This window comes from Pelobates fuscus, chromosome 2 (genome assembly GCF_036172605.1).
Source record: "Pelobates fuscus isolate aPelFus1 chromosome 2, aPelFus1.pri, whole genome shotgun sequence".
Classification (NCBI taxonomy): domain Eukaryota; kingdom Metazoa; phylum Chordata; class Amphibia; order Anura; family Pelobatidae; genus Pelobates; species Pelobates fuscus.
In genome coordinates this window covers 221598442-221670530 of record NC_086318.1, presented here as the reverse complement: position 1 = coordinate 221670530, position 72089 = coordinate 221598442, and the positions used below count along the sequence as shown (strand labels likewise).

The window sequence follows — 72089 nt, the reverse complement described above, 5'->3', positions numbered from 1 at the left end:
ACATTCGTGATACAACCAATCACGAGCGTTGCGGGTGTGTGTGTGTGTAGTGTTCCGGCTGGTAATATCACCCGTCTCAATGCAGCCTGACCTCCCCGATATTGAACAGTCAGACTGCAATTCTGTGTTTGTGCGTCCGTGGTCGTAATTATTCTTGGTTTCCAGGATGGTGTGTAGTGGGTTTCCAACCATATTTAATATTGCTTACTTCACCCCATGTTTCTAAGGAATGGTTTTGTGAGATCTAGAAAATAAACGTTAAATATAGAAATCCTTGTTGAAACTATTGTGGCTGGTCATTCATAATTATAAACGTTCCTTTTTAAAAAAACAAAAAAAAACTAGTTGCTGAAAGAGAAGAAACAAACATTTTGTGTGCTATGGCAGGGATGTACAGTATTTACCACAAGGCAAACAAGGCATTTGCCTAGGGCGGCACTTTCAGGGGGTGCCCCCAAAAAATGCCACCCCAGGCTCCCTGACAAATGCTTTGTTTGCCTCGTGTTATGGGGCTGTCCACCTTACTTTGATTGAGTGTAGCTGTCATTGTGTGTCTCTGAGCAAGTGAAAGTGTGTGTGTCTTTCAGTGAGAATGGGTGTGCCATTTAAGATTATCTAAGATGTTCCCATATTTACAGGACACTTGTTGGAGATGTGGCTCATTTGTTGGAACATATATACACATTTGGTGGACGTGTCCGATAGAGAAATTATTGTGGTCATGGGCCTTTGATATTCTCTTTAAACTTTCTAACAACAAACTAGAAGAAAATCCGTCCTCAGCCCTTTAACATCCAAAGAACTTTCCCACGCGGTGTAAAATGACACAGAGCACTCTGATTGGTGGATTTCAAACCAACCAGAGTGCAGTGACAGGTAAATGTAGAGACTTACCTGTCAGTCTCTTCATTTACCTGTCAGAGCACTCTGATTGGATGGCTTAAACCCACCAATCAGAGTGCTCTGAGCCTAATTGCAGGGCGGGGCAAGGCTTTATAAGTCTGCGCGGAGCCCTCCATGGGTGAAGATGGATTATTTTTTTATTTTTTTAATTCTTTATTTATCAGATCATGCACAAACTGGGTACAAAAGTGAGCACCTTGCTCATGTTAACATATACATCGATTTTGCTTAGTCTCTGAGAAGGTCTAGTAAAGATGCCGAGTTAGCCATGCACATTTTACACATCGGTTACATATATACAGAGGGGCGGCCACACAAGGATGCCAAGATGGTCACATGTTCATTGTAAGCTGTCTATTTACATTCAATAGGGTGGTTACATAAAGCCTTCACAGTGGTTATATACAGGTATCATTACGTTTATGCACCAGAGCCACAGCCCCCATGCGCGGCCATCCAGGCGGCCACACAGAGACACCAAAGATGGCCCTGCACAGCCGCCAAGACGGCCACACACAGCCGGCCATCCGCTCCCACCCCGACATTCGCCAGGGGCACCCCACATGATATACACATTCAGTTCTTCAGGTTGCTATTGGTGGTGCTTTCGCCAGTGCCTGGCCATTGTATCTCAACGTTGCGTATTAGTGTCGTACCCTATTCGTAGTTTGTACTTTTAGTACTAATGCCGCGATCGAGAGTGCTGAGGTTGAGGCATGAGTTTTCCTTTATTTTAGTAGAGGTGAAATGCAGTATGAGGTAGTGAAAGATAAGGAGAGAGAAAGAAAGAGAGGTGGGGGGTGGGGAGAAGCTTAAGGGGGAGGAGCGGGATGGACTTGCACTTTGCCGTTGGAGCCTGGGCTTCTTGAATGTGTGTGCGAGTCGGTGTTATGTCGCTTAATGGTCGGTATAGTCTTGCCAGGGTTCCCATGTTTTGAGAAAGGAGGGGTACGTGTCCCTGAGTTGAGCTGTGAGTTTGTCCATAATGTGTGCTTCTTTTATGTTGCTAGTAACTCTGTCCATTGGGGGCAAGTCGGCGTGCAACCACGTCTGTGCCATGGCTCGTCTGGCAGCCAAGTTTATTTTATTGAAACGTTTTTGTTCCCTGTGTGTCAGAGCATCTAGTGGTTTTGCGATTAAGAAAGCACCGGGGTCCGGTTGTATGTGTTTGTGTAGTACTTCTGTTTGTAGCTTGGCTATCTCGCTCCAGAAGGCGCTCGCCTTTGGGCAGGTCCACCACATGTGGAAGTATGTCCCTTTGTCCCCGCATCCCCTCCAGCATATGTCTGTAGTTGTTTTACCCATTCTGCAGAGTTTGATTGGGGTGGTGTACCACCTCATCAGGGTTTTGTAGCATTGTTCCTGGTGTAGGACGCATATGGACGCCTTTGCAGCCGCCTCCCACACGTCCTGCCATTCCCCGCACTCAAGGGGTTGTTGTAAATCTGCCTCCCATTGTGCCACATATGTGGGTGTCTGTGTGTTTTTTGTTGGTGCACTTAACTGTGTGTAGAGGAGGGTGATGAGGCCGGTACGTGGTCCCCCGGTTGTGCACAATGTTTCGTAGAAGGTGAATTTGGCCTGAGCTGCTGTGCGTATCTGCGGTTGTCCCGCAAAGTCACGCAGTTGCAGATAGCGAAAGAAGTCTTTCGTGGTTAGTGGGGCCAATGCTTTGAGGTCGTCGAATGTTTTGATGTGATTCCCCTGATATAGTTGGTGATAACGCTGTATGTCCGTATTTTCAATGTTGCGGAAATCCCTCGCCACTAGTCCTGGCGGGAATGCTTTATTACGGAGGTAAGGGGTTAATGGTGACACTTGGTGTGTTAGGGCATGTTTATGTGCTGTTAAGTCCCAGATCCTGATTGAGTTCAGGATGGCCGGGCACTTCGTTCGAAGTTCTGGTCTGTCGGGTCGTGGTACCCAGATCCAGAACTGCGGGAGGTCGGAGCTCATTAGCAGGGTCTCCAAGTCGACCCATCTATGGGCGTCTGGTGGTGAATGCCATTCGATGATTTGTGCCAGCTGTGCTGAAAGGTAGTAGAGGTAGAGGTTCGGGAGCCCCAGTCCCCCCTTGCTCTTCGGAGTGTACAATGTCTGTCTGGCTATCCTGTGCCTCTTGTGCGCCCAGACAAAGTTGTCTATGGATGTTTGTAGTGTTTTGAGATCTCCCTTAGTTACCTTGACTGGTAGTGCTTGGAAGAGGAACAGGAGGCGAGGGAGGAGGTTCATCTTAACGCTATGGAGCCTCCCTATCCAAGAGATGGGTTTTTCGTGCCATTTATCAAGGTCTTTTATTAGGGTGGTCATGAGTCTCTGATGGTTTTCCGCGTAGAGGTCTTTGGGGTCGGCGGTTAATTGTACACCTAGGTACTTGATTGGTCGGGGGCTTATGTGTAGGTTTGTGGCTCGTTGCAGCCTAGTCACTTCCGTCTCTGTCAAACCCAGTGGCATGCCCACCGACTTGTCCAGATTGATCTTATAGCCGGAGACCAGTCGGTACTCCTCTAGTAGGGTAATGAGGTTAGGTACTGAGCGTGTTGGGTCGGTGAGGGTGAGCAATATATCATCTGCGTAAGCAGAGATTATGAAGTCTGTCTGCGCTATAGTCATGCCCGTTATGTGGGGGTGGGCTCTAATGCGTTGTAGTAGTGGTTCAAGGGCTATTATAAATAGGAGGGGCGAGAGGGGACAACCCTGGCGTGTTCCGTTCGTCAAGGTAAATGGGCGTGCTGTAGCGCCTTGGATAAGAGTTTGCGCTCTGGTGTTGGAGTACAGGGCCTTCACAGCCGTTATAAAAAGGTCTGGTAGTTGTAGCTTACGTAAGACTTCGAACATGTAGTGCCACTGGATTCTGTCGAACGCCTTCTCCGCATCCAGGGAAAGGATCAGAGAAGGCGTTCGAGTCCTCCCGGCCCACCACATGAGGTCGGTGGCCCTCCTCGTGTTTTCATAGAGCTGTCTGGTGGGGACGAAGCCCACCTGATCAGCGTGTATGCATGTGGTAAGGAGGGGGTTTAATCTATTTGCAAGCACCTTGGCATAGACTTTCACGTCATAGTTTATGAGAGAGATGGGACGATAGTTGGTGACTTGTGTGGCATCCCTCCCTGGCTTGGGGAGGAGTGTTATATTTGCGGTCGCCATGTCTGGGTCGGGGGCAGACCCCCCAGTCCACTGTGCGTACATCTTGGTTAAGTAGGGTGTTAATTCGTCCTTGAAGGCCCTGTAGTCGGTGCCGTCAAAGCCATCGGGGTCCGGGGCCTTGTTCCCCTTGAGCCCTGCGATTGCTCTTTCTACCTCTCCCGCGTCTATGGGCTCTCCCAGAGGTGCCACTAGGTCGGCCCCTAGCTGTGGGAGCTGGGTTTCATCCAGGAAGGAAGACACCGTTGCTGCGTATGTTGCATTATCTCCTGCTAGTGTGGGGGAGTGGTTATACACGGACTCGAAATATTTTGTGAATTCCTCATTTATCTCTTTAGGGGTTGTGAGGACCTGTCCATGTTTGTTTCTTATGGCTGTTATTAAGGTGTTGGCGGTTCTGGGTCTAAGGGCTCTCGCAAGGAGGGTGTCCATTTTGTTAGACTTTTCATAGAAAAGTCTTTTAGTCCTGAGGAGGTCTTTAGCAACGTCATCTGTCATGAGTTCTCTGAGGGATCTTCTTGTGTTTGTCAATGCGCTAGTCGTGGCCGGGGTGGCTGTTTGCCTATGTTGTGATTCTAGCTTGTGTAGTTGATTTTGCAGGTCTGCTAACCTCTCGTGTTTTTTTTGTTTTTGTCGTGTCGCTATCTTTATAAGGAGACCCCGGATTACTGTCTTATGGGCCGCCCAGAGGGTGGTTGGGGATATATCAGGGGTGTCGTTGGTTTGGAAGTAGAGGTCTATTTCTTTGAGGAGGTCCTCTTTGATGTGTGGATCTCGGAGGAGGGAGGCATTCAGTCTCCATTTCCAGGGGGTGTGGTTGCTTGGGGTTTTTAGAGTAAGAGCAATGTCTGCATGGTCAGACCATGATATGGGGTTAATCTCGGTGGTCTTAAGCCAATGCATACCGAGTTTGTTTGTAAGGAACAGGTCTATACGTGAATAAGTGGTATGTGCCGCGGAAAAGAACGTGTAGTCCCGTTCTCCAGGGTGCTGGAGTCTCCAGGGATCTAGCAGGCCTGTGCTCTGGATAAACTGGTGTAGGAGTTTATCTTGCGCTCCCCTGTTATGCGAACGGGGGAGGCGTGTGCCTCCACTACGGTCAGAAGCGGGACAGGGTGTGGCATTGAGGTCGCCTCCTAGGATGAGTATCCCCCTGGGGAGGTCCCTAATCAAGTTAGTTAGGTTCGTCCAGAACTGAGGGGTGGGGGTGTTCGGGGCGTATACATTTATTAGGTGATATGTATTAGCGTGTAGCGTGCCTGTGAGTACCACGTACCGTCCTTCAGTGTCAGTGTGCGTGCCCGTGATTTGGATAGGGCACCTTTTATGTATGAGGATCTCCACTCCGTTCTTTTTATAAGGAGCTCTGGAGGTGTATGCTTTCGTGAAAATGTGGTTTGTTAGTTGCGTTTTAGCTGAGCGTGGTATGTGGGATTCCTGTATGAATGCGATGTCTGCTTGTTGTCTGCGTAGTTCCCTGAGAAGTAGCCTGCGTTTGTTAGGGGCGTTAAGTCCGTTAACGTTCAGTGAGGTCAGTTTGAGGTCCATTTTTTGTCAGTGTGCGTCGTAAAAGTGTACTCACTCTGTGCCTTGTTGCTTACTGTAGGTCCGAGGCTCGTCCGTCTGCGTCCGTGTTATCTGTGTCCTTTCAGGTGTTGTAGCTCCTCCGCAGGGGAGAAGGCGGGGGGGGGGGGGGAGAAAGAGGAAAGCAAGAGTGTAGTAGGAAGAAAAAAGAAGATGAGGAGAAGAGGTAGTAGACGAAAGGTTGTCTGCTACCTGAGAGAAAGCAAAATACAATTTAGTATTAATCTGTGTGTTTACTGTTCACAATTCTAAAATACAACCCCCCAAGTGGTGGGTCAGTATGACAATGTATAAATACTACACTGTAACAAAATAAAAATATAACAATTCCGGGTCTTACCAATCGCCAGGAGCTATGGGGGGGTGCATCCACCGCGCCGAGGGATTCGCCTCAGGCGGGGTGGAGGCCCAGCCGCCTAGCACCCTAACGAGGCTCCCATTTATAACAAATACAACCTTGGATAGTAGGGTTCACATGCTGTAGTTGGTGGGCAGGGTAGGACCGGGGTAGGCATAGGGCCTTTCGTTATCCTACTAGGTTTTTAGTATAGGTGTTATATATGCTTGTAGTTGGGGTTTCTTTTTTTTATTATTATTTGTTTTTTTTTTTAAGTATATCTATATGCATTTTTCAATTATCTATATATATATATATTTTTTTTCTGTATGCTTGTGCTGGTTCTCCCCTATCATGCCTGTGAGACATCGCTGTCCAAGGGCTGCGGTTAGGCCGTTGTGGCCAGGCTGCCCCCTGCTGCAGGACGGGCATCCAGGCCGCTCCCGCACTAATTTGGTTAGCAGGCCTGCGGGCGTCCCCCTATGCTGGTAGCTTATTGCCCCGTGTTTGGGGGATAGGGGTTCACACATCATCCCCTGTCCGTACAGCAGGTGGGTTGGTGCTTGTATGAGAAGCCAGGGCCCCTGATGCACAGCTCGCCTCCCCCCCCTCCATCCCCCCCCCCCCCGCCCGTAGTAACAGAGTGCAGATTACCCCCTTACTATCCTATGTCCCAAACATAATGAGCTATCTTAAGTGCAGTAACAATATGCAATATGACAATGTAAAACTTATGGTTATCAGCTGAGGCTTGCGTGTTTCATGTCCTTTTTATCTGGAGTCCCCCATGCTGGGGTGGCGTGAGCCGCCAGTTCCCCACGCTTCTGGTAGTAGGGTTAGTCCCTCCATGTTGCTTGTGGGGATGTGGAGGTCCGCAGGAGCCGTGATGTCGACGCTCTTCAGGAATGCATGGACGTCCATAGAGGGTAGGAGGACGGCAGGCTTCGCGCCATAAAATGCTATTATCTTAAATGGATATCCCCATGCGAACCGGATTCCCTTTGCTCTGAGGAGGTCCGTGATCGGTTTCCATTCACGCCTGCGCTGTAATGTTGCCGGTGCTATGTCCTGGTATAGCTGCAGCTCTACTTCGTTCCATTTATATATTTGCGTTCTGTTGCGTTTCAGTATGGCTTCTTTGGTTTGGAAATAGTGCCACTTCATGATCACATGTTGTTGGGGCCCTTGGCCCTGAGGGCTCTGTGGACTCTGTCAACTAGCCAGAGATGATCTGGTATGTCAGGCAGACCTTGGCGGAGGCAGTGTATAAGGGTAGTCTCCGGTTCAGCATCTGGTACAGACTCAGGTAGGCCGCGGACGCGCAAGTTATTTCGGCGCGCTCTGTTAGAAATATCTTCTATCTCGAGTTCCATTTCCGTTATTCGCTGTTTCATGGCGTTGGAGGCTGTTGTGGAACCGTTGTGTGCTGTAACTATGCGGGCCATGCGTTGCTCTATGGCCGTGGTGCGGGCCCCAATGGCGGCGATTTCGGCCTTAACTTCTGCCGCCGTGCGTGCGATCTCTGCAGCTAGATACCCCTTTACCTCTGCCAGGGATTGGAGGATGGCAGCGTTGGAGGCTTCTGGGGGGGCATCCGACCATGCAGGTGGGCTCTCGTCTCCTCTCTGAGATGCAGCCTGGTCTCTGTGTGCGCCACGTGCGGCGGGCCTCGGCGTAGTGAGCATCTCTGCTACCGATACGGCTTCTCTGCGGCTGTGTTTGCCGTTTTTGCAGCTGGACATCCGCGGGTACGGGGGTACACCTCCTCGGGCTGAGTCAGGATCGGTATTTTATCGTGGTGGGTCGAGGTTGTAGCGGGTTACAGGGCGGTATTGGGAGTCTCGGGTGCGGAGCTCCTTCTCTAGGCGGCCATCTCGTTCAGCGCTCAAACCACGCCCCCAAGATGGATTTTTTTTTTTGCGCTTTTTTAATTTTTATAATTGCGTCGGTTATTATGGTTTTTTTATTTGGCCTTTATTGGGGCTGATAAAATAAGATTTTAGAAGAAAGAAAACATTGAATGGTAAGTTGTTTTTTTTACAGGTACTTAGTTAAAGGTCCCCCCCCCCCTCATTAGTTTTTAGGGTGAGGGGGTAGGTAGGGGTAGGGGGATAGTTTTTATTGGGGGGGGAGGGGGTGACTAGGGGTTTGGGGACCCCTAGTCACCTGGGGGGGAACATTTTCTTTAGGGATCCCACCCGCCGCTGAGGGGTGGGGACCAGGGGGGAGGACACTAGGTCCCCCACCCTTATTCCAATTTAGGGCCCCCAACCGCTGCTCAGGGGTGGGGGCCAGGGGGAGGACACTAGGTGTCCCCCCTTATTAGTATTTAGGGCCCCCACCCGCTGCTCAGGGGTGGGGGCCAGGGGGGAGGACACTAGCCCCCCCCCTTATTCTTGTTAAGGGCCCCCACCCACCGCTCAGGGGTGGGGGCCAGGGGGGGGAGGACATTAGGTCCCCCCCCCTTATTAGTATTTAGGGCCCCCAACCCACCGATTAGGGGTGGGGGCTAGGGGGGAGGACACTAGGTGTCCCCCCTTATTAGTATTTAGGGCCCCCACCTGCCGCTCAGGGGTGGGGGCCAGGAGGGAGGACACTAGGCCCCCCCCTTATTCTTGTTAAGGGCCCCCACCCACCGCTCAGGGGTGGGGGCAGGACGTTAGGTTCCCCCCCCTTATTAGTATTTAGGGCCCCCACCCGCCGCTTAGGGGTGGGGGTCAGGGGGGAGTACATTAGGTCCCCCCCTATTAGTATTTAGGGCCCAACCCACCGCTCAGGGGTGGGGGCCAGGGGGGAGGACATTAGGTCCCCCCCCTTAATAGTATTTAGGGCCCCCACACGCCGCTCAGGGGTGGGGGCCAGGAGGGAGAACAATAGGTCCCCCCTCCCCCTTTTTAGTATTTAGGGCCCCCACCCACCACTCAGGGGTGGGGGCCAGGGGGGAGGACATTAGGTCCCCCCCTATTAGTATTTAGGGCCCCCATCCGCCGCTCAGGGGTGGGGGCCAGGGGGGAGGGCAATAGGTCCTCTTTTAGGCACTATTTTTTTTTTTTAAAACAGTGAGCAGTCACAGTCTGCTCACTGTTTACTAGACATGCCGGTGGCATGTCCATAATAACCGACGCAATTATAAAAATTAAAAAAAGCGCCAAAAAAATAATCCATCTTCGCTCATGGAGGGCTCCGCGCAGACTGAGCTCTGCAGGCCGGAGGAAGGCTTATAAAGCCTTGCCCCGCCCTGCAATTAGGTTTAGAGCACTCTGATTGGTGGGTTTAAGCCATCCAATCAGAGTGCTCTGACAGGTAAATGAAGAGACTGACAGGTAAGTCTCTACATTTACCTGCCACAGCACTCTGATTGGTTGGAAATCCACCAATCAGAGTGCTCTGTGTCATTTTACACCGCGTGGGAATTTTCCCACACTGTGGCTCGGAAGGGGGGACCTTATTTTTTTATTTTTTTTACAGTGAGCAGCCACAGGACATGCCTCTACTCGCGGTATAGCAAGTAAGGGCATAATTTACTAATACTAAGTAATCTTTACTTAGTATTAGTAAATTTGGCTGAAAGACCAATTTAGGTCTTTCAGCCTTTTAGTAGATAGCTCCCTAATACCGTGGGAATTAGGGAGTTATCTACTTATTCATTCCTGTCATTACATTGACTGGCCAAGTAACTTACATTTTACATGAATGTATGTTACTTGATTGTTGTAAGTGTTGCAAATGCTTACAGCTGAATCCTGGCTATGTTTGTATACTTTTTACTGGGTAAGTATTTTAGTACTTAGGCAATACTGTGCTTCGGCACTTTGACACCTCGGAACTCCCCGAAATTCGTCCAAATTCATATTTGGACCGAAACGAATTGCACATGTCTACTCTCCTCCCTCTTCCGACGTCATCCGCCGAATGCGCATGCGCGGCAATAGCTTTCCTATGGAGAGCAGCGTCGCAATGCTTTCCTATGGAGAGCAGCGTCTTCTCACTGTGAAAATCACAGTTTTAAGCGCCTCTAGCGGCTGTCAATGAGACAGTCACTAGAGGCTGGATTAACCCTAATGTAAACATAGCAGTTTCTCTGTGTTTACAGCTGCAGGTTTAACCCTAGACAGACCTGGCACCCAGACCACTTCATTGAGTTTGAAGTGGTCTGGGTGCCTATAGTTTTCCTTTAATGTTAATTGGATGGATATACAGTGTTTATGCATTTATTGCTCACTGGCATGATATATTATAATATTATTTTTATTATTTTATTATTTATATAGCGCCAACAAATTCCGTAGCACTGTACAATGGGTGGAAATGCTACAAAGTTTATGCATTACTACTCATTTTCATGATATACAAGGTTTATTCTTTTAATGCACATTGGCTTGAAATACAAGGTTTATACATTTAATTAAAGGACCACTCTAGTGCCAGGAAAGCATACTCGTTTTCCTGGCACTAGAGTGCCCTGAGGGTGCCCCCACCCTCAGGGACCCCCTCCCGCCCGGCTCTGGAAAGGGTAAAAGGGGTTAAACTTACCTTTTTCCAGCGCTGGGCGGAGAGCTCTCCTCCTCCTCTCCGCCTCCGATCCTCCCCGTCGGCTGAATGCGCATGCGCGGCAAGAGCTGCGCGCGCATTCAGCCGGTCACATAGGAAAGCATTCATAATGCTTTCCTATGGACGCTTGCGTGCTCTCACTGTGATTTTCACAGTGAGAATCACGCAAGCGCCTCTAGCGGCTGTCAGTGAGACAGCCACTAGAGGATTAGGGGGAAGGCTTAACTAATTGATAAACATAGCAAACATAGCAATAAAACAATTAGTTAACCCTAGCTGGACCTGGCACCCAGACCACTTCATTAAGCTGAAGTGGTCTGGGTGCCTAGAGTGGTCCTTTAATTGATAGCATTCCCTTTGCCCTCCAGGGTGTATAAGTGTGCCTACGTTGATGTGCGGTGCGTGACTGCGTGCATTACATATTAAAAGTTGGAACTGGTTACTAAAATTTTTGAAACCCACTACTGGTAAATCCATACCAGCAGCGTCCGGTGAGGCAGCATTTTGGTGGGCAGGGTAAAAGGGTGGGCCACTAATATGAATAACGCAAGCAGAATCGCCCAAAGGGACAAACATGCCCAAAAAGGGGGAGTGTCTGCACAAATTATTAGATGGTCAGCCCGGCGTCAATGCACGTCAGGATGCCTGCCAATCATGCAGGATGACCAACCAAGGGCATACAGTGCAGACCGCACCCTGAGCTTGGCATAAACGCGTCTAATGATGCGCTAGGTCTACGCTTTCTAAAGACTGTCCCAGAGCACTCGCTGGTCCACTCTTCTCCTAACCTTCATACTAGTAGGCAGAAGCTCCTGTTATACAGACTGCTACAGAAAAAAAGTGTATGTAGTGAATGCAGAAGAAAGGGAACATGCCACAGTGTTAGAAAGATTGTAGCACCAAGACCATTCATGAAGAGTATGTGTATAGTAAAAATCAATGGGCCTATTCCATAGGCATTGGCCTGGAGCTGCAGTTCCATCAGCCCGTATGTTAGAGAGCGAGAGAGTGTGTGTGTGTTGTGTTCTAGGAGTGTGGGGCCTGTAGAGCTATAACGGACCCCAAAAGCAGGGCCCCTTATAGGCCCCCAGCAAAGCAGTCCACTGGGGCGCTTCCTATACAACCACTCACAGGAATAAAATTAAGAGTATATTTATTGGTACCTCCAACAAAAACCTATGTTTAAACCTTAAAAAAAAACATGCTGTACAGCAGAAATGAATCCACACAAAATGTTTAGACAATGTAACATGAGCCTTGAAGTTAAAAAAACAACCCAAGAAATTCAACATAAAAATTGTACTCAGTTGGTTAAAGGACCACTCTAGGCACCCAGACCACTTCGGCTTAATGAAGTGGTCTGGGTGCCAGGTCCAGCTAGGGTTAACTAATTGTTTTATAAACATAGCAGTTTCAGAGAATGCTTTCCTATGTGACCGGCTGAATGCGCGCGCAGCTCTTGCTGCGCGTGCGCATTCAGCCGACGGGGAGGAACGGAGGCGGAGAGGGGGAGGAGAGCTCCCCGCCCAGCGCTGGAAAAAGGTAAGTTTTACCCCTTTTCCCCTTTCCAGAGCCGGGCGGGAGGGGGTCCCTGAGGGTGGGGGCACCCTCAGGGCACTCTAGTGCCAGGAAAACGAGTATGCTTTCCTGGCACTAGAGTGGTCCTTTAAGTCACACAGACAGAGATGACTCAGCGTGAAATAACTATGAATTATTTATTAAGTAAATGTTCAACACATAACTTTATGGCTTTAAAAAAAAGTGTACTGATTGTGTCTTGATTATTTACAATTAGTATGTGTACAGAGTTTTCATCAGCGTGTGTATATTTTATTATTTATATGGTGCCAGCAAATTCCGTAGCGCTGCACAATGTACAGTGTGTATTCACCAGAGCAAGATCGCAGGTACAGATAATGGAGGTGATTAGTCCACCTAAATATTTTAATAAAGAGGGTGTCAAGTTTCTGAATATATATTCTGCAATAATATACTGAAAAGTTGGCAAGCCTATGGGGCGCCTATGCTCCTGGGGGCCAGACAGCAGCCGAGGAAGCCCATTGCTTAACCCCTTAAGGACACATGACATGTGTGACATGTCATGATTCCCTTTTATTGCAGAAGTTTGGTCCTTAAGGGGTTAAAGGGATTCTCCAGTGCCAGGAAAACTGCAGGACCCTCTGTTGCCCCTCTCCCTCCCACCCCAAGTTGCTGACGGGGTTAAAACCCCTCGGCGCTGGGTCAGGCTCCGCCTACGCTCCTCCCCCGCCAACATCAGCCAGTGAGGGAGACCTAATGCACATGCGTGGCAATGGCCATGCACGCGCATTAGACCTCCCCATAGGAAAGCAATATACAATGCTTTCCTATAGGGATTTCGCAGATGCTGGAGGTCCTCACATAGCGTGAGGACGTTCAGCGTCGTTTTAAAACACTTTTCGTGTTCTAAGAACACAGAAGTCTGGACAGCCACTAGAGGAGGACTTAACCCTGCAAGGTAATTATTAAATTACAGTTGCAGGGTTAGGAGTAGTGGGAGTTGGCACCCAGACCACTCCAATGGGCAGACGTGGTCTGGGTGCCCGGAGTGTCCCTTTAACACAGGCCAGCCCAATAGTTCTGTAACGTTACCCGGCCCGATGCTGCCCGTTATGATCTCACTATCTGGCTGTGTATAGCACTGTGTGCGCCTCCCGGTGTCCTGTCTGGCTGTGATTGCTACTTTTCAATAAAGATTATTTGGGAGGGGGAATCGCTCTGACAAGCTGTGACCTCCGCTCTCTCTCTTGCCCACTAGGACACGCCCCCTCAGTCAGGTGATCTCGGGGCTGCCTCGGTCTGTTGCGCAGTGTGATTGCTGTCCGCGTGCTGCTGGTACCTGTGCGCTCTCTGTACGCTGTAACCATGGATACCGCTCGCCAGTACCAGTTCGTGGTGTTCGGGGCCTCGGGCTTCACCGGACAGTTCGTGGTAGAGGAGCTGGCTCGGGTGCTGGACGGGGCGGAATTCAGAGACTCCAGGCTCCGCTGGGCGGTTGCGGGGAGAAACCAGAAGCGGCTGGAGGATGTCCTGTCCTGGGCTGCCGAGCGGCTGTGTGAGTAGTGATGGGTTAACCCGCATGGAGCTCCCGGCAATGCCATCTAACTCGGCTCCTGTATCGGCACTGACTGTAATGGAGGGCAGTATGTAGCATTAATATGCTGCAGGATGGAAACGCAACACATGAATCCACAGTACAGCTTGCAGGATGGGGTTTGAAACGGGCCAGTCATCATTTTATAATCTGCTGCTGATCAACAGGGAGAAATTATTCAAAATAATAACAAAATCCAGCAACAGGGAATGAGCAACAAAAAGTAATTTGTCGGTTTTCAGACCAGCACTCAGGGCACACACACAATAGCACTGAACCTGTTGGTGTTCCCTGAGGACTGGTAACATGAGGCAGATAGAGTAGAGAGCGGTGATGCCTTTTATTAGTGAGCCAGGTAGTGTTAGAGTGCATGCTCTGTAGCCAGGCAGATTTATTTAAAAGGACACTACAGGCACCAAGACCACTTCAGCTGATTGAAGTGGTCTGGCTGCAAACTGCAATGTTTATATTGCAGCACTAAATCTGCCTCCAGTGGCTGTCTACCAAACAGCCACTAGAGGCGCTTCCTGGATCCAAACAGACCCTTGGTTCCGGTAGTTGTACCTGCATAAATCTGCCCACTATCTAGACTTGGCTCATAACATAAGGGGGTTCAAATATTATCTTCTCTAATTTCATAATCTTCCACTGGCAATCCTCTGTATGTTCAACCTTTGGACCAAATTGCATTCCGTTGCCATTATCTGTAGTCTGCTCTCTGTAATATAACTTTGTCTCTGATATGTAAAATATGTATAAGTATAATTTGCATGGTTACACAAATGAGAAAATATGTGCATGGCAGTTGCTAGACTTGTGCAAAAGTTGTTTTAGATGGTTTGTTTGAATCAAATGACTCTAATCCACAACTGGTCGAATCGATTGTCAGGGATTTACCTGTTGAATGTTAAAGGAACACTGTAGTCACCAGAATAAATACACCTTAATATAGTTGTTCTGGTGTCTAAAGCCTGACTTTGAAGGCTTTTTTTTTTTTTAATTCTTTATTTTTGACAATGCAGTAGGAGGTAGACAAATTTCAAAAGGTATATGTGTGTGTGTGTATATATATATATATATATATATATATATATATATATTTATTACGAGGCATACATTCAAGTAAAGTAGAAGATTATTCATACTGCACTGTTTTTTTTTTTTTTTGAAAAGTCAATAAAAACATAGTATAGGACAAACGTGAGAGGGTCTCAGCCAGCATGACAGCGTTTGGGGGTCATAATCTTGTGCAGTGAGTGGGTAGGTTCGAGAGTGGGGCAGCTAGACTCCCTATGCGTCAGCTAGACGTGAGAAAGAGTAAATAATGTACCAGTTAGTTTAAGGCTGTCTATGTGAACATCTTAATGAGTAAGAAAGTGGTGTCGGAGCGGGGTTCGTTTAGTATTTTCCCCAGGGTACTTATGTGTTGACGCTGATGTGGGTCGTGTAGTTCCCTGTCAGGGGTAACCTCCCTCCTGGTGTCAGTAAGAAGTCACGTTCTGTGCTGCACTATGTCGTCTAGGGCAGGATGGGGGGGGGGGGGGAGGGAGGGGGTTGGAATGAACTCCATCGGTGGAGTTGGAATGAACCCGATAGTCCTTTAAGGAAGGGCAGCCAAACAGGTTATCAATCTCAGGTCAGTCTCTCTGGCCCTGGGCATCTTGTCGTGCGGGGTATGAATTCCTCGATGGCAGAGGGGTCCAAGTGAGTCAGTCCCGTACCGGCCACACTCTGCAGTCCTGTGATACCAAGCTTGCGCATGAGAGCTTCTAGTTCTGCATAGCTTCGCGCCTTATAGGCAGTGTTCATGTAGGTGAACATCAGTTGTTTAGGCGTACCCCAGCGGTATGAAACGTTCTTTGATTGAAGAAGCTGTAGTAGCGGTCTCAGTGACCTGCGCCATGCAATGGTGTTCCGGGTGAGGTCTGGGAATGTCGTTAAAGATGAGCCCTCAAAATGTAATGGGGTCTTTCACCTTGTAGCTTTGAGCAGGCGGGCCTTATCCGACATGGATTGAAATCGGATGATGAGGTCTGCGGATGCGGTCGTGGGCGCTGTGGATGGTTTCGGCAGACGGAATAAGCCATCTAATCTCACCGCTTTAGCCTGCTTGGGTGGCAGTAGTGTGCTAAGCAGCCTGCGGATATAATGTGGTAAGTCCGTCAGGTCGATCGAGTCTGGAACGCCGCGGAGTTTGACGTTGTATCGCCTTTTTTGGTCTTCCATGACGTCCACTCTATCCGTGGTAGTCAATTGTAGTTTTATAATTTCAGCGATTTGGCTCTCTACCACGGTGAGTCTGGAGTCCTGTGTGCTCGTTGTGGCCTCCAGGAGTGTGATCCGTGAGGTGGCTTTTTCAACCGCCGTTTTGAAGTACGCCATGTCCGCTGCAATGTTCGTTCGCAGTTCGGCGAGCATGTCCTTTAGCTGGGCGGCAGTTACTGGCTCGGCCGGGGCTTGCTGAGGGATCGTGGGTCTCTTGGGCGCATTGTGGGGTAGCTCCTCTCCCATATCGAACGGGTTGTCTCCCGATCAGTAAGAGGTCTCGTCTCCCTCCAGCGCCATCTTGTCCCATGCGGCCCTCTGGGCACCCCGCAGTAGTTCGCCGATGTCTCGGCTTGTCGGGGTCCGATCACCTTTGGGTTTTTTATTTTTCCGACCCATACTTCTTCCTGCACCTCTGATGATGGGTTTTGTCAATAAAAGTCGCCTTTTCACCGAATTTAGTAGGTTTTGAGGCTGACTTTGCTCGGAGCTCGGGGAAAACGTGTCTGCTCTGTTCCCCTTTGAAGGCTTTTAATCTAAACACTGCCTTTTTTCTCTGGAGGAGGAGCGGGTCGGGGCCAGGCACAACGAGACCCATACAGCTCTAGAAGAATAAATGTAACCTTTTTAACAGTGGCAGCAAGCAACCTAAACAGCACATTTAGAACTATAGTGTGAGCAGTAAATGTTTGTATTCCTGACACTATATCACATCTTTAAACCCTTAACGCCGTTACGGCATTCTATGCCGTCCCACTTTAAAGCCTTTGCTGCGGCATAGAACGCCGTAACGGCTTTGAGCCCTGGAGCGCCCGGGTTACTTACCTTCCCGGCGCCCCGCTTAGGGAGGACTGCCTCACCGCCCAGGCAGCCCCCCACGGCAAAATAAGCCTCCTGGGGCCATGTGATCGCTCTCAAAGAGCGATCACATGGCCTCCTATAGCTGGCTGTAGATCTGCCAGCAGGGGGACTGTCTAAAATATCAGACAGTCTCCCTGCTGGTGGGAAGTAGAAAAAAAAAAAAAAAAAACATCATTAAAACGTGTAAAAAATAAATAAATTAATAAAAAAAAAATATATATATATATATGTGTGTGTGTGTGTGTGTACGTCATACAAAGTGTATTTTAATACCAATATAAGCACATAGTATAAAAATACACTTAGAATGACGTTACATACGTATAATTACAATAATAAATTAAATAATACAATTAAATAAAATATTGAAACTAAATTTAATATAAATTAGATATTCATATGTAATTTAATTCTAACTGTACTTTGGCCAGTGTTTGTGACTAAGTGGCTACTAAAAAAGACTAAACATACCCCACTTTCAATACCTTTTGGTTGTCTACTTTTTCAAATGGTATGCCATTATGGGGGTAATTCTCATTCCTGGGCTACCACACCGTCTCAAAGGTAACATTACTAATCTGGCAAATTTCAATTTGAAAATTAAACATTCTATATTTGACCCTGTAACTTTCCAAAACACCATAAAACCTGTTAATGGGGGTGCTGTTGTACTCCTGAGACATCGCTGATTACAAATATGTGCATTTTTTTTTTTGCAGTAAAACCTAACAGTATTATGACATTCACAGCTAAAATGTCAGACGGAAATACAAATTTTAAAAAAAAATCTTATTTTATCACTTTTTTTTTAAATTTTATTCATAATAAATTATGTTCCATATATGAATAGTTAATGATAAATTAAAGCCCTGTTTCCCCTGAACAAAATTATATATAATATGAAAGAGGTGAATTACGGGTGAACAGACATATAGCGCAAATTCCAGTTTTTGTTTACGTTTTGTTTTGATCAGAACGTGTACTATTGACTCCGTCCTGAAGGGGTTAATTAACCCCTTAAGACCGCAGCCAAATGTACAAGTTGTGAACGAAACAAAACGTAAACAAAACCTGGCATTTGCACTATATGTCTGTCCAACCGTAATTCACCTCTTTCATATTAAATGCACCCCCCCTTATTATATATCATTTTATTCAGGGGAAACAGGGCTTTCATTTAATATCAAATATTTAGCTATGAAACATAATTTAATATGAAAAAAATGGGAGAAAAGAAGTTTTTTGTATTTTTTTTTAGTTCTACATGACATTTTAACTGTCAATGTCATAAAACTGTTTGCTTTTACTGCAATTAAATACACATATTTGTATTCAGTAAAGTCTCACATGTAAAACAGTACCCCCTATGTACAGGTTTTATGGTGTTTTGGGAAGTTACAGGGTCAAATATAGCGTATTACATTTGAAATTGAAATTCGCCAGCTTGGTTACGTTGCCTTTGAGACTGTATAGTAGCCCAGGAAATAATTTTATTTTTTTTTTAATTCTTTATTTTTGCAGTGCTTAAATTTTGACAAACATGCTTGTATCGCCACGATAGCTGGTACAAGCAGATGAAATAATACATATTATACAACATCTTGGCGATCATTAACAGCACTTTTTTTTTTTTTTGAAAGCTTAGTAAACGATATGGCGTAGGTAGAGTTAAGGAGCATGAGTATCGGCATGCATATCATTACAAGCATGGCAGGTGATAAACAAACTAAGCATGCCATATAGTTACATTTGAGCATTATAAGCAAAACTTGTGAGGATCAGGCTAAATAGATAAAACATTGCTAGTAATCCGGCTGCTTAAGCGTTAATCAGAATGGAATAACATGCTGGAATGGTCATGACACAGGAGGCGTTATTCAGTAATCAGACAAGCTGTAATGTTAACTGCAGGTGAGAGTCCCAATAGACGAGTGTGTGAGGCTGATGTTCTAATCATCTGACCTGTACCTCGTGGCAGCGGGCCAGTGCTTCGGTGGTATGGTAGATTCAGCCGATGCCCCGTTTGAATAGAGGTGTTGCGGTTGGGGAGAAAGTCCGACTGGGAGCCGCCTTATTCGCCTGTTTGTGAGTAAGTGCAGTCCCTTGGGTAGGCTTGCTCAGGGGTGCTGTGGACATGCAGTAGGGATCTGCCTTGTGTCTCCGTGACTTCTTGAGTGGATTTTCCCCCTGGTGAGTGCTGGCCCTGGGGAGGGCGATGGAGCTGCATAGGGGTATTCCCTGCTGGGGAGTAGGGCGACTCGCCGCCTGTCTGGGTCTTCGGTTTGGAGGGTTGTATCGGGTCATCCGCCTCCTCCTTCCCGCCCACCTAGCTTTGCCGGTGCTCTGTTTAGGAGCTGCGGGTTTCAGCACTGTCTCTCCATGAGGTGTAGCTGGCGGGGTTTCATGTCCGGTGCCCCCCTGGGAGTAAATTTTAGCCCAAAAGGCGGCAAACAAGCAATCCAGCCTTTCTTCAAGAGAGGGCAGCGGGGCGCCGTTCAGCGGATTTCCCACGGTGTCTTCCATTATTTTCCTTGCTGTGTCGTCTAATTGGGACCGGGATAACCCCTGCCGGTCCAAAGAGGGGGGGGGGGGGATTGCACAATTCCGTTGCTTAGAAGCCAGCTGGGGTGCCAGGAGAGCGGCCGCCTCTCCCTAGCTCCCTCGTGTGTAGGCCTCAAGGCCTCGATTTGGGCAGTCAGTTGCGGGGACGCTCGAGTGAGGTGTCTCCCGAATCACCGAAACCCCCTCTGCAAGATTAACGCCAGGCTGTGCTTATAGGGTCGTTAGGGTCGGGGGTATCCCCGGATTCACGGTAGCATGTGCAGGAGCTCTTGTGACACACGTCTGCTCCGTTCGGCAGTCAGGCTCCGCCCCGCCCAGGAAATAAATTTACACCCATAATGGCATACCATTTGCAATAGTAGACGACCCAAGGTGTTGCAAATGGGGTATGTCCAGTCTTTTTTAGTAGCCATTTGGTCACAAACACTGACCAAAGTTAGCGTTAGTATTTGTTTGTGTGTGAAAAATGCTAAAAACGCCAATTTTGGCCAGTGTTTGTGACTAAGTGTCTACTAAAAAAGACTGTACATGCCCCATTTGCAATACCTTGGGTTGTCTACTATTGCAAATAGTATGCCATCATAGGGGTAATTTTCATTCTTGGGCTACCATAGGGTCATAAAGGCAACGTAAGCAATCTGGCGAATTTAAATGTGAAAAAAATGAAACACAAGCCTTATATTTGACGCTGTAATTTTTGAAAACACCATAAAACCTGTACGTGAGGGGTACTGTTGTACTCGGGAGACTTCGCTGAACACAAATATTTGTGTTTCAAAACAGTAAAAAGTATTGCAGCAATAATATCGTCCCGAGTAAAACAGTACCCCCCATGTACAGGTTTTATGGTGTCTTGGAAAGTTATAGAGTTAAATATTGTGCTAGCAAATTAAATTCCCTATACTTTCGGCATGGGTTGTCAGGCAGGTCCCGCTAATTGTAATTAATTAGGATACCTAATTATGTAAAATTATTACCTAAATCTATGTGTAGAATTAATATATATATATATGTGTGTGTGTGTGTGTGTGTGTATATATATATGTATATATATATATATATATATATTCATATTTTTATGTATATATAGGATATATATATATGGATCTTGAAAAAGACCCTTTAGGGGTCGAAACGTTGATTGAGGATTTGACCACAAATGTAAGACACAACCAAGAATAAAAATAAATTTTGGATGAAGTCCTGTGAGTGCACCTTTCTTCTATTTTATAGGTATATATAGTGATATATACGTATATATTTATATTTATGTATATAGATATATATATTTCGTTCTATGTGTATTTTGATATAGAACGAAATAAAACACATCTATATATTTTTTTTAATATTTTATTTTTAATTATTTTTTTACGTATTTACATTTTTTTTATATTGTATATAAATATATATAACAATAATTATATATATATATATATATATATATATATATATATATATATATTTATTTAATCAGTATCAGTCTACGTGTAATTTGATATTTATATATATATATATATATATATATATATATATATATATATATATTAAAATACACCTAGACAGTGTATGTGTGTGTGTGTGTGTGTGTGTGTATATATGTGTATGTATGTATGTGTGTGTGTGTGTGTGTGTGTGTGTGTGTGTATATATATATATATATATATATATATATATATATATATATATATATATATATATATATATATATATATATATACTATTTTTTTTTTTTTACACTTATTTAACTTATTTTATTTTCAGCCAGCAGGGGGACTAACTGTCATTACAGTTAGTCCCCCTGCTGGCATTGCTGCAGCCAGCTATCCCGGCCATGTGATTGTGAGGTCCTCGCAAGGACCTCACTCTCACATGACCGGGGGGGACCAGAGGAGGAAGATCTGCCGCGGGGGGGCTCCCTGGGAGTCCCCCCAACCGCGATCGCCGGTGTGGGATCGCCGGCGACCGGGTAAGTGAATAAAAACCTTTTTAAAGCGTTTCTAAACGCCGCAGGACGTAAATGTACGCCCTCCGGACTTAAAGGGTTAAAAGGCGTTTGATTTGGACAAACCGTCCAAAACAAACTTTTGCGCAAGTCTAGCCTATAGCTGCCTCAAACAAAAAGGAATGTTGAAAGAGAATGTGAAAACCAATACAAATATAAGATTTGGTACCGATGTCTCACTCAAGTCAAATCTTTGTGTCTCTGTTTAAGGTCGTCATTCCTTCCCAATGAATTCCTTGAATACAATGTTCTCTTCTACAGTTACTTCATACTCCCTTTTTTTTTTTTTTTTTTTAAACTCTTCTTCTTTTTGATATTTCTGTTTTTGCCTGTCATTCATTCAGTAATTTCCATTATTCACTAATTGCATACAATTTTGCATCCTTATACCTAGGGATGTAATCCTCAGGAAGATGAGCCTCGCTTCAGCATTCATTATAGACTGTAACTGAGCAAGCTGGGAACACGTAAGACCACTGAGAATCAAATTACAGTAGTCAAGGCGAGAGAGGACAGCAGCATGAACTTTGCTGTATCAGGCATTAAATAGGGTCTGATGCGTGCAATGTTTTTGAGATGGAAGCGGCAAAATATGGCGATTGATTGGATATGAGGGGTGAAGGAGACGTCGGAGTCAAAGAGAACTCCTAGGCAGCGAGAGAGCGCGGATTGTAGCACCATTGACTTGGAAGGACACCAACAAGGGAGTAGCAACACTTGAGGGACGGAAGACCAGAAGTTCAGTTTAAAGGAAAACTCCAGTGCCAGGAAAACAACCCATTTTCCTGGCACTGCAGGTCCCCTCTCCCTCCCTCCCACCCCCCAAACCCCAGTTGCTGAAGGGGTGAAAACCCCTTCAGTAACTTACCAGAGGCAGCGACGTTGTCCCTCGTCGCTGCTTCTTCCTCCGCCGCCGCTCCTCCTCTGTCTTACGTCGGCAGGTGGGCGAGACTGATCCCGCCCACTGGCTGGGGAGACCTAATGCGCATGCGAGGCAATGCCGCGCATGCGCATTGGAGCTCCCCATAGGAAAGCATTGAAAATGCTTTCCTATGGGGAATTGAGCGACGCTGGAGGTCCACACACAGCGCGAGGATGTCTAGTAGACAGCCACTAGAGGTGGAGTTAACCCTGCATGGTAATTATTTCAATTTATAAAAAAAAAGCTGCAATAATTACACTTGCAGGGTTAAGAGTAGTGGGAGTTGGCACCCAGACCACTCCAATGGGCACAAGTGGTCTGGGTGCCTGAAGTGTCCCTTTAAGGAAATGAACAGCTATCCAGTTGGAAATAGCAGTGAGGCAGTCAGAGACACGAGTCAAGAGGGGTGATGAGAAATCAGGGGAGGACAGATACATTTGCGTGTCATTTGCATAGAAATGATACTGAAGCTGAAGGAGCTGGTGAGTTTAGCAAGGGAGGCAGTGTAGATGGAAAGCAATAGGGACAAAGGACAGACCCTTGGGGAACACCAACAGAGAGGGAATGGGGAGAAGAGGCAGAGCCAGCGAAAGAAACACTCATGAAGGAAGAGCACCAGAAGAGTGGTATCTCTTAGACCGAGATTATGGAGGATGAGAAGAAGCTGTTGATGATCAGCAGAAAGGTCAAGGAGAATTAGGATAGAGTTGTGGCCATGGGATTTAGCAGTGATAAGATCATTGTATACTTTGGTCACAGCTGTAACACACACTCGAATCAAACTCTCTGTTTGACCTGCTTCAATCTGTATTCCGTGTGTGTATTATATATATTGATAAATGTGCATTTTGATTCTGCATTCAGAAACACTGACAGTCCATACAGAGTCAGTTGGGGCAGATTATTAGCCTGGCAAAGGCACTTTCCAAGCATAATAACCACAACTTATTGTAGTGGTTATGGTGAACGTAATCTTGTTTTAGAGTCACAGGATGTTAACACTGCTATCACACTCTATGGGGGCAGTTCATTCTGGTTTTGTCGAACTGTTTTCAATTAGTTTTTGACAAATTTGGAAATTACCCAAGAACCCAAAGAGCACTTGGTCTGCATGGGATGCAGTTACAGCAGGTATATAAAGAGATATTTATCAAAATATTCTGAAAAGTGATGGTTAAAGGATTAATTTAACCATTTGGAACGGGGGAGGGGAGCATTTCTGTGTAAAATGCCTTATCGGGCATTGTGGAGGAGACCCCCACCTGCTCTGATTTTCTAAAACCTGCAAAATTAAGGTTTTTACTCACCTGGAATCCAGCGTCTGGCAAGGTCCCTGCATCAACTACTGCACCACCTCCTGACGTCACTGGGGTTTCCACCAACTTTTACTTACCCTTTGACTTGCCCATGTGTGATCTCAGACTCTTGTTTTGGCATTCACTGGGCAGGTGAATTTAAAAATAAAAAAAATTCAATTTTTTTTAAGGAGCAAAGTATTTGCAATGCAGCAGAAGTTTTAAGAGGACCCAGTGGAATTTTGAGTCACATTAAAGGATGCTAAGTAACCTTTTCATTTGAATTGCCTTGCCTTTTCACCAATCATTGCCATTTTTATTCCCATATTTTACCATCTATTTCATTCTTCATGAAGCTTCACCTGTCTTGCCTTTCTGTCTTACAATGTTTTCATGTAAATTCTCATTGAATTGGATTTTTAGTTTAGTTGATCCTGAAATAACAACAAGAACTGGCTTAACAAAGCCACTGACTGAATGTAGGGCCTTGCTTTGCTTACCATATGTACACATTTGTTAACCGCCTCAAATGAGAGCACATTTTAGAAAGCATTCCATGTAAATGTTATGTGTAGATCTGTATGTACGTACACTATGCAGTATATTTGTGCCGTATTTGTCTTTTGATGTTTTTTTTTTCTCTCAGTAGAGTACCCAGAATGTCTTTGTAATTCTGTGCCAGTCACTTCTCATTCTATTATTTTGCCGTTCTTAGCTAAGCCGCAGCTGAAGTCGGAGGTTGGCATTATAATCTGCGATGTTAGTGATCCCCCCTCCCTTGATGAAATGTGTAAGAAGTCCTCTGTTGTTCTTGATTGCGTGGGACCAGTAAGTATGATGCAGCTGCCAAACTTAATAGAAGCAAAAAAAAAAAATTTTTTTTTAATTGCAAAATTACTTTGCCCAGTTGCTACTTCCCCTTTCCTTGTGACCCTTGTACCTTACTGATTATACTGTTAGAAACCGAAATGGAACTTCGCTTAATATCTGCCCATAGGCAAAATTTGACAAAGATCAAGCTCCCCATGAGAAAATGTTTTCTTATGTATAACTAAAAAATTATGGTAAAAGATACAAAGCGAAATAGAGGAACAAAAAAAATTTAATTTACAAACAAAACCTGTAAACTGACTAGAGCCGCTTTAAAAGTAGAAAAAAAAGTACAAGAAATTGTTCTAAAGTGAAATGTACACCTCCCTTATTGAGACACTGACTACAAATCTGTGTAGGTCAGTACATTTACATACATGTGTTATATCATTTTAATTAAAAACAAACTATATGTTCTATGGTTCTGCAATGAGAACATTAAGAAACATTGTAGTGACACTCCAGGCTGTAATTAAGCCCTATTCTATAAACTTATCTTATCTAGTGAATACTTTAAAATATGAAAAAAATATATATATTAATGTGAAAGAGACTTGCGTTTAAAGTTCCTAAATCAACAGAAAAGCAGCAACAGGCTTTTCCCTGACCAGAGCAATGAGGAGTCTATCATTTTGCTCCATATGGTTTGAACCTCTCACATAAACTGCTATCCAGCAGGAATTTAATGAAATATGCAATCTAGTTTGGAGGTAGGACTGAGTTTGACAGAGCCCTGATTGTGTGTGTATATTTAGCTGAGGCCTGGTCTCATTCTCAGAGTATGTTAGGGGAGATGGAAACTTGAATATAGCCTGTATTTCCTATAGTTTCTGTCTTTGTTATGTATGACAAATAGAGCTGGTTTCTAGCTGCACATTTTTGCTAATTGCCTCGGTTAAAAGAGATTGGGAGAAGGGACTCCCTTGCACCACGAACTGTGCAATTTGTAAATGTTTGTGGTGCTTAGTTCTTTGATTTAAAAAAAAAAAAAAAAAAAATTATATTAGTTTTTTTTTCATTGTTTCTGTTCTCCTTTTCTGTTTTTGTTTTTGTTAAAAAGATGTAATAACATATTTACATGTAACAACACTGAAGAAATGACACTCTGTTACAAAGTGTCATAGTAGTAAGTGTACAGCCTGTATAACAGTGTGAGTTTGCTGTCCCCTCAAAATAAACTGTTGGCAACAAAAGTGAGTACACCCCTAAGTGGACATGTCCAAATTAGGCCCAAAGTGTCAATATTTTGTGTGGCCACCATTTTTTTCCAACACTGCCTGAACCCTCATGGGCTTGGAGTTCACCAGAGCTTCACATGTTGCCACTGGAGTCCTCTTCCACATCACGGAGCTGGTGGATGTTAGAGACCGTGCGCTCCCCCACCTTCCATTTGAGGATGCCCCACAGATGCTCAAAAGGGTTTAGGTCTGAAGACATGCTTGGCCAGTCCATCACCTTTACCATCAGCTTCTTTAGCAAGGCATTGGTCGTCTTGGAGGTGTGTTTGGGGTCGTTATATGTTGAAGTACTGCCCTGCGGCCAAGTCTCCAAAGGGAGGGGATCATGCTCTGCTTCAGTATGTCTCAGTACATGTTGGCATTCATGGTTCCCTCAATCAACTGTTGCTCCCCAGTGCCGGCAGCACTCATGCAGGCCCAGACCATGACACTCGCACCACCATGCTTGACTGTAGGCAAGACATGCTTGTCTTTGTACTCCTCACCTGATTGCCGCCACAAATGCTTGACACCATCTGAACCAAATAAGTTTATCTTGGTCTCACAGGACATGGTTTCAGTAATCCATGTCCTTAGTCTGTTTGTCTTCAGCAAACGGTTTGCGGGCTTTCTTGTGCATAATCTTTAGAAGAGGCTTCCTTCTGGGACGAAAGCCATACAGATCAATTTGATGCACTGACAGGCTGATTCCCCCACCCCTTAAACCTCTGCAGCAATGCTGGCAGCACTCATACATCTATTTCCCAAAGACTACCTCTGGATATGATGCTGAGCACGTGCACTCAACTTCTTTGGTCGACCATGGCGAGGCCTGTTCTGAGTGGAAACTGTCCTGTGAAACCTATGTATGTTCTTGCCCACCGTGCTGCAGCTCCGTTTCAGGGTCTTGGCAATCTTCTTATAGCCTAGGCCATCTTTATGTAGAGCAACAATTCTTTTTTCAGATCTTCAGAGAGTTCTTTGCCATGAGGTGCTATATTGAACTTCCAGTGACCAGTATGAGAGAGTGTGAGTGATAACATTCGTCAATAGAAAACCGGAAGCGTTTGTTTAAAAAAAAAAAAAGATTTTTTTTTTTTTTTTATGCTTCTTCCGCCATCTTTAATTGGGGATAGATCACTCAACTTAAGAGAAAGCAGTGATGTGTGCTCTAGGCTGTTCTGAGAGGGAATACCGATATCATTCAGCAGATTGCAAGTACGTGAATTGAATAGAATTGAGTGATCTATCACCAATTAAAGATGGCGAAAGAAGCTTAAAAAACTTCCTGTTGGGGGGGCGGGGCCAAGCAGCCGGGCTGAATGGCCGCACATTCTCTGAGCTCCTACCAAGGAACCTGCAGATATACCTCACAAGCCACAAAATCGAGCTATCCACAACTGGGGAACCCCCCACGAGCCAGTGGACACACCATGGGTCGCAAATCTAAAAAGATGAAGCCCGATAAGCCTCGGATGGGCTTTGATATCGAAGACTGCGGCAGGCAAGTGGAACGACAAGGCCAAAGATGGCCGACTACCCAGTAACGTACTCTGACCTCTCAGACGATATGTCCCATGATGAGGAAAACGAGAATTCCCCTACGAACCCAAGGGTAGTACAAAAACACAACGAACAAGACGGTGCACCAGTAACGGCGGTGGTGCTGAAGGCACGCCTGGCAGACCTCCAGAAGAGCATCCAAACAGGCGTCGCATAACTCCGCACAGACTTGCAAGGCCTTACGGGCAGACTAGCGGTAGTAGAGGCCGCATCCGATAGCCAAGCCCAACAGATTGCCACACTTCAAGGGGCTCCAGCGACACAACGAGCAGACTGAACGCCGCTTCTCTGCCTTAGAAGACTGGAGATGGAAAATTAAAATTAGGGGCATCTTGGACGAAGTGCCGACAGCGGAATTACCACACTTCCTAAGGCGCCTATTGGGCACTATCCTCACCCCACAGCAAGGCAAACTAGTGGGAATAGATGGATTCTTCCGGGTACCAAAATCCCCACGAGCACCGGAAAAGGTACCAAGGGACCTGGTCCTCCAGCTGGTGAGCGGGAAAGACAAAGCAGCGGTGATGGCGGCGGTCAGAAACCACGCGCCATACAAATTTGAAGATATGTCTCTTACCTTCTTCCCGGACCTGTCAGGGAGCACGCTGGCTTGGAGAAGATCGCTCCGACCTTTTACATCACTCCTCCAGCAGAAACAGATTCCATACCAGTGGCAGCAATCCCGTACCTTACTAGTCCAGCATGGGGGAATCAAGTTCCAGATAAGGGATCTCGAGGAGGCGAAGGCCACACTGCCCACCCTTAACTTGCACCCTGATGCCCTGACACCGGCCGGGGCAGGAGAGGCAGCCCGCACTCCACACCAGTGGAACCCGGAGACAGTGATCCCCTTCTCCCCCCGACGGCTAAACAAGGGAGGATACAAAGGAGCCACCACTTGAGGACACTATGGTGACGGACGGTTATCTGATACAAAGTCCTCAGACACTGCCTAGGGCAGCAGTTAACATTACTGACTTCTCTGTTCATCTTTTTTACACATTTTGGTTCCGCGTTTACAAATTCCAGCATAGCTAAAGCACACACGTATGAGAGCTCACATACAAATAGCTCACCCAAAGCTCGACAGCCTACCTTGTGCCGCACACATCCCCCCCCCCCCCCCCCCCACATGCCTCTGAAGCACACATCAGGATACTGTAATGCGAATGATAACACTTCTGCAACCTAGTTAGATCCAGGTCACAGCACACCAGTGATAATTACTAGAGTCCGGAGATGGACAGCCAACTCTGAATCATCACACATAGCCTGCTACACCTAATACTCCACCACAGCGACAACACCTAAAATTTAAAAATGTGCTAGTCATATGCATTCCATGCTACTGTTGTTCTTTGAAGAATTTAAAAAGAAAAAAACCTTCCTGTTTTCTATTGATGAATGATATAGAGGGGTTTCAGAAGGGAGTGACAATATTGCATCACTTTTGGAATGCTGATAGACTGAACAGGTATCAGCTGGGGAAGATACTTGCCTCCAGAATCCAGACCATGATTGGATGTAGACGAGCACACGGACCAATTGAAGAAGAGTGAGCCCCTTTGAAAGAAAATCAGCATGCAAGCAGGATACACCGATTGAGAGAGGGTGAAACGCGTATCGGAGGAGGAACAAGGACCATTTGTTTGTATTCTTGGCAGCTAGCTTTTTCTTTTTGTTTTGTTACTTTGTTTTTAATTATGTTTGTTAAAAATTCCTATCAATGCCCGCTCAGAGGCACAGAGCGCTATCACCTTGAGCCAGGCATTAAGGGCTCTGGAATAGGTGAGCAAGATATTTTTATTGTAGCTCTATTTTATCATACCTTACATACTACACCAGAAGTCTACTGGTTTCCCCACTTCTTTTTCGTTTCATATACCATATTTGAGCGGACAGAATAGGGGATTGTCACCTAGTACACTTCTGCCTATACAATCTGAGCCACTCCTGGAAGGCTCATTCATATGTGAGTTGGACCATTGGACACCTACAGTCCACTTATACCCCTTTTTCTTTTCTCCATTTTACAGCTTAATCCCTACGTCCCAACAAAGGGTAGGTGTATCCTATAGTACACCTTACATGCTCCACTTTTCTGGTTGGTGTATTGTACACCTTCCTGTGTTTGTTTGCTTCCACTTTGCAAACCGTTTGAGAACTCACTTGGGATCTGGCAGATGCTGGTCACTGCCTCTTCTGGGGCCAGTAGCTCCTGCTAGAAGCTTCCATTTGCACCACTGAGCAAAACACTATGGACAGGGCTTGCTCATTGCTGGAGAGTGTCAGCTGCAAGGCCTAGCTCAGGAGAGTTAATAGAAGTTCCTGCTTAGAAGATTCCAACTCTCTGGAGATGGTAGTGGAGGCAGGGAGCAACACCCAATGGACCCCAGGTAAGAAGTCAAACTGCAGAAGGGTGCTTTTACTAGTTACAATGTGGGTCGCCAGGGCACTCCTGAATATAGTGTTACTGGGTTACTGCATGGTGTGTGCATGCAGACTTCACCCTTTAACCCGGTTGTGTAATGATAACTGTTGAGATGCAGTTCTTTATCAGTATATAGGCCTTCCATTCCTATCCAGCTGGGGTTGGATGATGCAAGTTTATATACAGGGCAAAGTTCTATCATTATTACGTTCTCAATTAAAAAATAAATGGTTGTGACCTAAATTGTTTGAACCTTAGATACACAATGTAATCTGTTTTGTATCTCTCTTAACAATAAAGATAATCTAATTAAATATTGGTTAATTCGTTTTTGATTTATTCTAAAACTTTTTTTTTTGACCATCTTCTGAATGTAATTTGCCTTTTCGTTTACAGTACAGGTTTTTCGGTGAGCCTGTAATAAAGTCCTGTGTGGAGAATGGAGCACACTGTGTTGATATAAGTGGAGAGCCCCAGGTAAGTTTCAGATTAGTATATTTTTTTTTTTGTGATGTTTATCTAGAACAAATAGCACAAGACTTATCATGGGATGCAAATATATATAATTTATTCTATCTATTCGCTACTGCATTGTTAGACTAGTTAACAAGGTGTGAATAGGGATAAAAGGGGATTTCTTGGAGAATAATTAAAATATATTTTACAGACCTCCTTTCATTTTAAATCTGTTTAGCATGTGACGTACCTTCTCACCTAACTAACACTCTGTTTTGCCTTAGTTCCTAGAAGGAATGTATGCGAAGTATGACAGCCAAGCTGCTGAAAATGGAGTATATATTGTGGGTAGCACCGGATTTGACTCTATTCCAGCAGACTTGGGAGTGTTATTCACACGAAACAGCTTGCAAGGTGTGCACTGGGACTATTTCATGTTTTATTCAAATATTAAAACGTATCTTAGTCAACCTTTACCCAATTCATTTTATTTTCACAGATATTTTAAACATACCATCACAGCGTGTACGGAGTGTACAAAGACATGACCCCTTTTCTGGTTTCCAATACAGAAACCAGGAAAAAGAATTAATCGAAAGTTTCAGTACAACATAGGCATGACCACTAAAGAGAACCAATCTTGTTTTTATCTAGTGCAAAGTGAAGGAGAGGCCATTTAGAGGTATTCAATAAACTGGTTAATCAACAATTCAAAAATATAATTTAACTAAGGAGCAAAGAATCTGTTTCAAAAGTTAAGAAAAAGAGAGGATATTATAATTAAGTAGACAATTGTGGTCATGTCATGTGAATATTATTGTGAGGAAACCCTCCAAATTAAAAATAAATAAATAAATAAATATATATATATATATATTTTTTTTTCCTATCTGGGATACAAACCCAGTACAGAGTTAAACTGATCCCTTAAAGTGGTATTACAGAAAGCATTGAAAGATGGCATTATTTCCACAAACCATTTTGGTGATGGATAAGCTGAAAGTAGTTCCTCTCATTTTAAAGCCCCATTACCAGTACAGTCTGCTGTAGTGATTATGGGGCCATGAGTGACCTGGCGCACTCTTGGAGTAAGTGGTCAAACCGTTTAAGAACCCATGTAAGTTGTCAAACCATTCTTAAAGGACCACTCCACACTTGGGTTAAAAAAAAAAAAAAAAAAACATAAACACAGCAAGGTAGATATACCCCCAATGAATACATGCATGCATATTTTTATGTATGTATTCATTGAGGATATAGTCAAAAACCGCTTGCAAAAACTGCAGTTCTTATGACTGCAGCCTTTGTAAGCCTTCCCCTTCTTCACATACAACATTTCTCATTCCCTACCTCAAACCCTGCAGCGTGTCTCCCTCCCACTGACCTTCTTGTTGCGGGTGCATGGTGGTTCACTCGGCAAGTATGTCCCTGGCGCATGCAATCACTCTGTAATGAGTGACCGCGTGTGTACACATGCTAATGAGAGCAAGCGCACAAGCAAACGCACCCTCGTGTTAAAGAAGTAGGAGGTGAAAAATCCCCAGCTGTCAATCACAGGCATTTCTATTTTGAAATATATAAAAGTGCTAATTTCACAATGAAGAGAGTATAATGTGGAAGCTAAAGGGATACACTCATAGTGGGATTAACCCATACGAAACTACCAAAGTAGTGAAACGAAAAAGACGAAGAGAGATCTGAGTGCCCTAATTAGATAAAATATAACTTTTAATAATAAAGGTTAAAAAATAGATACGTAGGTGCCTATGCAAAAAATGTGCAAAAATGGTCGGCATATACATATAATAGATCGCAATGTACAAGAACTTAAGAAAGAAAATAACTATAATAGGCTAAACCAATGATAATTATAATATGAATCATTGGGCTACCCACTAAGTAAGAACCCTGAATGCTGAGCTATTACCTGTGGACTGAGCACTGAGAGAAAAAAAACTAGTAATAATCCGTTAAACTATCATGCCAATAGGAGATGTGAACTACATCTAATAATAAGAGCATAGAGGACCTGTTCAAAAGTTTTCAGTGTCCTCTGTTAGGTCTTAACTGCAAAGACAATGTTGCAGTTTCTCTGAATGGCCAAACTGTTACAAACAGGGATACAAGCTGATCTGTTTTTGCTCAATCTAAATATAGCTCTCTGTGCTCAGTTCCACATCTATAGTGCTGGTTTTAAATGGACCCACGCAAATAACATGATGTGTATTGGAATGTGCAAAAGGAGATGGATGTATTTGCACAAACGATAGTCTACATAAATAGTGTTGTGCCCAGATGAGTGCAACACTAATAATGTTTATACTTGGTGCAAAATATCAAAAAATAACTGCACAAAGTTAAATATTATTAGCCCAGTATATTAACTGTGTTGAAATCAGAATGCCGATGTGGCCATTGCTTAAAATATTGCCAAAGTGCCTCATTCGGCTGACAATAAAACACTAACCTGTTAAATGTACTGGTAACCCATAGTGAAAGGGCTAAAAAAAGTTGCCAATGTAATGAAATAAATAAGTCACTGACAGGTCTAATATCATGCCTGCCTGCCTACTTCTAAACAAAAAAAGTGAAGAAAAGATCAAGCAACCTTCGCCCACCCAGTCTATAACAGGAAAGAAACTCGGGATTCTGAAGGTTGTGTTGTCAAACATCCACACATAAAGCTGTTACAGCAAATCACCGAAGACCCCTGACGCGCGCGTTTCGCCCACAACTCATCAGAGGGGAACCGATGTGTGGTAAGTAACCGACATTATAATGGGAGAGAGATGTTCTGATAGGAGAGTTTGAAAAAACTGCTATTATCAATTAGCTAATCCCAAACGAGATTTAAGAGTGACGTAATCCGGTGGTATACGTAAGCTCTAGATGGTAAGAATCATTAACCCCTTCTGATCTGATTTTCAAAAACGTTTTAATATTAAAGAAGTTAGTGGAACTCTCCTAGTTTGGATTGACATAGAATCAAGTTGTTAAGGAATAGTATAAACTCTTAATTTTGATCATACAATTCATCCAAGTGAAATTAACAGAAATGCACTCTTAGTGCTAGATAAAATGGAAACTTGGAGTCAACAATATGACTAAAGTTCTACAGTTTTGAACTTATTGGCTAAAGTTAGAAAATTTCAACAAAGTCCACGGGAATTTCTACCTCCTAAATTGCATACGCTAAAGTTGCGATGCACGATTGATCGTAATGCTAGTAGGTCGATACAGATATTTCAAAAATCAGTTATTGACTATCAAAGATCATTAAAAGTGGAACTTTTAAAGTGACTGTTCGATGTAACAGTACTGTATAAATATATAATAATGAATATAACCGGCAGTCAAGGGACAAGATGTAAAAAAAGTGTAGCGAAAATTCCGATCATGAGTATATGTCATGTATGGTATCTATTTAGACCTCAAACTTAGAGGAGCTGAAACGTCGAATATTTTTTTTTTTTTTTGTAAATATCTTTTTATTTAGAATTTGGAATTGCATATAGTTTCATGAAGCGAAAATAACATTGTGGACACGCAGGTCCCGGTATCAGAGTATCAATAGCATATATTCCGGGGTGTAGTGGACCCCTTCCGACATGTCAGGATTCAGCATTGTTGGACTCGCAGGTCCAGTTAATAAAGAATATGCAACATATAAACTGAGGGTACACACTACCCCTATCAACTGTACTTATTTCAACATTGGTGGACTCGCAGGTCCCTTTAGTTTGCATAGGCACAGAGCAAGGCATATCTCCGGCTTCCCCTTACATTTGCAGTGATTATGTTATTAGCTGACTCGGGGATTTCAGGGATGTACAGCCGGGGTCTCCCGGTCCACGGGTGGGTGCCCCTCTCTTCGTGATGTGGAGGAGAGGGGGTAGGGGGGGGGGGGAGGAGGGGGGGAGATTCTGTTTGTCGGGATCGGCTGATGACTAAGGGAATCTCGGGATGTCGTCCCTATCTCACGTCTTCAGTCAGTCCCCATTCCCCGTTATCTCTCTGCGATGTGGGCTCAGTGTAGCTCATCAGTGTATCTGCCTCCCCCTATACTGATTTGATACGAAGCACTTTTCCCCACCTGGTAATCAACCTCTGCCTGAAATGCCTAGTTTGTCGTGCTTACTCCTGTCTACCTATGCAATCTAACATATTCCTCTTACATAGTCTGTGCACGCGTCTTCGTCCCCCGGTTCCCGGAGGGGGGGGGGGGCGGGGAGCAGGGAGTCAGGTATGTTGGAGGAGGGAGGGGGGGGTCATGTCTCTGGGTGTGTGTCAATAGTGTCGTCCGTGTTTGTGACATTTAGCGTATCAAGTCTTGGAAGTCTGGTTTTCCAGTCGTCAGAATCCAATGGGTCCAGATCGTCTGGTATGTCTGTGATTTCCCCTCTGCCTGTAGGGTGAGCTCCTCGAGCGTTCTGAGTTCCTCCATGCGTTGGAACCAGGTTGCCATCGGGGGAGCGTGTTGTTTTTTCCAGAATACTGGAATCAGACTTTTAGCCACATTGAGGATTCTAACCGTGAGGGATTTCTTATATACGGATGCTTTGGTTTTGGTGTGGTGGAGGAGGAGTGCTGCAGGGTCCTTCGGTGGTGGGGTGTCTGTGAATCTCTGAATGATTTTGTGTATGTGTTCCCAGTAGGGTTGGATAATTGGGCATTCCCACCAGATGTGGAGGTAGGTCCCTGTGTGACTTGTGCACCTCCAGCATGTGTCGTCTGTTGTGGGGTCGTATGTGTGTGTTTGGAGCGGGGTGCGGTACCATAGGCTCAATGTTTTATAAGCTGTCTCCTGTGTCCCACTTGACGGAGCGCAGTGGAGTGTGAGTGTGCACATCTTGTCCCATTGGGCTGTTGTGAAGGTGGTGTTAAGTGCTGCTTCCCATTTTTCCATGAAACTTGGGGGTGGTCTTCTCCTCAGTTGCATAAGCATACCATAGAGAATGGAGATGCCCTTCGCCAGGGGATCGGGGTCCATGCAGATACCTTCGAATTCCGTCAATGGTCTGGTGGCGTTATGTGTATGGAATAGTGTTTGCGTGAACATGTGTAGTTGGCGGTACCTAAACTGTAGCATAAATGAGTTGTGTATGTTCCCTGTCATTGCCTCGAGGGTTTTAAGCTGTCCACTGGTGGTCGCGTGGTGGAGTCTCGGGGTCTCTTGTCTCAGGAGTCTAGTTAACGTCTTCGGTTCCTTCCCCGGAGGGAAGTTCTCATTGTGGGTCAGTGGAAGTAGTGGGGATGGTGTGGTGGTGAGTGTCAGTGGTATGGCTAGCCTGTGCCATACCTGCATTGTGGCTTTGATTAGGGGGTGTGGAGCCGCCAGTCGTCTGCCCTGTGGGTGGTCTAGCCAGGGGAGGATCGAGATGGGTTTGCCTATCTGCACCGTCTCTATGTTTTTCCAGGGTTTGGGCACTCCTGTTTTGGTCCATTCTACTACTCGTTGAATATGCGAGGCATAATAGTATCTTTTAAAGTCAGGGAAGGCTAGCCCACCCTTCTCTTTCGGTAGCGTAAGTGTATCATGCTTTATCCGTGCCTTTAGTTTGTGCCAAGCGAATCTAAGGGCCATGGACCTGAGGGAAGTAAAAAAGGCCTCCGGGATGACGCATGGGACCGCCTGGAACAGGTACAACACCCGTGGCAGGATGTTCATCTTGAGTACCCCTATTCTCCCGAACCACGAGAGCCGCACCTGCTCCCAGTCCCGAAAGTCTTTTCGGAAGATGTCAAGTAGCGGTTGAAAATTAGCTGTGTAGAGCTGGGTGAGGTCTCTCGTGATGTTCGTCCCTAAGTATCGCAGGGAGGTGTCTGACCACTGGAACGGGAGTTCCCGCTTCAGGGTTGTGGCTGTGCGTGATGGGATTGAAATATTGAGTATTGTGGATTTAGAGAAATTTATCTTGAAATTCGACAGTACCCCGTACGCGTCGAATTCCTGTAGTATTGCTGGCATTGTGGTTTCTGGTTTGGTGACAAAGAATGAATATTTTTTTATTTTATTTTTTTAAATATATTTGGAGCAGTAAAACTTTGAAATATTCCTTGAGTGCCGGTCTTTCCTTATTTCTACAATTGAGCTACCAGAGCACAAGGTACAATATTATTTTTTGTTGGAGTGCAGGGGCTATTTGAAATTGATATAGATAGATAGATAGAGATATATATATATATATATTGGAGGGTAGTGTCAAGATATTATCGCCATATATGCGATTACACTTGTCATAGGATGAAATTAGGGTGCTTGTTCAAAATTAAAACCAAAGCACCTCGTATTTAATAACTACCCAGAGGTCCGAAGGAGGTGGATACAGTTCAACTCACAAGTATATGTTATTAATACGTCCTGATGTTTAAGATGCTTGCTAAACAAACCATTAATTGTCATATTGTCCGGATAATTGAACTCTTACGGTTGTTCACAAATTTGAGATCCAAGATCAGAAGAAAGTTGATACAAATTCAGCTTACAAGCATACATTGTTAGTTAGTCCTAACATTTAAGAGGCTTCCTAGACAGCCCATTTTTATCATATTGTCCGAATAATTGAACTATTGTAGTTGTTCAAAAATTTGAAAACCAATGCAGAACCTTGTAATCCTATCAGGTACTGTTCCGATACTACACTTTACAACTTAAGAAACCAAGTTTATCTAAGTTTATGAAAATAATAGTATAAACTGGAGTAATACACGGGAACTCCAAAACTCACTAATGTAGGTGAATAAAAGGGGTAAAATTGAATTCCTCATTTAAACCCTTTGGTGCAAGGGTTTTGAACTCATAAATCCACCTGGACTCTTTCTGAAGGAGTATTAGATTGAAATTCCCTTTTCTTGAATTTAGGGTCACTCTTTCTAGGGCTTGAAACGAAAGGTGATTAGGATTTCCATCATGAAAATTCCGTACATGATTTGCAACAGGAGTACTCAAATTGGGATTTTTCACTGAATTAACGTGTTGTAAAGTACGTCTCCTCCGTTCTTGATAAGTCTTACCAATGTATTGCATACCACACGAGCATGTGATGACGTAAATGACTTGTGGTGCTGCAATTAATAAAATGGTTGATTCTGAACTCTTTGAGAGTCTTAGTGCATTTGACAGTTTTATGAAGGGGCATGCCTTACAGTGTCCACATTTAGGGATTCCCATAGGTGCAGTTAGCCAATTCTTTGAAGATGATTTTCTTTCCAAGATGAATATGTACCAAGAGATCTCTCAGGTTCTTTGACCTACGTGCAGTGATATTTGGGTAGGCAACTGATTCTGGGTTTAAATCGGTATCATATTGTAAAATTGGCCTGTGCTGAGTAAATATTTCCTTAATGGGTTGCCATTGTTTGTCAAAAGTGCCAGGGCATCTAATAAATTGGGTGGTTGGAGTAGCTCCGATGGAATGAAGGCTAGAACTTCTATCCTGGGTGAGGGCTCGCTGAAACACTTTTATAAAGAATTTTATTTCGATATCCTTTGTTTTTAAACCAAGTTCTTAGTTTGTTTGCTTCGGCTCGGAAGGACACCTCATTCGAACAATTCCTCCTAGCTCACAGATACGGTCTGTATGGTATCCCGGCCTTAAGGCGATAAGGGTGGAAACTTCGCCAATGTAAAAGGCTGTTTGATGCAGTGCTTTTCCTGAATAATTTGGTATCCACAGTTCCATCCATATTCAGTAAAATTCTCAGATCTAGAAATTCTAATTGCGTTTCATGGTTTACGTGTGTCAATAGCAATCCAATTTGGTTGTTCTTGAGCACCTCCACCATGTCAGTGAAGTTGGAGTAAGAACCAGTCCAGAATATCAAAACATCATCAATATATCTTAGCCATTTATATATATATACTGATGAAATTGGCTGGTTGCTGTGTCTTTAAAGATATTTTCCTCCCACCACCCCAGATACAGATTGGCATAGCTTGGGGCACAAGCCGTGCCCATGGCTGTGCCACGTAGCTGTAAATAATATATACCGTCAAACACAAAATAGTTATGGGTTAGGACGAACTCTAAGAGTGTTAGAATCAATTACATTTGTTCAGGGTTGTATTTCATGGATCTATGTAAAAAAATAAGAAGTAGCACATAGTCCTTTGTCATGTGGGATGCTGTTGTACAATGACACAACGTCCAAGCTTGCGAGAAGAGAATATTGAGGGACCACTAGATTTTCCAGTATCACCAGAGTTTGTTTAGTGTCCTATACGTACAAATCCAAATTGGTAACAAATGGATGAAGTAGTTCTATAAATTTGCTGTTTTTTTCAGTTACTCAATTGTTTCCGGAGATGATTGGTCTCCCAGGTGGATTGGTGAGGCACTTATGGACTTTAGGGAGACAGTAAAAGGTTGAAATTGTAGGATTGTTATTAGGGATCATGAATTGGTATTCTTCCTTTTTAATTCATCCTCAAGTGCCTGAGTCAGTAAGGCCTTTAGTTCGGTGAGGAATAGTGGTAGGACCCTGAGAGAGTACTCTATATTGGGTATTGTCTTTAAGATATTCCATACACATGTTGATATGTTTTTCTTGATCCTTTAATACTATATTTCCTCCTTTTGTCTGAGGGTTTTATAACTGTCTTTGTTCATACTAAGGTCCCTGAGTGCTTCACATTCTGCTTTTGTTAGATTGTCTATACCTTTTTCAAGAGGAGGAAGAGAATCAAGATATTTTGTTGTCATCTGGACGAATAGGTCTACGCGTGACACTTCTTTAAAATTAGGAGTGTACCAGTTAGGAGGCTTACAATTAGTAAGGAGTGGTTTTTCATCTTGTTCATCGAGGAGAGAGATCATGGTTTGGGGGTGTTGGTAGTCCTTATGGGTTACACCCAAATCCCTAACAAGTTTGTTCTCCTTTCTTTTGTGAGTGACACTGAGGGCTAGTTTACGCCAGAAGAGATTTGTGTCCTTCACCCAATCAAATATATTAGTATTAGGAGAGGGGACAAAAAATAGTCTCTTACTCAGCAGAGATTTGTGCTTATTGTCAAGTTTAAAGGTAGATAGATTTATAATAAGATTCTCATCTAAAATGTCTTGATTTACTGATTTTTGTATCCTTCCTTGTTGGTCTTGTAACCCCATCTTTTTCTGCCCCTGAGTTTGCCTCTCTGGGGTTGAGGCCACTCCTAAAAAAGAAGCTCCAGATTGAGAAGATGTAGAAGGGATTGGAACGTTGGTACTCCTGTTTAAAGGGTTAACACTCTGTATGTCTGGGAAGGATACATTTTTCTCTGTTGGTTTTAAAATACCTTTCCTTCCTTGTTGTGAATTATTCCTAGTTTTTACAGTATTCCTACCTTTCCTTTGGGGGATAGGGTCAGAATCAGACCACTCTGTGTCACCAGATGTAGAGTTCGGTTTACTACTGTAACGTTTCCTATTATTCCTCTGTCTAAAGACAGTTCCTTCTTTAAAGTCCCTATGGTCTCGTTGGTACTCAAGATGTTTCTTTTCCCTGATTTTATTTTTTAAAACCTTCTATATTATTGTTCAATTTGGTTTCCATTCATTTGAAGTCAGGGTGTGTTTGGAACGCTTTCATATTGTTAATTTCAGTCTGAAGATTCTGATTGACCATTTCTAAATGTGATTCCACAAGTTTAATTAGGAATTCCATAAGTCTAATCGAACTGTCTATTAAGATGTTATTCCATTCATTGATTTGAATATCGGTTTTTACTTTCTCAGATCTGACATTCCCAGACCAAAGTCCTCTTAGATCACTTTTATAAATCGGAATTTTAAAGGGATACCCCACAGCAATATATAATTTCAGAAATGTAAAGTGCTCTATGGGTGTGGAGTACTCCTTTAAATGGTTTGACTACTTACTCTGGGAGGGCACTCCTGGCAACATAACCCCGACATTGGACTGTACTGGCAAATAGACTTCAGGGTGACTTAGCCGCGAATGTCCGGTAACTATTTTTGGCATGAAAACCTCGCTGTTCCCGGTCGGTCCTCCAGCAGCACTTAGCTGCTATTCTATGGAACTATTTTCGGCTATGGGACCATGCCTGCAGTCAGTAAAACTGACTTCTATAAAATTTCTGAACCCCTGAACTGATCTGGGTGATTTTTGGATATGTTGGTCACCCAAATCAGGGCTATCAGGTGATGTAACTTTTATGGGGGTTTTGTAAAAATGTTTTTTTTTGTGCTTGGAGTTAATGGAGTTTAGTATAGTGATTGACTCCATTATCTCTTAAGTAAAGGGGAAGGCGTATTGTGTGTGTGTGTGGGAGTGTCATACATGTAAACGTGTAATCATTGGTGTATAAGTTTATGTCCCTGTCCCCAACAAGGTACATGTGGGCGTACACCTTGCTTGGGGACTTGCATAAAAGGCCAGTGTGGTTACCGTTAAACCATTCCTGCTTAGCCCTGAACACATAGCCTGGTCTCGTGATTGTAGGGAACCTGCTATACTACTAGCTCTTATAAGAGCTTCACAGCTATACTCTCTTGGAGGAGAGGCCTTCCCACTGAGTCCCTGGATCCAGGAGTTTGGTCCAGGACGGGAAGGGACGGCGAGACCCCAACCAAGCTGCGGCGGTTCGTGGGGTCTACGGTGCTTATGATGTGCGGTGCTTATGGTCCCCAGCGTCAGCTAGGAAGCATCGATTAGCCAGAGGTACCCAGTCGGGGTGCCAGGTGGTCCGTCACAGGGAGCATTTCCCCAAAAAGGGTAAACATCCCGAATGGCACTCTGGCTTCATTGCCAGCATGCTAGTGAGATGTCACTCCATTTCATGTTCCCTAGCCTGCTCTATCACCATGGCAATCAAAGAGCATGCTCTGCAACTGCTCTCTGTAAGTCTTTCAGCACAGAGGTATGCCAAATGATTGATTGTCAGGTGGGAGAAAGACCTATTTAAAAGTCGTTTATTTTTATTTTTTTTATCCCAGTCTATAAATTTGCTAACTATTCTGATGGCAAAATGTGTAGATGAAATGCTTTTCTCTGTAAAATGAGCACAACCTTGACATATGGTGGCCTGTTCCAGAAGTAGCATTTATGCTAACAGGACTTAATTTAGCATTCAAAGAACCTTTTTTAAATTTGTATTATTGTTTTATCATACTACAAAAAATGAATATGATTTGCTTTAGAAAAGATTTCAACACCCTAAATGGCACCACTCGTGAGTGAAGTGCCTTGTATAAAGAATGCTATCCATCTATAGGTGGGACAGTCCCTTTCTGGATGATCGTAACCATTCCCTTTCCATGCCTCCTTAATTTTACCTAGGACCATTCTCATTCACAGAAGCGAGATCTTTTGGGAAGTTAATTTACAGATATGTTCTGTAGCTATATACACCCCATTTATGTCGGAGTATCATACATGTCATGCATGTACTTCAAACACTGTTATTTGTTGCCATTGTTACTAATCACTAATGAATAATGTTATTTATTTTTTTGCTAAATTTTCTTTGCTAGGTACTTTGACCGCAGTGGAAAGCATCTTAACTTTCAAAGCAGGATCATCGGTTAGTTTAAGTGTGTGTGTGTGTGTGTGTGTGTATGGCTAATCAGTTTACATTTTTAAATCAATTCTTAACTGCTTGCAATCTGTTTCAAAGTATGTCCTTAATATCAATTTGTACTAATCCCCTCTTTTGTAATCTACCTACAGTTTTGCATAAATTTTCTATCTCCATTCTCCAGCTTGACTAGTGTCACAAAATCTCACAATATTAACAGTACTTGCACACAGCTTCTGCCATCCGTAATCTGATCCAGATTAAAGTTATCTGCACCTGATGGAGGTGCGGACCACAATGCTCCCTTCCATAGACATTGTGCCTATCAGGGAGATAATTTTTCTCTCCTGGATCAAGGACGCCCTCTTACAGCCACAGCTTCAGTCCAAAACAATGGCCCCACCAGCCTCTGTCTAAGCCTGGGCCCTAGGTGGCCGCATATACATAGTTATGGTTAATCCAGATCAGTCCGTAATGCTAAGTAATCTCTATAAACCTCCATCATTTACCCTGACCTTTCCAAATTTTGTTCCACACAGTCACCCTAATTTAAATGAATTGAAAAGGTACAAAATGGTATCTTGGAATATAGCATGAGAAAATGTACTTCGGCATTCAGGATGGGCAAGTAAAATGCAAATGACCATTTAACAAGTCTATGTACTGCACATCAATGTTACAAAATCTACTGCTTTTACCTTGCACATAAGTAAGGAGCACATTGGCAGTTCCGACTTTGCTTCCAGTCTCCATAAAAAGTCGTATCACATGCTAGAATGTTGTATCACATGCTGGCTATATTCTCCCTCCCTCTCATGATTTTAATTTGTATTTTTTTTTCTGTTAACAGGGTACCTGCATTCATGATGGAACATGGCAATCTGCTGTTCATGGAGTAGCAGACCAGGGTAATCTTAAGAAACTCAGAAAGCAATTGGCATGTAAGCCACTTCCAGTTGTTGGTCAGAAATTAAAAAAAAGGCCAGTGAGTTTTTTTATTAAAGTCTTAAATTGAAAATGTAATAAATAGTCCAACAAATGAAAATAGCAATACTTTGCATTGAATTAATGAATTGTGAAATCTTTTAAGCAGTTCTGTTATAAGGAATTAATTTTTCATTACAAAATGTTTTACACATTCAAGTTTTGAGTTATTGTATGTTTATTTTTCAGGGGTGCATTGTTTTACTCCAATGAAGTAGGACAGTATGCTATTCCATTCCTTGGATCAGATGCTTCTGTAGTTAGAAGGACCCAACGATTCCTGTACGAACACCATGAGGAGACCCCTGTAAGTTTAAATGTTCAAGAAACCGTGGTTCTTTATAACGTTCAACTCTGTATAGTCATAATGCTACATTGCATAGGGTTTAATTATCCAAAAACAAAGCTTTATCTTCCATTTTAGGAAGTGGTGAGTTAGTTAAAACTAAAGGAATCATTGTAAAATGTAGGCAGCCCTGACATCACGTTTGTGATGGTGAATAAAAGTATTTGGAGGTTTAACGCTGCACCATACAAATCCAAACTGTAGCTGATTAGATGCATGAGGGAGATTGAGTAGAGTAAGTTTGCACACCAAGGAGCAGGAACATGCAGAGTCTGGTAATCCGGAGGAAAAAATCCAACGGCAGGTAGCGATAAACACAGCCTGGAATGCTTGCTTAAAGAGGGGATTTATTGCTGCCAGTCCTTTGCGTGTAAACAGACAAGCATCTGACAGACAGGTTTTTGCTAACTGACAGAGAAACATCGCTTTCTGGAAAACATTAAGGCAAAGCTCCAAAAAAATTGCTCTGTCTTGGGGGAAATAATTATAAATTGATTTTGGAATGTTCCTCTGTTCCTGTACGTCCAGTTGTCTGGTTACAATTACATGTCTGTTAGTCCACCCATTGTACAGCGCTACAGAGTCTGATGGTGCTATATAAATAATAAAATAATAATAATAATGTTCCAAACCTGTCTTAACGTCATGGCCACTAGAAGAAATTGCTTGAGTTAGATGATATACCAGGACGTTCTTTAACAGCTCAAAAGGTAGGACCAGTCAAGAAAATGGTAACAAACACCTTAGTGTTATGAGTAGGGGAGGATGTCAAATAGTATGAAATGTTCCTTCGTAGATTATGTCCTAAATTCTTTAGGTACCTAGATTGCAGAAAGATATTGATAACCAAGAAAGTAAAAAAAAACCTTTTGAATCCATATTTGATCCTGAATTCTAAAGCCATCAGATTAGTGTGCTATAGGGCAAAACTGGTTCCACTTCATCAAATGAAGGAGAATGATCCTCATCCTGAGGCTTTTTGTCCTACCTTGATAATTGTACATGGATAATGCAATTTCACACAATATATGCATCCAAGGACCCCGAAGAGATGGCATCCTTGGTATACTAATTTCAGCTACATCAGGTGTGAAGTTATGCTTTGTAGCATTGTACAGGGTCAGTCCATTGTCCCTTAAAGGAACACTCCAGACCCTTTAAAACACTTATGCTTGATGAAGTGTTTTGTGTTTAAAGTGTGTTGTTTTTTTTATTTTTTTTAATTATTTATAGAAAACTTTAGATTTCAATAGAATGTAAGCTCATTTGAGTAGGACCCTCAACTCCTTCTGTTCGTGTGTGTCCCATTCCAAATTCGTCTTGTTGCTAATTTTTGTCTCTTAGTCCGGCCCATTGACCTACCTGCCGAAGACCTACGCTTATGCTCTGTCCGTACTCCCACATCTAATGCTCGCCTCCAAAACTTCTCCAGGGCTGCACCTTTTCTGTGGAACTCCCTTCTCCGTTAGACTTTCACCCAGTCTCCACTCCTTCAAAAAAACATTGAAAACACACTTCTTCATGAAGGCATATCATTTAAACTGTTAGCGGGTTTTTATTCCCCCCCGCCCCTCATGACTCATTTCATTACTCCTACCTATACCCATTGTGCCACTATACCCCACTCCCTCTAGCATGTAAGTGTATGTGTGTGTGTGTGTGTGTATATATATATATATATATAATGTGTGTGTGTGTGTGTTCGGTGCTATTCTTGTAATGTAAACGTATGTATAGCAAGGTGTATATTATAGATATGAACAAGTCGGTTGAAGTGTGCCAAAACTGACGTATGCGGTAGGCCTGTAATAAAGAGGGCCCACCCTAGATATAAAATAATAAATTAAATTGAGTTGAGGGAGTGGTGGATGGGGCCCACCGAACGTCAGAATCCACTTTGATGCAGGTAAAGGGGGGTGAGCTTAAATAGGATCAACACGCTCCTCCCACAACTCCAGGCAAGCCTTTACATTTGTGTTCGGTGCTATTCTTGTAACGTAACTGTATGTATAGGAAGGTGTACATTATAGATAGGAACAAGTCGGCTGAAGTGTGCCAAAACTGACGTATGCGGTAGGCCTGTAATAAAGAGGGTAACAATTAGCAGTGTCTTGCCAAAGAAAATATTTATTACATAGATGAAACATAGTGCAAAGAAAATCCCTCAAGATGACCGTTTAACAAAGGCAGACAACTTTTCTAACACAGGTTGAGGTATATAAAAAGCAAACGCTGAGGACTTCCAGCGGCCTAAGGACTTAATTACATGCACTGGAATATTTTGACTAGATGCTGTGGAGGCTACCCCTATCCGAAAGGAATAGCCAGAAAAATTACTGGCGTTCAAACCTAGTCTGGCCAGTAACATGCGGACGTATTGCATAAATTTAGCTGTTGTTAATACATCTCTGTGTAGGACTAGCAGCGGGATGTCAGCCTGATGCGGTAATGATTGAAGGTATGTATCCAGTATTTTAACCGGGCACCATTTGTTTGCAGTAGGATAATATGTAATGGGTACTTCTTTACCCAGCTGACTTGTTTTTGTAACGGGTAGTGTCAAGATATAGTGATCATGTCGTTTGATGAGATGGGACAGTTTTAGGCAGTTTCGTGCGTATTTGTTGCCATGTATGGTAAATTCGCCAGGTCTAAGAAAACCGTAGTATGCCAAGTAGATGGCTGTTTTGATTACCAGGTTTGTATTGTGTTAAAATGGGTCTGTATCCAACAAGTCAGACATGTCCTTAACCCCTTAAGGACACATGACATGTGTGACATGTCATGATTCCCTTTTATTCCAGAAGTTTGGTCCTTAAGGGGTTAAATAGCTGTTTATGTACTGGTAATCTTGTAGATTGAAGAGTGGTGCTGGCTTTCTGTATTCCTTAGAGAATGTTTGTTTGTTTGTTTTTTTTTGTTTTTTATGGGGTAAGATGATAAAAAAAACTAGTTATCTGGGTATAAGGTATACATGTGGTGTTGGATGCTGGTCAAATATAATTTGATGGTGTGACAGTTTGAGTTTTAGATGACAAAATGAAGCAAAAGCTACCAGCTTGGAAATGGCAAAAAAATGATCCAAGTTATGTTCTGACATAAACCTCGTTTATATTTTGAAAGCTATATTGTAAGACTGTTTGGTATTGTCGGACAGGGCTAAACTAGCGACTATGACTTGCCAATTTTTTCAGTCCATTACCAGATCCTGAAAACGTGGTGCTGCAGTGGCTGTTGGGGAGGCTGTGGTTAACATGTCTCTGAAAGCCTGGAATTCAAAGCAAGACAATTTGTCAGCTGCAGTATTAAAGATCCCTGGTACATGAGAACACCCCGAATGAAAGTGATTGCAGGCAGCCAGCCAGGTCAGTCTTCTCATGAATCATTATTGTCAGAAACTCTGAACGACCTTTGTTTATGATGTGGCAGGTAGCTTGGTTGTCGGAGAAACGGCATACTGAGTCTCCTGCCCAAGACTGACCCCAGACCACGGCTGCTGCAACTATAGGGTATATCTCAAGTAAGGCTGAGGTGCGTGAGAACCCTTCGATGTGCTGGACCTCCTCTGGCCAACCATCCCAAAGCCACTCATTCCAAATATGGCAGCAAAATGACCGGAGAATGGACAGACAATGGAGGCAAGAACATGCTTCTGCCATTCCACTGCAACAAGAATTTGCGCCACATCAACAAATCAGCCACAGCCTGTACATCCAAGCAGATACGGGTAACGTAATGTACGAAGGGGGGGAGGAGGCAAAGGAGTCTAGAAATAAAGGCTCTACCTTGCGGAATAATGCGTATTGCAAAATTTAACGATCCCAACAAAGATTGCAATTCCTTCCAATTGCATGTCCTACTGACCAAAAAGTTGTTTATGGTTCGTAGTATACTGTCAATTTTGCCTGAGGGGAGGCTCGCTTCCATGCTTACTGAATCGAGCAGGATACCGAAGAAATTAACTACCGTGTCAGAGCCTTCTGTTTTCTTGGGAGAAACTGGCACCCCCAACGTGTGAAAAAAACGAGATGGCCTTGGTCAGATCACTAGGGGAAGAGGAATTATTCTCCACGAACAGAAAGTCGTCCAGATAATGTATAACGGCCTGGCATCTGCAATTGTTTACCAGTAGCCAACATAAGGTTTCGGCAAAGGTATCAAATATTTTTGGGCTGCTTTTTGACCCGAACGTGAGCCTTGTGAAAAAATAATATACCTTTCCATTTCAAACCATGCAGATGCCATAGTGACGGGCGTATGGGTAGTAATTTGAAAGCATTAATGATGTCAGTTTTACTGAGGCAAGCCCCTATGCCAGCTGTGATGATGGTGTGTATGGCATTGTCTATGGTGGTGTACTGGAGTGAAAATTCCTCGGATGAAATTAAAGAATTAAGGCTCGGTATAGCCAAGGAGTGAGGTGCGGATAGGTCTAAAATAAGTCTGTTTTTCCCTGAGGATTTCCCGGTGACTAATCCTATAGGGTTGGTTCTCCAATTAGAAAATGGGGTCTCCCGAAAAGGACCCAACAAGAACCCATCCTCCAATTCTTTTTATAAAAGAGCATCAACCATTTCCACATCAGAAAATGCTGATTGTAAATTGTTGCATTCGTAAATGCCAGAGGGAATATGTACCAAACCTGTATGAAATCCCTCTGTGAAACCATCTATGAAGAAATACACTAGGTGTCTGGATGGGTAAGAGGCTAATGCGTGAGCCAAAGAACCAATCTTTACGGATGTCAAGTATGGTTTAGCATGACTTTTTTATTAGGACACATGGACTTGGCGTGGGCCCTAAAACAATGTGAACACACATGTAACAATCTGCAGGCACTATAACCACAGGTACCTACGTTAAAGCTGTTACACACCTGTGACTTTCCTAGGTAAACAATAGAGCAACCGAGTTTGTCCTTGCCAGATCTGTCCAACCTAGTATGTGGTTCATGGAAAGTGTGGACTCTGGCATAGTGGGATAATAGTCTGAGGAATTTGAATATAAAAAATAATCCAGGCACTCCAACGAATTCCAAACAAGGCAATTTTATTGGAACCACAGAACAAAAAGCAATGTTTCAACCCCTTAGGGCCTTTGTGTAGCTTGACAAAGGCCCTAAGGGGTTGAAACGTTGCTTTTTGTTCTGTGGTTCCAATAAAATTGCCTTTTTTGGAATTCGTTGGAGTGTCTGAATTATTTTTTATATTCAAATTCTACATTTGGTCCTCTTTGGTACTGGGACTTGTCCAGCATAGCACCCAGGATTCCAGGACGAAGGGATGAGTGCACTTCCATCACATGTATGGCTAATAGTCTGAGGAATTTGATGTAAAAGCACAAACAGCACACGCTGGTGTCTTGAGACCAGCAAAATGTCTACAAAATAGCTCAGTATCCATACAGCTAGAGTCAGTTTTGACGTTCTACTGAGCCCAAATTGCAGACGCTCTTGCCAAAAAGGACTGGTGGTAGTCATAAAAGGATGACCCACCATATTTGCTTCCCAAGTCCACCAGCTTGTGCATGTAGAGGTCGAGTTCCTCTCATCTATGCGGATAAACAGAACAAATGACATCACAATAGATACCAAAAGCTTAGACAAAATCAGTTATGGATAGTTTCTTATTCAGTCTAGGGTCCCTGGCTTTTAACACCACCGAAATATCACCATAAGCATAAGTGCGATTATCGATGACATCGTGAGAAGCAATAAGTAAAGCCACAAGATTTACATCCTTCTCCTCCAAGATGTCTTTCTTGATCTTATCTGGGACCATGTGCACATGATTGATAATGTGGGTTTCAGAACCAAAAGGTACATAATTACCCAATTGCAATAGTGGAGCATTGGGGAGTATAGCAGAATTTGCGGCGCGCGCATTAAATCAGTCCATAGGAAAGCTGAATTCACACACACACTGTCTGTATGTGTATTCAGCAGACTGTGTGTGTATGTATTCAGTAGACTGCTAAATACACACACAGACTGCTGAATACATAAACACATACTGATGAACACACACAGTTCACTGAATACACACACTGCTGAGTACACACAGACTGCTGAATACATACACACACAGCAAACCTCAGACACACAGCACCCCACACACACACACACACAAACACATACACTGCACACCTCAATGCGGTATGTGTGCGTGTATTCAGCAGTCTGTGTGCGCGTGTATTCAGCAGTCTGTGTGCGCGTGTATTCAGCAGTCTGTGTGCGCGTGTATTCAGCAGTCTGTGTGTGCGTGTATTCAGCAGTCTGTGTGTGCGTGTATTCAGCAGTCTGTGTGTGCGTGTATTCAGCAGTCTGTGTGTGCGTGTATTCAGCAGTCTGTGTGTGCGTGTATTCAGCAGTCTGTGTGTGCGTGTATTCAGCAGTCTGTGTGTGCGTGTATTCAGCAGTCTGTGTGTGCGTGTATTCAGCAGTCTGTGTGTGCGTGTATTCAGCAGTCTGTGTGTGCGTGTATTCAGCAGTCTGTGTGTGCGTGTATTCAGCAGTCTGTGTGTGCGTGTATTCAGCAGTCTGTGTGTGCGTGTATTCAGCAGTCTGCGTGTGCGTGTGTTCAGCAGTCTGCGTGTGTGTGTGTTCAGCAGTCTGTCTGTGTGAATTCAGCAGTCTGTGCGTGTATGTATTCAGCAATCTGTGTGTATTCAGCAGTCTGTCTGTGTATGTATTGCATTTGTTGATGATACTAATAAATATAAGCTTAATTTTATATATTTATATCATTATTTAAAATTTGTATCATTGAACTCTCTGTTGTTGTGTTCTTCTTTTAAAACAAAAGATGTTAATTAGTTCGGACAACTGTATGAGTTGTTTTTTTCTAAACTTAAACCTCGGTATTCAGGTTTAATTGCCGTATTGGCACTTAGAGGAAAAAAAAAGTTGGCATGTATTGCGGTTTGGGCACTCAGGCTCAAAAAGGTTCGCCATCACTGCTGTAGGTGTTCAACTGGCAGGGAAGGGGTTTGTAGCGGATCAACGGGCACCCCGACTGGGTACCTCCGTTGAAGGATGCTCCTAGCACTTCCTGAGGACTCCAAGCACTGCAGCAAACACCACAATCACTGAACCGGAGAAGCATACGAATGCTCTCAAGCATACGAATGCTGTAAACAGCGGAACAGGAAAAGCATACAATCAGCTTACACTCCTGGCAATCAGCATACAATCCAATTCCCCCAATAACGATCCGACACTTCGTTTTGAGGTGAAGCAGAGCTGACTGTACTGGCACATACAGCCTCTTTTATTCACAATCCACAAACATAGTACTGCCCACAGGGTTTTACAGAACAACCAATAACAAGTGGCAATTTAAAGCTGCAGAACTGCTCCAATAACATTTAAAGGGGCAGCCAGTCTTTTAAAATCCAATCTGCTAAAATAGTCTTTAACAGGCAATATCTTCCAGGAATGAATACATACAAAAGATGGTAAATCACACTTCCGGATATATCTGTAAAAAATAAATATAACACACACAATAGTGTAATAGAGTTTGTATAGCTGAACAGTGCAGAATTCTCAAATGAGGTACTCACAAACGTGGAGCCAATGACGTGTGGCTCTCACTGGTATCGCCTTGGGACGTTTTTTGGGAAGGATGTCCCTCTCCTGACTGGCTCTCTCCTCCCACTTGATTTCCAGATGATTTCAAGATGGGTGAATGTTGTCAATTTCTCAGGAAAAATATATAGATAAATCAAGCTCTTCAATATATAGAGAATGGCATAAATAGCCAATGAATTTATTTGTTAAAAAGCAAATTATAAAAACACTTAATGTTAAAATAACATATAAAATAATGCAAAACTTTTAGCTAAAAACTGCTAAAAGAATAGATAGCCCAATGGCCAAAAAGTCCGAAACGCGTTTCGCCCCTGTGTGGGGCTTTGTCAATCGGTAATGCAGTCCAAACTCTTCTCTGGCGGCTTTTTCTTCCATTGCGTCCTTTTACTTCCGGGTTCCGGCTGGATTTCGTTGTGGAACGCACTGTGCGTTCCTAATCACTTCCGGGTTCGGGGTTTTTTCCATTTGGAACGCATTGTTGCGTTCCACTTCATTCGCTACGTCACTTCCTGGCCCCAAAAAGTCAATCTTTCGCAGCACTTAATGCATGTTCCCCATACACGAAATAGTCTTTTGTTATAGTATAGAGGAAACAGTCTCTATGTAGCCTCAATTAGATAGATAAATCGCATTAGTAATTTTATCTCCAATAAATGTGTACTTATCTTCTATTAAACCGGAGTGAAGGAAGGAAGAAAGGAATAACTCTAAAATGTGTGAAGAATAGCCACTAAAATGTGCCAAAACCATCTATTTTATGACTAATAGGTATACAATGAAGAAAAGTCTTTTAGCTACTATTCACTTTTAAAGGGGCAATGATTAACACCCCTTACATTCTGTAGAGGCTTATAACGACATGCAATTCAGAACACATATCTTCCAGGGGCCGTAGTCTTAAAGGGGCATTGTTCCCAAAAGTCACAGTATGTCCCCAGATGGTTCTTAAAGGGCCAGCAGCAGCATAATAATAAATTACAATATGCCCAAATACTGTATTTAAAGGGCCAAATCTCCCAGGGGCCATAGTCAGCAGGCAGGAGGCGTGTAAACAGGCTTCTAATGCCCAGTGGTGAGGTTGGTTTCGCCACAGGGTTCATTTAAAAAAAAAATGTTTTAACAGGGAGAAGATCAGCTCTGATCCGTCTCCCTGCACTTCACACTGAACCCGGAAGCGCAGGGAGGCGGAACCAGGAGTCCCTGCAGCACATGTGCTTGCTCTGACAGCCTGTGCTCCCGGTCTGCCTCTAATACAGAGGCAGACGGGAGCAGCGTTAATCGCGGCGATCTGGGGTTAACTTTACTGCATGACGGACCTGGTCCGTCATTCAGCGGGAACGGGTTAAGATGTTACCTTGGAGCCCCATTGCTTTTTAACGAGCTCTCCAGCAATTCCCACCTGACCCTGTCGCACACCTTCTCGGCATCCAATGACTGGGCCAAAAGAGGCGTTCAACTCTGTTCCACTGAATCAAGTATGTTAAATAGTCTACGTATTTGAAGAAGATCTACCAGGAGGAATTAAGCCTGTTTGATCTATATTAATTAGATTGGTAATAATCTTTTTAATTCTGTCAGCCAAGATTGCACAATATATTTTAATGTCTGCATTCAAAAGTGCAATTTGGTAATAGTTGGATATTTTCATAGTATCTTTATATGGTTTGGTAATGTCATGTACTCTTAGATCTACTAGTGTTCACCTCTGTAAGTATGTACTATTTCATTCCTATTAATAAGTGCATGGTAGGCAATCGTTATATTGGATCCCAACCTGTAACATGATCAGCTTTCAATGTGTAGAATTGATTAACATTTCTCTTGAATGGATGCATGTAGAGGGCCTTATGTTTTGTGATATTTTGTCATGTGATGGTGTAGCACTACCTGCACAAATATATTTATTCCTGGCAGCCATTTTGTTGAAGGCTAATGGGGTGTGTGTGTGTGTATGTATGTGTACAATGTAGAGGTCCTGTTTTGTGTACCTGAAGCTCACCATGACCATATATTTTGGCAAGACATGAAGTACCTATAAAGTTTGATTAAAGTGCCCATAAGTCTCTGCAAACTGAGGAGTGCAGTTTGAAAACCGCACCCCTCTGAATATTTAATTAATTGGTTATAATCAGCTACGCCGCTGTAAAGGTTTCTGACTGAGTGCAGTTGTGTCTTGGCAGTTGTTGACAAGCATCAAATTTCGCATCTCAGGATATAATGAACTAAATAGAAAAAAAATAAAAAATAAATGAAAATTCAATTACACTATAGAGCAAATTCAAATTTTAGGAGGTGAAGTCTTTATTTCAGACAGGTCTTTCAGTGTTCTGTGATATGATGCTTTGTAGTTGTATCATTATTTTCTATAGGTATATGCGTGTTTTATACCGTATATATTTAATTTGTTGCTCAATTACCGGTATATGATTTGTTTCCATTAGGTGCAGTACTCTGCCTATACTGCAGTGGGTGGTCTTGGATCAGCAATCAAACTGATTTTTGCTGGATTACTATTTGTCATTTTCGCAAAATTTAGCTGTGGAAGAAAGCTTCTGATAAAAGTAAGTGTTTGTATAGTTTGCTATTTAATCACAGTAACAAAGCAATTTTAACAAAGCAAGCCCTTAAACGTTGTGTAAATTTTTCTACCTATTTTTCTTTGTCTGCAGTACCCCAAATTCTTTTCATTTGGCTACGTATCATCAGAGGGACCATCACAGCAGCAGGTAATTTTAGAAACATTTAAGGACTCAATTGGTGCTCTGGGCACAAAGCACAATGGCGTGAACTCCTAGTTTAGACTGCCACATTTTTATAATGAGAAATCTGTGAAAATCAGGCTAGATAAACCTGTCAGTATAAGTAACATAAGCAAGTCTTAGTACAAGGGTTAACAAGAGGATTGAGGAACAAACATGCAAAATATTAAATATGTGTACGAAAAGGTTATCGTGCTTAATGAACTCTGAGAACTTAAATTGGTAAATTCCACCGTAACCAAGCCATATTAGTGCCAAACGATCCACTTTGCCCACAGAATATATCATATCAGGATATTGCTCGGAGCATACCCTAGACATTAAATTTCCTTCACTGTGTGCATAAACTATGTTAAAGGAACACTATAGTCACCTAAATTCAGGGCCGTCTTTAAGGAGGTGCAAAAGGGGCAGCTGCCCCGGGCCCAGTTACTCCTGGGGGGCCTAAGGCAGCTGCCCCATGGGCCCCCTGCAGCACCTGAGGTAATCAGGGGCCACGGCCCTTTAATTCTGCTCCGGACCGGGCCCCTGTAATATGGGGGAGGCTGAATACATACTCACAGCTAGTCCCCACCTCACACACTGTCCTGTGAGTCTCTTTGTTCCCCTGGCTTGCTGGGAGCAAGTGAGGTCAGATCACTTCCTCCTCAGTGCCGCTGGGGAGGAGGCACACACCACACAGAGGAGAATGCAAGCATTGTGGGGGAGATGGACTGGGGCAGATTCCTATCAGCCTGGGCCAGCAAGCCCCCACTGGACCCCAGGAAAGCCACCCCTCTGTACCCAAAAGGTAAGGAGACAGGAGGGTGACTAAATATGTTTTATTTGTTTTCAGCAGACATTCCAAACACCCATGTGTGGGTGTTTGTAATGAAACACACTGGGGATAACTACATGTTACAAATCCTAGAATAACCTGACAGTGCCCTATTAAATATAAATAACTAAAACATTGACAAATATTTATTTTAACTATGTAAGAACAGAGTTGAGACATTATATTGGCCAAGGGTGTTGGGAGTTGCTATCCAGAAGCTGCTAGAGGGCAGACATTAAAATATGTAAATTGACACACATATATATATGTGTGTGTACATGGGTCTCAGTAAGTGTGTGTATCTGGCTGTGTTTGTGTCAGTGTGTGTGTATCTGGCTGTGTGTCAATGTGTATGTGTACTTGTGGGTCAGTGTGTCTGTTTACCTGTGTGTATGTATGTGTCGGTGTGTAAGTCTACATCTGAGTGTGTGGTAATGCATACATCCCAGCATTTTAATGCCAACACTGCACACAAATACACTCCTACATTCCATCACTAGCACTGTACACAAATACACCGCTGCATGTGTATGTGTGTATCAGAATGTGTGTACATATGTGTCGATGTGTGTGGCTGTGCCAGTGTGTGTATGTTGATGTTTGTATCAAAGTGCATGTATCTGTGTGCCAAAGGGTGTGTATCTGTGTATGTGTGTGTGTGTGTGTGTGTGTGTGTGTGTATATGCCAGTATGTGTCAAGGTGTCTGTGTGTATCTGCGTGTTAATGTGTATATTTGTGTTAATATGTATGTACATACATCCCAGAAATCAAACAGAACATGGAAACACACCCATGCAAACACAAACATTACATATAAACAAACCCCTTTGCTGAAACACCAATACTACACACAAATGTACATATGCATTTAAAAGACAATACTACATCCAAACACACCAATGCATGCAAATGCAAACAATACATGCAAACACACCCCTGTATTAAAAAGCTAAAATTATATTAAAACATCAACTCTACAGACAAAAGCATGCCTGCATTTAAAAGCCAACACTACAGACAAACACACCCCCCTGCATTTAAACGCAAACACTTTACACAAGTACACCTCTGCATTTCAATGGTAACAGCACATACAAATACACCCCTACATGCACACATGCACACATACACTCTATACAAAAACATGCTTACCTTCAAATGCACAAACACTGCTCACAAATACATCCCTGCATGGATTGTAGATCCCCAGCTGTCATAGCATCGCTTGACTTGTATGAAAGAAGGGGATTTCTCTTTTCTTCCCTCTTGCGATATAGGGAAGGCCTGAAAAATACTCTATACATTAGTTCTGCCGCTTAGTTGGAGTTGAGGTTGTAATTGCATGCCCGAGAGGTGGGGGCCAGGGTCCAAAGGGCCCAGGCAAATGTTTGCCCAGGGTCCAATCAATATTAAAGACGGCCCTGCCTAAATTACTTTAGCTAAATAAAGCAGTTTTAGTTTATAGATCATTCCCCTTCAATTTCACTGCTCAATTCACTGTCATTTAGGAGTTAAATCACTGTGTTTCTGTTTATGCAGCCCTAGCCACACCTCCCCTGGCTATGATTGACAGAGCCTGCATGAAAAAAAAACTGGTTTCACTTTCAAACAGATGTAATTTACCTTAAATAATTGTATCTCAATCTCTAAATTGAACTTTAATCATATACAGGAGGCTCTTGCAGGGTCTAGCAAGCTATTAACATAGCAGGGGATAAGAAAATCTTAATTCAACAGAACTTGCAATAAAGAAAGCCTAAATAGGGCTTTCTTTACAGGAAGTGTTTATGGAAGGCCGTGCGAGTCACATGCAGGGAGGTGTGACTAGGGTTCATAAACAAAGGGATTTAACTCCTAAACGGCAGAGGATTGAGCAGTGAGGCTGCAGGGGCATGTTCTATACACCAAAACTGCTTCATTAAGCTAAAGTTGTTCAGGTGACTATAGTGTCCCTTTAACACATCTAAAGAGAATTATGAGTGGATAACGCATCATATTAAAGAACAGGTTAGACCTATTAGACATGGCGTTTTAAACAGGTTAAGTGCTTAGCAGATTAAATTAAACTATAAGGCAGAAATAATAAAATAACAGAACTGTGAGTGTTGGCATATATGGGTAAAAACGGTGACTGATAGCTGCAATGAAGCTTTCTTGGAGTGGTGATAGCTGGCAAAACGCTTGATGTCTCAGCCGTTTGCTGCAGGCCACAAAAGTCGCTCGGATGGAGCCAGCAGTTTAGTCTGCATTCTTGATGTTGGTATGGAGATCACACTGTTCCGTATCACCTAACAGCTGGCCCTGTTCCTACATTTAATGGAAAATTTTAAAGTACACTATAGTCACCAAAACAACTTTAGCTTAATGAAGCAGTTTTGGTGTATAGATCATGACCCTGCAGCCTCACTGCTCAATCCTCTGCCATTTAAGAGTTAAATCACTTTGTTTATGCAGCCTTAAGTACACCACCCTGCATGTGACTTACACAGGTTTCTTAAACACTTCCTATAAACCGTCCTCTAACGTTTAAATAAAAGCTGCTTCATTAAGTGAAAGTTGTTTTGGTGACTATAATGTCCCTTTAAAATAAAGAATAAAACAAGCTTCAGTGGCACTCATTCTATGATTGATTGTATATGTATATAAATAAAGTGTGCATATTCATTAACATTTATTGACCAAATCAATTTGCTTCGTTTGACAGATGGGCGAATCTTCTTTTGAAATGACATTCTTTGGTGAGGGATATAGTAAGGGTAAAGACCCACAGCAAGGGAAGCCAGATTTGAAAATCTGCACTCAGGTTTCAGGACCAGGTAAGCTGAGCTTTCTACTGGGCACTCTTAATTTATACATATATATTTAAAGACCTAGGCTTTAGCCAAAGGACAAATTGTACGGCTTATTTTACATATATTCGCTCCTACTACAACCTTGTCTAAACCTAAACCCAAATACATTTTATGAACCAAATTACAAAGCTTGAGACCGATAATTACTCTAAATTCTATCTATCTAATCTATCTAAATCTCCTGCTGTTTTCACCCTGCAGCACTAGCCCAAACATGTAGTTTTAAACCTGCACACACAGCAATACCCTACCACCGTGCTGTATAATTAAATCCAAATATGGTATAGAAAAATGACAGTGTCACAAATCAAAAATTGGAAAGTGTTGTTTATCTCTCAGAATTACAGGGACCTCGAGGGAACAACGAAAGGGTGCTACAATTAAGCCTGTGGCATTTCAGGACGTCACTTGTGGCTCTGTCCTGAGTCAGCCCCACTTGCTCCGCTATTAAAGATAAACTAATGATACATTGTGTCATCATGTCACTTTGGTTGTTATATACCCTTCTCTGGCATGCAATGTTCTACTGAAGTAAAAGAGCAAAACAGTTATATATTATATATTATTTTTAGAATGTATTTCTTTACATTGTAATTGCAGAGGTTGCCTATGTGAGTACTCCCATTGCAATGGTGCAGGCTGCAGTGACCATTTTAAAGGAACCAGGTTCCCTCCCAGAAGGGTAGGTATAGCATCATGGACATTCTTCATTGTGTGTGACACCACTGCATATATTTTACATGCGGGAAAAAAGATATACAGCATATATTAGACTACCCTAGGAAGAACAAAATAAACAAATATGCAACTGCATATAGGTTATGTTGTTCTATGTGTCTTCTGATTGTGGTCCGAATTTTTTTTTTAGTTTATATATTTATTTGTATTTTCTACATATACTAGGGTCAGTCCTTCTTGACTTACATTGTGTCACTAAAGGGTTAAATTGTGTTTTTCAAATTTTGTTCATAAGCATCTTCATTTAGAGCAGGGGTGTCCAACTCACAGCCCGGGACTGCTAGCAGTGCGGCCTGGTTGCCGCCCACGCTGGCGAGGGAGGCAGGGAGCACTTTACATACTGTGCTCCTCCACGAAAGCTCCCTTGTGTGGCCTGCAGTGAGCAGGTCCCCACAATATGACATCATCCCGGCACCGGCATCACTGCTGGGTGCGCGAGGGACCTGTGCACCGGCATCACTTCTGGGTGCGCGAGGAACCTGTGCAGGAAGAGCACAGATATAGATCACAGGCCAGCAGCAACTGTTAGCCACCAGGGATAAAGTATCCATTCAAGCCATCCCAGCGCAAGGTTAGGGAAGTTGGGTGGACCTCTTAAGTACTCAGTGTATAAATGTAATTTTTGTGTATGTTTTTTATGTGAGTGGGGGAGGGAGGGTCTGTGTGTAAGTCGATGATTGTGTGCATGTCCGTGCGCTCAATGCAGCAAAAGGTTGGATACCCATGATTTAGAGCAGTGGTTCCCAACCCAGTCCTCAAGTACCCAATACCAGTCCTTGATTTAGGGATTACCCTGTTGTGTCTCAAGTTGTATTTTATTTTTTCTCTAAAACCACGATAAACACAACTGGGTAATCCCTAAATCTGTTACAGGATTTTTGAGGACTGGGTTGGGAACCACTGATTTAGAGCATTTATACGTTAAATGTGTTTGCTGACCATTCCCCACTTACAATTCTATGTTATTTAATTATGAATGCATATATAGTTTTACTTCAGCCTTTTCTGTGTTCTGTTTGTTATAATTGTAGCTTTATGGTTAAGTGCATTAGATGATTTTCGTGCTTTGACTCCAGACAAAGATGGTTTCTTTTTCAAACAGATTTTATTGATACAACTAAGACCCGAATTCACCTTCCCTGCTACATAACCAGCCTAAATTTGCCCAGCTGCCATGAGAAACAGATTACATGGTGGTAGTGCACCGTACTTTAAAGATGTATAGCAGAATATTATAATACATTGATGAATGCTAATGCAGACTCCATTATTTTGCTTTCCTTTTCCCATATTGAGTCCCGGTATCATATTTCTTATTATATGATGTAAAGAGCGTAAAAAGCAATAAGAGTATTGTGTGCAGCTAGATAATGCACACAGCTCTCCATGAAATAGCATCATAGCGATTGCCATATGTGGGCTGGGTGTTCACAATGAACAGTTGATTGGACACAGGACATCAATCTTGATGATCTTACCAAGGAAGGATTGGACTGCAGTGTGGAGTTTGTTGTGGTGCTGGATTACAGGTAAATGTAATCGCTTTATTTTATTTTTTATTTTTTTTTTCAATTTAAAGAAAGTTATGGGGGACCAGTAAACTAAAGAAGTAAAGAGACACATCTAATTTAAATATTATGTTCGTTTAATGAAAGTTACTGTTCTGCCGTCTGATTTCCATTATTTCTGCCCTTTGTCCTATAAGGCAGGAACCCCAACACTAACAGAAACAATCCACCAGTACAATAGATATATAAAGCTGAAGCATGTATTGTGGGGAAAACATTACATCTCTGGGTTCTAGAGGTATCCATGAACCACTCAACGTTTGGTCTCAATGTTTCTCTAGAATCCTCAGTTATCCCATAATACACACTTCACCATTATGTATCGTTTATATTCCTGATATCCTAATTATTTTTGTATACATACATATTTGTTATTTTATTCTGCTCTGTTTTTGCAGGGGGGGTGTATTCACACCAGGAGCAGCATTCTCGAAGACCAAGCTCATTGAACGCCTTGACAAAGCTGGCCTGCACTTTAAAGTAATCAGCACTTTGGATGCCTGAATGCTGTGAAGCGGTTGCGCTGCATGGATACTCATAGCTAGCTTCAAGGAATGGGGGACTAATGGCTCACGGAAGAGATCTTTAAAGGCATTTAATTGTTTAATTTTTTACGTAAATAGACTAATTAAATAACAGCATTAATAAAATTGTATGTTCTAACTGCAGAATAAAGTGCTTGTTTGCTCTTATTCAAGCATAATATTATTTCCTCTAATTGTAGAGAAGGAATTCACTACAACTTAATTGCTGATTAAGTGATTTGACTACTTGATGGTCTGTTGTATTTGTCTCAATGTTCAAATTGTTCTAGTTTTGATATTTTTAAATCTTTCTGCAGCATAACCCTGCCCAAATTACTTAACTTGATTGGCGCATTCACAGCAATCACGTGCATATGGTGAACAGGAAAAGCTGAGTACCCTTTATTTCTTCCATTGAGGATAAAGGTGGCTGGCATGTATTTGGCTAAAGGAACACTCAGTAACTACTAATAAAGGATAGCTGTTGTGGACATAGATTATTGACCTAATTCATGTTAGTAAAATGTCTATTTACTTAGTATAACTTCAATCAGTATTCAATCAGTATTATACAGCTTTATATGTGATTTACCTAAAATGGCCGCTAGGGCCAGGGAGTTTCCCTTTGACATCGACTAACAAAGATGGCGCTGGAATCTGGGGGAGACCCGCAAGAAACCAGTGACATCACACCCGGTAGGAAGAGCAATAAATCAACCACTTAACACCTAACCAATTATTGATGTATTATTTAATGTTATCTCTGACAAAGCATATGATGTATTTTTGCTTTATAAAGGGGCATGCCACCCCCTCTGAATAAACATTCCTCAAGTTTTTCATTAGCCTGAAACCTGTGTCTGGTGTGAATTACTTTAGGAGCGTGCACGCACTATTTCTTTAATTTGGCCAGGGGCAGATACACAAAAATAATCAATCGATTGGATAGATATCCACTTCAATAGCCATATTATTTTATGTATGAAATATTTTACCAGGAAAGATACATTGAGATTTCTCTCGTTTTCAAGTCTGTCTTGGGTCCACAAAACATTGCATTGATACAATAGGGTACAATAAATTACAAAAACAATATCAATACACAATATATACAAAATGTAGCATAGAACATGTAGAAAATATATAATCAACCATGACAGGTGCATTCTGTTTTGAGATATGTAGAGAGGGATCTCTTAAAGGATTTTAGGCTTGGGGAAGATTTGAACATGTGCGGGAGGTTGTTCCATGATTGTGGTGCTCTGTAGGAAAAGGAGGATTGAGCTGCTTTCTTTTTGTATTGAGGTAGACTAAATAAAGTGCTGGTACTGGATCGGAGGTTAAAGGAGGTGGGAACAGCCGGGGAGAGCATTTTGCTCAGGTAGGGTGGGAGCTTCCCAGAAAAGCTCTTAAACACAAGGCTGGAAAGATGAAGTCTGGATTCCAGCAACAGCCAGTTTAGTTCTTTTAGCATGTCACAATGGTGGGGCAGCCTATAGATTAGTGAAGTGAGGCATGGGGTGGAGGCAGCCTATAGATTAGGGAAGTGAGGCATGGGGTGGAGGCAGCCTATAGATTAGGGAAGTGAGGCATGGGGGGGGGGGGTCAGCCTATAGATTAGGGAAGTGAGGCATGGGGGGGGTCAGCCTATAGATTAGGGAAGTGAGGCATGGGAGGGGCAGCCTATAGATTAGGGAAGTGAGGCATGGGAGGGGCAGCCTATAGATTAGGGAAGTGAGGCATGGGAGGGGCAGCCTATAGATTAGGGAAGTGAGGCATGGGAGGGGCAGCCTATAGATTAGGGAAGTGAGGCATGGGAGGGGCAGCCTATAGATTAGGGAAGTAAGGCATGGGGGGCAGCCTATAGATTAGGGAAGTGAGGCATGGGGGAGTAAGCCTATAGATTAGGGAAGTGAGGCATGGGGGGTCAACATATAGATTAGGGAAGTGAGGCATGGGGGGTCAACATATAGATTAGGGAAGTGAGGCATGGGGGGGTCAGCCTATGGATTAGGGAAGTGAGGCATGGGGGGGGGGCAGCCTATAGATTAGAGAATTTAGGGAAGGGGTGGTCAGCCTATAGATTAGGGAAGAGAGGGATGGGGGAGCAGACTATAGATTAGAGAAGTGAGACATGGGGGGCAGCCTATAGATTAGGGAAGTGAGGCATGGGGGGACAGCGTATAGATTAGGGAAGTGAGGCATGGGGGGGAGCCTAAATGAAGAGTCAGCGAGGAGCAGGAAGGTAAAGTAAGAGAAGGAGCAGAAAGGAGACGGAACAGAAATGAACAGGAAGGGTCTGCAAGGAGCAGGGGCAGCAAGGAGCAGGAAAGGTCTGCAAGGAGCAGAAAGGGACAGAAGGAGCACAAAGGTAAAGGAGCAGAAAAATCAGAAGGAGCGGAAAGGGACAGCAAGGAGCAGAAAATAATCAGAATGAGAAAGGAGCAGAAGGGTGCAAAATAAGCAGAAAGGTAAATGAGTAGAACGAGCCAAGGATAGAAGACAGTGTCAGAAGAAAAAGAAGACTATCAAATGAAGGAGAAGAAAACGAGATTGGAGCAGGAAGGACAAATGAAGTGAACCCTCCACTTTATTCTGGACACCACATCATAAGGCTTTGGTACCTGGGCCTGGCAGGGAAACTCTGGACCTTCTCATCTCCCCAGGTAAAAAATGATGTCAGTGTTAATGTGTTCACTTTTATTTACTGAGTGTCAGGAAGCACAGAGTGCCGCTGGGTAGGGGTGTTGCTGATTGGCTAGAGCAGTCAGCTGGCACTCTAGCTAATCCGGGGCACCCATGCCTGACGTCAGTCTGCACTTCCTGACACTCCGTTTCAGAAGCCAAATACCACTGAGCAACCTGGAGCTTGAGGAAGCCTTTGGGGTTAAACCATTTCAGAGCGGTTTAACCCCTTAAAGGAAGGAGAGCACACGGGCTTCCTGGCATCATAGCATTTTCATTCAGATGAAGTTGTTATGGTGACCAGAATGTTCCTTTAATCTGCTTAAAGGATCACTATAGTGTCAGGAATACAAACATGTATTCCTGACACCATAGTTGTGAAAACGCTATTCACCCTGGCTTTATGTGATAATGACTATGCCCCTTCCCTTTCATGACACTTTCAAAAAGGGACCAAGCATGGATGTCATTACAATTCTACCCCCCCTGGAAAAATTCCTGCAGATGCCCATGCTGGCCTCATCTACATGCCAGGGGGTACATGGGAATCAAACAACCTCCAGTTTGCCCTAACCGACACAGACACTGTAGACAATTTATTACAGATAGAACAAGAGCAAGGCTCTGAACCCCCGTTTTCTAACTGGAGAACAAACCCCACTGGATTGGTCACGGGGAAAACATCACACAAACAGAGGCTCATAATAGACCTATCAGCACCACATTCTTAGTGATACCAAGCCTTAATTCCCTCATCCCGTCAGAAGAATTTTCGTTACAGTATTCTACCATAGATGACGCCATAGCTACCATCATCTCAACAGGGATAGGCGCGTGGCTAAGCAAAACTGATATCGTAAACGCTTTCAAATTACTCCCCATCCACCGCTATGGCACTTGCATGGAATCAAATGGAGGATCCGGTATTACTTTTTCACAAGGCTCACCTTGGGATTCCAAGAGCAGTCCTAAGATCTTTGATACTTTTGCAGAGACGTTGTGCTGGCTGCTCCTGAATACCAGTAGGTGCCATAGCGTCATTCATTACCTGGATGATTTCCTGTTTATAGAGAGCAATTCAGCCCCCCCCCAAGCAGTCTACACAAAGCTATACACTTGTTCGACTCTATAGGGGTTCCAGTATCTCCAACAAAGATGGAAGGAACAGACACGGTCATTCAGTTCTTGGGGATACAACTAGATTCCATAGCGATGGAAGCCAGCCTCCCACAAGACAAGATCAATAACATCACGCAGACCATTCAACAGCATGTACGGATGCTATGGAGCTACAGTCACTGATTGGCTCTCTGAATTTTGCCATGCGTATTATACCTCAAGGCAGATCATTCATATCAAGACTCCTTTGCCTTCTTCCTACACTTCCTGACGAACACAAACGTACCACTCTTGACCAATAAGCCACTGCAGATTTACACGTGTGGAACTTGTTCCTAGCAAACTGGAACGGCAGGAGCATGTTCCTCCCACAAATCTCAATAGATTCCCCCACCATATGGACCGACGCAGCGGCCTCCACAGGGTTTGCGGCCATTTTTGGGGACAATTGGCTTTGGGGGAGGTGGCCGGAAGAAGTAAATCAGATCGAAGGGTTCTATAAGAACTCCACACTCTTCGAGGTATATCCCATCGTAGTCGCAGCAGCAACATGGGGTCATTTATGGGTAGGTAGACTGGTTCGATGTTTCTCTGACAATTTGCCAATTTGCCACGTCATAAACAAAGCATCCCTAAGCATTATGAAATTCATTAAATGACTAACGTGGTTGGCAGCCTGTCACCAATTTTATCTGGTATGTTACAACGTACCAGGCATTTACAATACAGCTGCTGATCAACTATCTCGTCTTCAATTTCAAGAATTCAGGAGGTCCCTACCAACAGCCTCGCCGATAGCTATGACAGCCCCCCAGCTCCAGGAATTAATCATGGAATAGAAGAGTTTATAAGTCACAGCAGGGAATTGACTAAATTGTCCCTCTCCAAAAATACGCACACTGCTTATGACAGAGCTTACTGCTTATATAAAAAGTTCATGTCAGATCACCACCTTACCATCTGGTGTGATAATACAACTTTGGTGGCTTTCGCCACTTTTTGCCACATCAAACTTAAAATGTCACATAACACCATAAAGTATATCTCACAGGTATCCAACACCACATGCTCTCAGCTCTTCCCAACAAACAAGGATTCCTCACATCCTACCCCATAAAAACCCTCCTTATGGGTATACTCAAATCCCACTGACCTACTCCACAACATAGTTAGCCTATAGATATACATCTCTTCAACGTATTTCAGGCCTACTGGATACCACTCCTTTAGAAGCACATACTAACACCATTCTCAAAACCGCCATACACTTGGCTTTCTACGGCTTCATACGACCCAGATAATTCACGATCACAGGGCAACACGATTCTAAGCATTGCCTACGTTACTCAAACCTGTACAAACTTCAGGACCATTACATGCGCCTACCCTCAACTAAGTCCAGCCAGATGGGTCAGGAGGTGCTTATTCCCTACTATTCCACAAACAACTTGTGGTGCCCGGTGAAAGGTTTATTTTTTTTTTTTTTATTACATTTTTATAAATTTTTCATTATAAAACATGGGATACAAAAAAAAGAAAGGAAAAGGGGATTACAGTCCACATTAATTACAAAGTGCAAAATGTAATTACATTTATTATAAATATTACCTAAGTCAAAATTGTTACTTGTATCACTTATATAGAAACATTAGTTAGAAATAATTAAATTGCATTAGATTATACTCTCTCTACTGTAAATACACTTATAAGGCTTACTGGTACTACATTTATAAATATAAGTGGAGAGAAAAAGAAAAAAAGGGGGGGGAGGGGGAAGGAGTAGGAAAAGGGAAGGGAAAGGAAAAGAGAGTTGACCCAAACTATGAGTTCTCTGGGTTAACCCAAACTATCAATGTCCACGGTTTAAAGAAACTATGAAGTAATTGTTAATAAGTAACTCCGCCATCTATCAGCTACTTTCGGGCTTAATCTCCCTATTCTTGTCTGATTCCACATAATAAGTTCATAATCCACTGTTATAGACATCAAAGACCTAATTTCTTGTAAGGAAGGCAGTTCTAGGGATTTCCAATTTTTAGCTATTAAAGCTAATACTGTAGATAAAAGTAAGAAGACCAATTTCCTTGTAGATTTAGTAATATTATCTGGAAGAGCTTTAAGAAGTAGTATCTTTGGTTTATGTTCTAGCTTACATTCTCTAACCTCTTCAATCATTCTCTCAGTATCTTTCCACAAGTTGTTTACTTTATCACATGTCCACCATATGTGCAGCATAGTGCCTTTATGTAGATGACATCTCCAGCATATGTCCTCCGCATCCGGGTACATTGATCGGAGGCGACTCGGTACCATATACCACCTGTACAATATTTTTTGTCATGTTTCAAAATGTGAAGCGCATGATGATAAGCCTTCGTGTATCATAAACATTTTCTCCCATACTTCTTGAGTTATAGGTTCCTGAATATCCCTAGCACGTAGATATTATTTTCTTTGGTGGGCATAAAGCTGCGCATAATTGTTCAAATTTCGTAACAGAAGTACATAGCGTTTCTTGTTTTATGAGTATCTTATTATTGAGAAGAAGTGCTTTAATCTGGAGATATGTGAATATAAACTGTGAAGGGAATTTTTTAGCAAGTGCTTAGTAATTAATAATGTATCAGGGGACATTGTCCGTTTCTGATGGGGAAGCCAAAGAAGAAGAGAGGTTAGAGGTTCCACAGCAGTGACTCTCTATTGCAACCCACTGAGGGGTATATGTTTGTGAATTTATACTGATTATATTGCTTAGGATTGCTGAATAATAATATGCTTTCAAGTTCGGGAATCCCATGCCTCCATCCTTTGTTTGTTTCATTATTAGACTCTTCGAGACTCGGGAATGTTTCCCTCCCCAACTAAAACGAATTAATATCGCCTGTAGAGCTGAAATATATGTTTGCGGGATCTTGATCTGTAGAGACCTAAACAGGTAAAGAATTTTTGGTAAAATTTGCATCTTCACTGACGCTATTTTCCCTACCCATGATAATAAGATGGTTCCCCACGATTTCAATTGTTTTTCAATATCTTTGAGTAATCTTGTATAATTCGCCGAAAAGAGTTATTTTTCATTTTTTGTCTATCTGATACCAAGGTACACAAGGTGATCTTCTCTCCAATCAAAATGATGATCTAATTTAAGTTTTTCTTCTAACGGTTTAGGTATAATAAAGCACATAGCATGCATTTTTGTAATATTGAGTTTATAAAAGGAGAGTTGGCTATATTTGTGTATTTCCTTATGTAAACTGGGTAAAGTAATATGTGGTTGGGTAAGCGTTAACAAAATATCATCAGCGAAGATGTTAAGTTTATATTCTTCTGATCCCACTCGAACTCCATGTATGTCTTTGTTTTGTCGTATGGCTAAGGCTAAAGGCTCCAAGGCAGAGCATATAACATGGGAGATAGTGGACACCCCTGGCGTGTACCATTGGTAATCTTAAAGGGATCTGAACCAAAACCTAAGTTCATAACCCTTGCTGTTGGGTTACTATAAAGGGCCTTAACCACTGAAAGAAATGCAGGTGGAAATCCGTATACAGTCAGAGTTTCATGAAGAAAATGCCAGTTCAGACGATCGAAAGCTTTCTCAGCGTCTAGAGATAACATGATACTTTCTTGTTTCGATAACTTTAAAATAGTGTATATATCTAAGACTTTCCTTGTATTATCTATCCCTTGTCTGCCTGATATGAATTCCACCTGATCTGTATGAATTAAGGTTGGTAAAATAGCTTTAAGTCTTTCTGCATACACTTTTGCATATATTTTGGCATCTATGTTCAGTAATGAAATAGGATGAAAATTTTGACATACTGTTGGGGGTTTCCCTGGTTTTGGGATAGTAATGACTTGTGCTGATAAGAATTCAGTCGGGAAGGATCCTTTTTTAGTTCCTTCATTAAAAAAGTGAGTAAGAGATGTAACCAATAGATGTTTAAATGTAGTATAATATATATCCGTAAATCCGTCAGGACCTGGTGCTTTTCCTTTAGGCATTTTATTTATAAGATTTATTACTTCTTCCGTGGTAATGGGTGCTGTCAGCTGTGTTGATTGATGTCCTTGTATTTTGGGTAAGTCCAGTTTATCTAAGTACTGTTGTAGCAGAACTCCTTTTTGGCTGTCCAATATATTGCTTTTATTGTTGGCACTGCAGAGGTTTTCCTGTGCCTAGAGTACACAGAATTACATGTAACTATATGTGGCCATACTTTGTTCGGTATAGGAATACCAGCTTGAATGTGAACGACTAAATTCACCATACGAACAAAGTACCGAACAACTGGACCACCCTGATGTGAAGAATAGATGTAATTTACCTCCCTGATCATTTTTCATATTCCCTTTTACATACGAACACGCTGCTATATTCCCTGGGTGGCCGCCATTTCGGGAAGTTGAACACGTGGCGACGGCCATCTTAAACCCGCGAACAGCGTTGTTTGGTCGTCGAGTGTCTGGAACTCAAAACGGACACTCGACTAGCCGAACGCCGCTAAGACCTCCAGGGCTTCAGAAAACACTGATGACAATGGCCCGTCGTTCGGTAGGATGAATCCCACGAACTAGGGGATTCATCCGGTTACCGACTTCACTATGGATGGTATAGCCTTTCGGGACTTTTGGGGCACGAATTGAGACCGACCGCAGGGCCAGATCTCATGGAACTATTTTCAGCTACCTTACCCATGCGGAAGGTCAAAACTTTACCTTCCCATAACTCCCGTATCCCTGGTCTGATCTGGGTGATTTTTGGATATGTTTCTCACCCAGATCAGGGCTACCAGGGGGTACTATATTTTTTAGGTATATCACACATATTTGGGGTACATCTAAAAAGTGAGGAAAAGTATGCCTTGTATAATCGTGTTAATTACTAATCTAAGGGGAGGAGCTGTGTGGGAGGTAACGTCTATGGGGTTGGTTACTGTACTAATTGTGGTGAATCCCTCCCTTGCATGGGAGAATCTCATAAAAGCAGGAATGTTGCCATTAAACTTCAGTTCTACTCCTGATACTGTGTGTCATCCAGTGATTGGGAAAGGTGATGGGATACTATTGGATTTTATTGCTGATTGTGCTGGATATTCTCTTGGATTTATCACTTGTTCCTGCATCCTCTTAAAATATTAGTGGAGTTCAGCTGTGGAAAATCAGCTCTCCGCTACAACTTTCATATTGTGGCTAAAGCTGGTTGTGATGTATTTTTCTGATCTTTCAGGTTATATAATGTTTTATAGTAACTTGCGAATTCATCGCATATCTGGGTAGGTTGATATTTCTTTTGTCCAGATTTAGGCAGTAAGAATGGGATTCTAGATTGTGCTTGCTTATTACGCAATTTCTGCGATAGAAACTTTGTTGCTTTATTGCCCATTGAATAAGATGCCTTAAGTTTCCCCAGTGCAATGCTAGTTTGTCGAAAATGGATCTTATTAATATCAATTTGCGTATAATGTATTTGCTCTTGTACCTGTGGAGATGGATTAGCCTGATTTTGTCTATGTAGATCTTGAAGCTTTTTAAGAAGGTTCAACAAGGCAGTTTGGGTAGTTTTTTGAAAGGTATGCCGCTCTACTTATTAGAAGTCCTCGTATTACCGGCTTGTGGGCTAGCCATAGCGTCGTTGGATTAATATCCTCTGAATTGTTGGTAATGAAATATTGCTGTAGTTCTTGTTTAATTTGATTTCTGAATTCTAGATCATTTAATAACTGTTCATTTAACCTGTAAGGGCTTTTTTTTACATATCTATATTGGTCCGTTACTGTGAGTATTACAGGATTATGATCCGATTTTGTAGATACTCCAATCTCACAGGACTTGATTTGTGAAAGATATGAACTGTGCATAAAGAAACCATCTATATGAGCATATGTGTTGTGAACTTGAGAAAAATGCGTAAACTCTTTGGCATTGGGGTGCAGAGTTCTCCAAATATCATAGATGCCATAAGATATCAGTATTTTATTAAAGGTTTTGCAGCTTTTCTGTAAAAAGGACTTTCTTTTGTTTGAGTGAGAAGCGGTTGAATCCAGATTCGGATCTAGAACATGATTAAAATCTCCGCTAATGATCGTAGTACCAGTTTGAAAACGTATTACTTTATTCACAAGTATATGCATAAAATTATTTTGATTCACGTTTGGAAAGTATGCATTTACTATGGTATATGTTGAATTGTTTAATATGCATACTAAAATAAGAAATCTACCCTGTGGATCTATATATGTTGTTATCTGTTCAAAGGCTAGTCTTTGATTAATCTAATTTGATACCCCTTTAGCAGGGCCGGATTTAGATGAAAAGAGGCCCTAGGTTATTCCACTTATGAGGCCCTTTCACCTCCCATTTTTAAGTTTGTAAAAAAGTCGAGATGAGGAGGGGGGGGGGGGTGATTGTGAGAGGGAGGGGGTGATGAGGAGAGGGGGTGATTGTGAGAGGGGGGTGATTGTGAGAGGGAGGGGGTGATGAGGAGAGGGGGTGATTGTGAGAGGGGGGTGATTGTGAGAGGGAGGGGGTGATGAGGAGAGGGGGTGATTGTTAGAGGGAGGGGGGTGATGAGGAGAGGGGGGTGATTGTGAGAGGGGGGTGATTGTGAGAGGGGGTGATTGTGAGAGGGGGGGTGATGAGGAGTGATTGTGAGGGGGGTGATTGTAAGAGGGAGGGGGGTGATGAGGAGAGGGGGGGTGATTGTGAGAGGGGGGGTGATGAGGAGAGGGGGTGATTGTGATAGGGAGGGGGGTGATGAGGAGAGGGGGTGATTGTGAGAGGGGGTGATTGTAAGAGGGAGGGGGTTAATGAGGAGGGGGGGTGATTGTGAGTAGGAGGGGGTGATGAGGAGGGGGGTGATTGTGAGAGGGAGGGGGTGATGAGGAGAGCGGGGGTGACTAAAAAAAATACCTTAAATCCCTGGTGGTCCAGTGGGGGCTGCCTGGTGGTCCGGTGGGGTCCCTGGTGGTCCGGTGGCCCTCATTTCCGGTCTGCAGCTCCGCAGAGCTGCAGACCATGGATCTCGCGAGACCCAATCAGAGCGTTGCCGTGGTAAGCCGCGGCAACACTCTGATTGGGCAGTGCACGCGAGATTCATGGTCTGCAGACCGCCGGTCGCGGCAGGAGGGGCATTGCAGTCTGCCCCGGGCATCACCCTAGTAAGTGGCACCCGGGGTGGACCGCCCCCCCCTTAGTACGCCACTGGTCATATCATAAGCGTAGGATTTCTCCTTATTTTCGGTTCAGTGTTTTAGTGTTCACTGTTTTTAGAATAGTGTAATTTTAATTTTGCTAACAATTTGAATGTAGGCCCCTCTTGATCTTGAGGCCCTAGGCTGAAGCCTAGTTAGCCTATAGGAAAATCCGGCCCTGCCCTTTAGTCTTATTAGGGGATGTAGCATGATACTGAGAAGGGAATTATTCAGACTAAAGATAGGATTAGAATTGTGCTTAAAGTGGGTCTCTTGCAGACAAATTATATCGGCCATCGAATTTTGAAGTTCTTTAAGAATCATATGTCTCTTATTGGTGCATTTAGGCCTCTCACATTATGTGTGTAGAACTTCATAGCTAAAACTGCAGGCAGCGAGAAAAGAAGGGGAAAAAGAAGGAATGAGAGAAGAAAAGGGAAAAAAAAGGGACACTTAACTTAAACTAAATTAAATTAAAATAAATAAAGTAGAATACAGTAAAATATTCTGAATCTAGGCGTCTCACCATAACACTTCTCAAAGGGGGGTTAAAGTGGGCGGAGCGGGCCCCAGAGTGACAGCAATGGAGGGCTCAACATTATTTAACTATTCCTTTATGTTCAATTCTTTTTATTTTCTTTCTCTCCTTTCGCCTCTCTCTACTCTGTCTTTCCTATATCTTTCTCTTTCTTCTCCTTAAACATTCTCCATCTTTCTCTCCTCTCTCCTTTCACTTCTCTCTTTGTCTTCTTCCCTCAATAATACAACAAATGAAAGTTATAGAGAAAACTGGATAGAGTCCCCCTCTAAACAAAGAAAGACCCACTAGGGAGAGGTAGGGTCTTAAATTGCTTTTTCCCTTATATTTACAACATGACTTTTAATAGGTTAATTGGGAACAGCATTAATAAGCAAATCTTCCAAATAAGTGTTTGTGCTGTTTGTAACCCTTAGTGTTTATAGTTTTGACAGCACAAATGTAATTTTGACCATAAATTAAAATAAAAATAAATATGACCATTTGGCAAAAGAAAATAAAAAAAATACTAAGAGTACTCGAAATCAAAGGAGATCTCCTAAACAGTGTTATCTAAAATATTCTCTAAAGATAGGTCAAGGAAAGAGTGTTCCATTAGGCATTTTCCATTAGATAGTTCTGCTAATATACTTTTAACAGATTAATTGAGAACAGCATTAATAAGCAAATCTTCCAAATAATTATTTGTGCTATTTGTAACCCTCAGTAAAGAAAAATACTAAGAGTACTTGACATCAAAGGAGATCTACTGAACAAT

General features: G+C 43.0%; 1 protein-coding gene across 1 annotated transcript; it reads left to right on the top strand.

Moving 5' to 3' along the window:
• The first annotated feature begins 13305 nt into the window (after positions 1-13305).
• LOC134587086 (saccharopine dehydrogenase-like oxidoreductase) lies at positions 13306-59915 on the top strand. Its single transcript, XM_063443205.1, has 12 exons — positions 13306-13613; positions 24278-24390; positions 30040-30120; positions 30384-30513; positions 41571-41620; positions 42465-42595; positions 42788-42905; positions 52977-53096; positions 53205-53261; positions 56817-56928; positions 57565-57646; positions 59669-59915. Exons 1-12 carry the CDS (start codon positions 13424-13426, stop codon positions 59772-59774), a joined length of 1290 nt encoding a protein of 429 aa, XP_063299275.1. The 5' UTR covers positions 13306-13423; the 3' UTR covers positions 59775-59915.
• The last annotated feature ends 12174 nt before the right edge of the window (positions 59916-72089 follow it).

What these genes read in the sequence shown, in the direction of transcription:
- LOC134587086 (XM_063443205.1), top strand. Translation starts at nt 13,424, where the DNA reads ATGGATACCGCTCGCCAGTACCAGTTCGTGGTGTTCGGGGCCTCGGGC. An exon ending in ATATAAGTGGAGAGCCCCAG is followed by an intron (nt 30,121 to 30,383) that starts GTAAGTTTCAGA and finishes GTTTTGCCTTAG; the next exon opens with TTCCTAGAAGGAATGTATGC. An exon ending in CACACGAAACAGCTTGCAAG is followed by an intron (nt 30,514 to 41,570) that starts GTGTGCACTGGG and finishes TTTCTTTGCTAG; the next exon opens with GTACTTTGACCGCAGTGGAA.